We start from the raw sequence: 67,465 nt of genomic DNA, 5'->3' as shown, positions 1-67,465 counted from the left end.
TTGAAAAAAAAAACGTTTTTACTTTCTGCTAAAAAAAAACATCCAATAAGAAAAAAAAATGTTTTTTCTGCTGTCTTTGGTAAAAAAAAAAAAAAAAAGAAAAAACATGAGTGTATATCAATTGGTTTGTGTGAACGCTATGGTGCCTACAAACAATGGGATATGTACAGGATTTTTTTTTCTTTTTTCTTATACTAGTAATGGCAGAGATTAGCAATCTATAGTGGGACTGATAGTAACAGTAACCCAGATACCCCCTGCACTGTCACCCCTCTACCCCAGATACCCCCTGCACTGTAACCTCTCTACCTCAGGTACCCCCTGCACTGCCACCTCTCTACCCCAGATACCCCTGCACTGTCACCTCTACCTCAGGTACCCCCTACACTGCCACCTCTCTACCTCAGGTACCCCCTGCACTGCCACCTCTCTACCTCAGGTACCCCCTGCACTGCCACCTCTCTACCTCAGGTACCCGTGCACTGTCACCTCTTTACCTCAGGTACCCCGTGCACTGTCACCTCTCTACCCCAGGTACCCCGTGCACTGTTACCTCTCTACCCCAGATTACCCGTGCACTGTCACCTCTCTACCCCAGATTACCCGTGCACTGTCACCTCTCTACCCCAGGTACCCCGTGTACTGTCACCTCTCTACCTCAGGTACCACTTGCACTGCCACCTCTCTACCCCAGGTACCCTCTGCACTGCCACCTCTCTACCTCAGGTACCCCCTGCACTGTCACCTCTCTACCCCAGGCATCCCCTGCACTGTCACCTCTCTACCCCAGGTACCCCCTGCACTGTCACCTCTCTACCCCAGTTACCCCGTGCACTGTCACCTCTCTACCCCAGGTACCCCGTGCACTGTCACCTCTCTACCCCAGGTACCCCGTGTACTGTCACCTCTCTACCCCAGGCATCCCCTGCACTGTCACCTCTCTACCCCAGGTACCCCCTGCACTGTCACCTCTCTACCCCAGTTACCCACTGCACTGTCACCTCTCTACCTCAGGTACCCCCTGCACTGTCACCTCTCTACCCCAGGTACCCCCTGCACTGCCACCTCTCTACCCCAGGTACCCCCTGCACTGTCACCTCTCTACCCCAGGTACCCCGTGTACTGTCACCTCTCTACCTCAGGTACCCCCTGCACTGCCACCTCTCTACCTCAGGTACCCCCTGCACTGCCACCTCTCTACCTCAGGTACCCCATGCACTGTCACCTCTCTACCCCAGGCATCCCCTGCACTGTCACCTCTCTACCCCAGTTACCCCGTGCACTGTCACCTCTCTACCCCAGGTACCCCGTGCACTGTCACCTCTCTACCCCAGGTACCCCGTGCACTGTCACCTCTCTACCCCAGGTACCCCGTGTACTGTCACCTCTCTACCCCAGGCATCCCCTGCACGGTCACCTCTCTACCCCAGGTACCCCCTGCACTGTCACCTCTCTACCCCAGTTACCCACTGCACTGTCACCTCTCTACCTCAGGTACCCCCTGCAGTGTCACCTCTCTACCCCAGGTACCCCATGCACTGTCACATCTCTACCCCAGGTACCCCGTGCACTGTCACCTCTCTACCCCAGGTACCCCGTGTACTGTCACCTCTCTACCCCAGGCATCCCCTGCACTGTCACCTCTCTACCCCAGGTACCCCCTGCACCGGCACCTCTCTACCCCAGTTACCCACTGCACTGTCACCTCTCTACCTCAGGTACCCCCTGCACTGTCACCTCTCTACCCCAGGTACCCCCTGCACTGCCACCTCTCTACCCCAGGTACCCACTGCACTGTCACCTCTCTACCTCAGGTACCCCCTGCACTGCCACCTCTCTACCTCAGGTACCCCATGCACTGTCACCTATCTACCCCAGGTACTCCGTGCACTGTCATCTCTCTACCCCAGATACCCCATGCACTGTCACCTCTCTATCCCAGGTACCCCGTGCACTGTCACCTCTCTACCCCAGGTACCGCATGTACTGTCACCTCGCTACCCCAGGTACCCCCTGCACTGTCACCTCTCTACCTCAGGTACCCCATGCACTGTCACCTCTCTACCCCTGGTACCCCCTGCACTGTCACCTCTCTACAGTTGTGTAAAGTTTTGCTTATGTGCTCCCCTCCAGCACTGTAATAAGGACTAACCTTTGTACCATGTCCTGTAGGCAGAAGGTGGTCCCAAACTTAGCAACATCCACAGCCCAGCCCCAGTCACAGTTTTCACTGGCAAGACAGACTGCTCTCTGGATCCTCCATGCACTTCCTGCTTTTCAAATAGCCCGCCCACAAAGTCTTCTTCACAGGCATAGCAGCGCTGGCTGTATAGGTTGCAGGGTAGGCGGACAGAGGGATATGGCTGGGGGTGGAGCATATTCAACCTCCCTCCTCTTTCATATACATGGCAAGTGAGGCGGAGCTGTGCTGTGCTGTCTGCCAGACTCAAATCACAGCCAGCCACCAGCGTGCCTCTGCTAGGCAGGCTCTTCTCTCTGCAAGGAGCCTCTCTGTCTATGCAGGGAACAAAGGGGCGGAGCCCCGCATAACGGCCCCGCCCACACCCGACATCAATGCTTAATTCTGACAGCTTATCACTCTCCTGCCCAGCCAGATTGTAGCAGAACACTGCCACCACTTCACCTACCACTGCGCCCCCTTCCTCCAGTAATTTGTTCCACCCAGGGCATCTCCTCCCGCCCTCCCCTTGTACCGGCCCTGCACCTGCCTTCCCCAATGGCCCCGGGACAAGTCCTGGGAGACTAAATCAGCCGGGACTAGGTCCTATTTGACGGGACTGTCCCGTGAAAAACGGGACAGTTGGCAGGTATGTAATTGCACAGAGCGGTCCTGAATCTTGTCTTCTTGTGTCCCCCACCGGCATTCCTGGCTCCTCCTCTTTGGCTAGTGCCCCCAATAGCATTGTGATTCCAATCGGGGCACTCGTGCAGGCTGTATCTATTGACACAGGCAGCAGGACTTCGCTCCCTTATTACTGGCTCTGATTTAAAGCAGTGGGAGCCAATGGCTCCCGGTGCCCCAGCAAATCAATTGAGATGGGGAAGTGAGGGGGGAGAAGAGCTACAGACTTGCACAGCACTGGATCTAATGAGAGCTGAGGTAAGTTTAAGGGGAGTTGATGGTCCAATACTGAGGATTGCATTAGGGTAAAAAATGTTTAGGGTTTACAACCACTTTCAGTTGATCACCAACACAAAATCTAGTGAGGCCCAATACAATTGGATCTTACAGAATAAAGGCCCTTTCGGAAGGTGCTGACTACAAGGAACTGTAAAACTTACTCTCTTTCTCTCAGTACACAATGGGGATACCAGAAGAGGGATCCAAAACGTAGAATGGCAGAGGATGTGCCTGAGCAACGCCAAGGATCCAAGTAGGGAACACAGATGACCATACGAGTCAGAGAGTCACCTTGAAAAACAGGGACCCTGAGCTGTACCATGAGGGACTGTAAAATTTCCCAGGGCCTTCCTGTGGAGACCCATATGGGGCACCACTCCAGAACCTGAGTTCACATAAGGCCTGGAGGAAAGGGTCCCGAGGTGGGAAGAACCCAGAAAGACTGGGGATGGTGCAAGGCCCTGTGCATAGGGAGGATAATCCGAAGCAATTGAAGGAGGCACCAAAGGTAAGGGATTGGCATCTGGATTCTGGGGGGTAAACTACCCAAGAACCCACTCAGATGCGCAATTGGCACTCTACATGTAGAAGTCGGGGTGCACCTTTTTGCAGAAGGATTTCAGAGGGGTTAACTGACCTTTGCATTTTTCAGTTGATTCCTTTGTAGATAGGGTCACGTTCTGGCCTCCCATGACATTACAGATCATGTTGTCCAATGCAGGGCCAAAGAGACAACGTCCCTTTAAGGCCAGCTGTGTCAGATGCTCTTTTTATATGTCCTCAACATCCCAGCAGTGTAAGAGATATGTGCTTATTTTGCAACTTTATTCATAAACAATTATGGGGCAGGAAATACAGAATTAATTACCACATGCTGCTGCTAAACACAAAATATGGACAGAGAAAATAGGACAGTGATGCTTTGTACTAACTATTACCAGCAGGTGGTGGTATACAACCTTTTCTCTTTAATTTTTATATTTATATGTCTTTATGTGTCTGCTAGTATTACTTGAAGACGTCTCCTGTCGGATGTATTGCTCAGCTGAAAGAACACTGTCCGTCCTTCTAATAAAAAGTATAGTAAAAACCCTTATGTTTTATGTGTAGTTTTAGAACATAAAACCAACATAATCATAATGTCTGCAATGGGAATGTAATACTCGAAAAATGTAGCTATGCAAAAAAAAAAAAAAAAAAAAAAGACATACCTAAACTTAAGCTTTAATGTAAAATTTACCCAAAATCATTATAATTTTCCATTAAAGTGAAGGCACATATACAGTATCTCACAAAAGTGAGTACACCCCTCACATTTTTGTAAATATTTTATTATACCTTTTCATGTGACAACACTGTGTAGAAGAAATGACACTTTGCTACAATGTAAAGTAGTGAGTGTACAGCTTGTATAACAGTGTACATTTGCTGTCCCCTCAAAATAACAACACAGCCAAAAATGTCTAAACCACTGGCAACAAAAGTGAGTCTAACCCTAAGTGAAAATGTCCAAATTGGGCCCAAAGTATCAATATTTTGTGTGGTCACCATTATTTTCCAGCACTGCCTTAACCCTCTTGGGCATGGAGTTCACCAGAGCTTCACAGGTTGCCACTGGAGTCCTCTTCCACTCCTCCATGATGACATCACGGAGCTGGTGGATGTTAGAGACCTTGCGCTCTTCCACATTTCGTTTGAAGAAGCCCCACAGATGCTCAATAGGGTTTAGGTCTGGAGACATGGTTGGCCAGTCCATCACCTTTACCTTCAGCTTCTTTAGCAAGGCAGTGGTCGTCTTGGAGGTGTGTTTGGAGTCGTTATGTTGGAATACTGCCCTGTGGCCCAGTCTCCGAAGTGCCTCAGTATGTCACAGTGCAGAGGAGGGATGCCGGCTTCTAAAAGTAGCTGCAGGGGATCGGGTTTGTATGGGGGGGTTATACAAAGCAAGGTCCATAAAGACATGGATGGGTGAGTTTGAGGTGGAGAAACTTGACTGGCCTGCACAGAGTTGTTCAGAATGGTGGAATTAGCATTTAAAATGCCTAACAGCTTAACCAATGGTATTTGCAGCTGTAAGAAGCTGGCTACTTAGCAATGTGCATCCACAATTGAATTTGTAGTTTTTTTTGTATTATAGTATGTTTCTGTTAGCAATCGCTGGGTTACCTGGATTTGTCATGCAACCATACTGTAACCAATAAAAACATCAGGTTTTTATACTCTGTACTAACCCAGGGAAGAAGTGCAATTTTTTTATGTAATGACCAGATTCTAAGGAGCACAATACAAGCCTTTTTTCGTTTTGTATAATTTTATTGTATGTTCAGACAGGTTGCTTTTTAGCTGCTTTGCAGCCATAAGATCTGGAATAACTTGCATGACGTGATCTTATTGACATTTATTATGTCCTTTTGTGTTTAAATGTAACAGTCATTTGTGCTGGCAGCAACATATTACTTCAAAAGATATGATTGGCATGTTTGTGGAAGAATGAATTTTTCTCTTTAAACTGTCTATTGATTAGCTGGGTGTGAATACTTTTGTGTACACAAGTGTGAAAAGCAACAGGTGAACCATTTTCTAATTGCATTCAAGCATGTCTGTTCTACCCCAGCTAAGCATCTCCAGTGGATGCAGGTCCCCAAAATGTACTGTACCGTGACAGTTTCTTTCCTTTAACTGACAGTCCCAACTACTGACTCAGACTCTGCCAGGTATAGTTTGTATATGGAACAACTATAACTGCTTATGACAAGATTAACATAGGTAGAGAAGAAAGAATAGAAGATGATGTATAAACATGATCAATAATAGCTACCTGTGACCATTGTGCACAATTGTCAATTGCAAAACAGGACTTTTTGCAAATGAAGCAGACTTTTTGCTCTCTATTTCATTAATTAGCCCAACTTTAAGTAGAACTATAGGCAAATTTATTTTCCCATTTTGGATAGAGTAAGGGAGGGATATAAACCATGTAAGATTTATTTACGCCATTTGTGTCCCATTGGGGAGATTTATCTTTACTTCCTGTCTCAAAGCCAAACAGGAAGGGAGAGGACATCCCTGCAAATTAAGGGAATCTCTTCGGGACCCCCGGGTCGCAAGAACTAGTGTCCCCATTGGAAGATTTCCCTTCTATTAATCTTCTGGGGAAAACCCAAAATTTGGGGTTTTCTTATACTTTCAATGCTAATGGTAAACAGGACAAATAGAGAGGGGGAATCTTCCTAATGGGGGCACAGATAGCAATAAAAACTCACAGGGGTTCTAATCTTAAGTTTTGCCTTAAGTTATACTTTAACTGCTTCAATACTGGCCACTTTCACCCCCTTCCTGCCCAGGCCAATGTTCAGCCTTTCAGAGTTGTCACACTTTGAACGACAATTGAGCAGTCATGCAACACTACCCAAATTAAATTTTGTGGTATTTATTCACCACTGGGTTTCTTTTTTTCTTCACGTGATGTGAATTGCTGCGTAGAGAATCGCAGCAAATTGCATTGCATGGAGCTTGTTGCTCAAAAGAAGCTACTGCTTCTTTTTGGGTGACAAGCTTCAAGCAATGTGATTTGCCATGCAATACATCATAGCAAAACCACACTGAGTTTTAGGGGCCATTGAAAATAATGACACCTGAACCTGCGTTTTGTGATTCTGCAGCAATCCAAAAATGCCCAGGTGTGAACACAGCAGAACAGAGAGGAGTTTTCCCTTATAACAGGTTATTATAGTCATTCCTTCCAGCCAGCGCTACAGCGGGGTCATTGGCTGAACGCTCTGCTGTAAGTTAAGGTTAGGGGTGCAAATTACTTGCCTTGCCCCAGGCACTAACAACCCACGCTATGCTAAAAAAAAATGTCTCCCAACTTTTTTAGCTTGCTCCTAGATTCAAAGCAAATTTGTGAAGCCCTACACACCTACTCATTAGGCTGAAAAGAGAGCAACTGGATATTGGACTGTGCAGGCCAGAAATCAGGAGTTTTATTTCAGTAAAAAATACAATTTTATTCAATAGTACAAGTTAAAACATTAACACAACTCAGATAAAACCAAGTAGTACTGGTAAGTTGTACACTTGAGCAAAGCGAGATTATGTGCTGAAGAGACAATCCTCATGCGCCGGCGTGTTTCGCCAAGTTGCTTCATCAAGGCTTATGAGGATTGCATAGCACAAATCTATAAAGAAACAACATCATTTATAAAACATTCATACAAGTTACACATAGCCATCAATATTTATAGTTATTGGTTTGTTCTTCCAGAACCACCTACATGCAAGGTCAAAATACTCCTTGGGCAGGTGCTGGAGCATCAAGAATGGCCACCAGGGTACCGCCTACTCATTAGGCTGCAGCAGGAAGACGCAGGCTGGAATTACTGACAGAAGTAGCATTGATGGTGGCTATAGACACTGTGCACGGAGTGCATGCTGCTCTGGGCATAGTCCTATGGAATAGAAGTCATACCATTTAGCTGGAAAGGGAATAAAAAGATTCTTAGCGTCTACTGTAGGGCTACCATCTGGAGGTGAATTGTAGGTGATGACTACCTGTTCAGGGCAGATGAATACCTGTTTTATGAATTTGTTGTAAATTAACCTTTCATTTGAATGGCTACTTGCTACCGGCCAGCATTCTTAAGACCTTCCCATATGAGGTCCATGTGTCGGACTGTAAAAAGAACAAACCACACAAGTATTTTTTTTCTCATAAACTCACAGACGGAGTGTTGAAGAGAACAATATCAACAGAACTGATACAGTCTAATACAGACTTTCTCAATCATTTCACCCTAGAGGAACCCTGTAAATAAATTTCAGGTCTCAGGGCACCTCTGCTAAGAGCAATTCATCAGGGGTCAGTGAGAAAAATGCCTCTTACGTTGGTGGTCAGAATGCCATCCTTGCAGGCACATAAAAAGATCATTGCGTCATGGCATGGCCTCTACAATAATTCTTGGTTTTTCCTAACATGAAATCATAAATTATATCTATCTATCAAGAGGCAGGTCAGGTTGTTAAATGAATGAACATCAGGGGATGTAACTGTCCCCTGTGTAAATGTTTAGAGATTCTCCGAAGCATACTTTATTTTTCTTATTCAAAAAACTGCTTCCATTTCAATTTGCTGTCTTTAAGAGACACTTCAAATTTTACATTCAATACATGCTGCTGTCACTATCATATCCCATCATCTATGGTAAATGAATGAAGATGGATTCGATTTTGCAGTCTGATGGCTTACATTATACCATGCTAATTGAATACATTGGGCATGTTCTGCTATAATTGTCAGGGCAAGCTGAAAAAGAAAATATCGGACACAATGTAATAGAAAACCCTGATTTTGGTCCCTTTGCCATTCATTTAACATAACGAGTCTGCTACTGCATGCATTTGTGAACATATAAATGCACGCTTTGAGTTTATGTATTTATATGCACACACAGCATAGTTGTTCCTTTTAAACTCAGGCCGATACATATTTTCAAGCATCTCTATTTGTTTCACAGTAAGAAAAATCATCAATATGCATGCATGTTAAAACCACACACTGATCATTTTATAAAAACAAAAGGGGCTTTTTGCTGCATTTCCTGAGGCTTCTACTTTAGAAAATAGATTGTTTTCAGTGCGGCGTTTTGACTGTAGAGTGTTGGGGAAAACAATCCGGTTGCAGAGTTTTCACTGTATGTTCCTGGTTCTGCATTAACCCATTCTGGTCACTTTTTTTGGGGTCCTGTGTGTAAAAATGTGTCTAAAAAACAAATTCTATTTTACAGCTGGGGCCAAAAGTTTTGAGAATGACACAAATATTATTTTCACAAAGTCTGCTGCTTCAGTGTTTTTAGATCTTTTTGTCAGATGTTACAAATGATGGTATATTTAAGGGGGGGGGGTCTGTAGATTTCTTTCTTCCAGTTCCTCCTTAGCACGTTTACATAGTTCAGAAGCTCAGGCTAAAATTTAAACACACAAGTGAATGAGTTTGAGTAGTGACTTAATCCCTTCTATGGGACGGTTTAATTCAGAGTTTGCAGTTATTGATTGCTTTGGGATGTTCTTCTGAGTCTCACAGGCTGAGGGTTTGATTGCTCCCCTTCGCTTTCTAGAGACTTCTGGAACATAGGAGCAAGACAAATGAGCATTTATAATCAAAGAGTGAGGAGTGCAAGGGACTATACAAATTAAACAACAATTTTACCCAACTTGTGTTAGATCACACACTATACACCTTTAATTAAAAGTGAACACGTCCAAACTGATAATACATCAATTTTGTCCGAACAGGTTACTGTGCTCCGAAAACGTGCCTATGCAACAACAAAAAACACTGTGCTGAGTGCTCCACTTAAAATCAATTCAGTGTTCCTATTTGTGACTCTTCAAACTATGTAGCCCTTATAGGTACAGACTCACCAGGAAAAATTTGACCCTTTATGTCAATAATCACTTTATAAATGTGAGAAACCACCATTCTGTTCAACACTGGGATCCCAGGACTTTTTCAGTGCCAGACGCCCAGCACCCAGTGATCGTATAATTAAGGAGATGTGGCTATTCTGAAATTTTGGGACAAAATGTATGTTTTATCACAGTTTGGACTGGTTCAATTTTAATGAAAGGATGTATAGGGTATGATCTAACACAAGTTGGGTAAAATTGTTATTTTTAATGGTGTTTACACTTTATAGTCCCTAGTGCTACTAACTCCTTTATTATACTGTATATTCACTTTGGTGTCCACTTAGAGCTAGGCATATGCATAATAGTCTGAGTCCTGGAGCAGAGGAGAGAGAGCGAGCCCTGTGTCTTATCCTGCAAGAGGAGTCTCCAGCCTGATAGGTTCTGCCCCTCTGGGCAGAAAGTTGGTGTTTGCTGCATGTTAATCAAGGTCCCAGCTGCAGAATAGCTGGGGGCCTGCTTCCAAGATCTCTTTTTTGGAGCTAATCAAGGGAATTTTACCATAGGACCTGATCTGGAAGGCTCACTGAACACTCAGTGCCCAGCAGAAGTTTGAAAGGGTCTGGCTGTCATGTGGCATTGTGAGCATTAACCTCTCCCTCACTGATGAGTGGTGGGTGGATACTGGAAGGAGGCATACAGTGAGCCTGTGACAATCTTGAGTACTGACAAGAGCTCAGGGTCCTAGTGACTTTGTGCTGTTTCCTTTAGGTGGAAGTTATGACTGGAATAGCTTTTAAAAAAGGACTCAGTTCTGTCATGTGTCCTTGTTCCTGCATAGAGACTGTTCAGGAAGGCTTAGCAAAGTAGAGTGTCCTCCTGCAAATAGTCAGTGGATCTGGAGTATCCCATATTTCCCTACATCCCATCCAAGTACTTCAGCAATAAAAATCCTAAAAAGACATCCCCTAGACTGATTACTGAGCATGGGTAAGTGAACTGTTGCTGTGTGCCTGGCTGCCTCTGCCCTAATCTTGGGAAAGAACGGATTAAAATCCTTCAGGGGTAGCGCTACATACATAAAACATCATGTAGTTTCCTTCCTACCTACCTTTAGTGCCTAGACAAATGGAAAGCAAGTAGTGTAATAAATAATATTTATTCCACTAGACAATATCAATTTTACAACCAATTTGTTAGCATAAAACTTATTTTAAAACCTTCACAAAGACACAAAATTATATAGAAAATCATCAAAAACAACAGTGTCCATAGCAAAAGCCTGAACAGAGGTGCAATAAGGTGGCTCCAGTCATCAATTGACCTGTTGGGACTTTAGTTCTTCAAAATCTTGGGATACATTTCCTACTTCAGGTGAAAGTTTAGTACAAATTTTTACAGATACAATGTGTATACGTTTTATAAAGGTTCATTTTGTAGCAAGAGTTGATAAGACATTTGCATACCAGAAAAAGGTAAATTAAGGTAACATGCCCAATTTCATCTTATATAAATACTTGATCGCAAGACGTGTAATATTTCAACTGCTTTCATAGAAAGCCTTTAGTAACATATCTGCTGCCAAGCTAGGTGACAGGACACCAGTGAGGACCTGCCCCTCCAGGAGAGGTAGGTTATCTTTAACAGCAGGATGGTTCCTAAAATGTAAGAGAACATTCTCCTGAATTAGATTCCACATCCACACCTTCTGCTGAGCCTTGCGCTTGGCTAGCAGCTCTGCACTTTCCAGCATGGTGCTCTGAAAGTCTGTCATTTTCTTCCACAGTTCTGGGATGCCTTCTCCGGTCTTAGCAGAGATGCGAACAACCTGGAGTAGAAATTGAGATTAAATGGTAATATCTTCTCCAACACAGCTAAATCAAGTAGAACAACTGTATATACATACGTATTTAATAAGCAATAATGACCGCTCTGTAATACAAGGTGCAGTAAGCCCATAATCAGTAGGCATGATGGCTGCATAAAGTGGAACTAAACCCAAGTAATGATTTTATATGTTATAGGGAAAGTTTAGAAATGGTAATTATGCGCAAGCAGTACCCAAAATTTTGTCTGGAAATCCTCCTGAAAAATAGTGCACTTTACTGGTAGATGAGGATGCCTAAGCACTCCTGTGTCTACAACCCTACTGCTGATTCTAGGACAATATCCCCCTGGACATTATCCCCCCCGGACAACATCCCCCCCAGACAACATCCCCCCCAGACAACATCCCCCCCGACAACATCCCCCCAGACAACATCCCCCCAGACAACATCCCCCCGGACAACATCCCCCCAGACAACATCCCCCCGGACAACATCCCCCCGGACAACATCCCCCCGGACAACATCCCCCTGGACAACATCCCCCCGGATAAGATCCCCCGTGGACAACATCCCCCCGGACAATATCCTCCCTGAACAATATCCCCCCTCTAACCCTATGTCCAGGGGATGTTTTCCGGAGTATATTGTCCCGGGGTATATTATCCGGGTATCGGGGGGGATGTTGTCCGGGGGGGATATTGTCCGGGGGGGATACTGTCCAATGGGTGGATATTGTCCGGGGGGGATATTGTCCTGATACCCCTACTGCTGTATATCTGCAATGTGAGATAAAAGATAAAAGTGCTTCCTCTGACTGCTAGTCTCAGGAGACTTTTTGGGAGACAGTTTGGAGAGGTTACTGCTGGGCTGCTCCCCCTTTTGTTCCTCTTGGAAGCTCTGACATAAAGGAAGTAAATCTACGAAGATAGCCACCATCACACAGGGACAGTGCAGAAGACAGCATGGTCAGGGTAAGTCATTAATAGGGAAAAGGTCAGCTGCTTGGAGACACAGGCAATGCAGGCAATTAGATTTCTGTCCTCTGCCTGCTTTTATGGGCAAAGCTTCCAGAGTTTAATTTCCCTTTAGAATGAAAAGTCTGATTGCATTGGGTTAGTGCACATCACTCCTACACTGCCATGTAAAGATTCTCTGGAACCAAGCTTTGTATTTACAGTAACACAAGCCTTTTAACACAAAGAACAAAGGAGAGCAGTAACAACCAATGCAGTCAGTCTCCATCACTCACCATTTTGTTTACATAGGCTATCAAGCATTGTACATCAAAGACAAATCATGTTAACATGGAGGGCTTGGTAAATCTGAATAGTACTTCAGTGATCTATATTATTGCTGTAAACATGTGCACTACACAATGTACACCTTAACAAAAACATTTAAGCAAAATTGTAATAAAATTTGTATATGATAACCATCAAATTATTGTTGGCTTTTTACTGTTGCATGGACGATAGACTGTACAGAGATTTATAGTTGTGTGGAAATGTTTATGAACCACCTTGGAATCATCTGGATTGTGACGTAAATGGCTCCTATTGATATATTTATCCACAACAGTATAAGGGGTCATGTCAATGGGCGCTGTGTACTGCACTTCAAATGCAGGTCAGCAAAATCTCCCTGACTTTAATTGAGCAGTACACATGGCAGTTCAGAGGCTGCATTTTGCCCTGCTTCCTTTCTCCTTCTCTGGACACAGTCAGAGGAATTCAGCTTAGCCTTAAGGTCCGATTTCTGCCCATAGTTTCATTAAGAGCCACCTACACCAAGCATTTGTGCCAGTGTGCACTGCACAATTACAAATCAGTAGGATTTTGCTGACCTACATTCGAGGTGCATTCCAAAAACAAGTCAAAAACAAGAAAACAATGCCTGCAGATGAGAGCCCTAAAAAAAAAAAAAAAAAAAAACACACATTGTAATTAATATATACACTCACCGGCCGCTTTATTAGGTACACCTGTTCAATTGCTTGGTAACACAAATTGCTAATCAGCCAATCACAAGGAAGCAACTTTAGGCATGAGTTCTAGGCCTCACTAGACATGGTGAAGACGACTTGCTGAAGTTCAAACTGAGCATCAAATGGGGGAAGAAAGGGGATTTAAGTGACTTTGAACGTGGCATGGTTGTTGGTGCCAGACAGGCAAGTCTGAGTATTTCAAAAACTGTTGATCTATTGGGGACCTTCATGCACAACCATCTACAGTTCACTGTACTCCAGTGGCCTCCACAGTCACCAGATCTCAATCCAATAGAGCAACTTTTGGATGTGGTGGAACAGGAGATTCCCATCATGGATGTGCAGCCGACAAATCTGCAGCAACAACATGATACTATCATGTCAATATGGACCAAAATCTCTGAGGAATGTTTCCAACACATTGTTGAATCTATACCACGAAGAAGTAAGACAGTTCTGAAGGCAAAAGGGGGTTCTAACAAGGTGTACCTAATAAGGGGGCCAGTGAGTGTACAGAATACTTTAATAATCCCAAAGAGAAACTGGGAAATTGTTGCGACACAGACACACTTAAAGATAACACAAGATCACAACAATAAACTAAACAAAATACAAAAACACAACAAAATGACCAATAAATACATTAGTATAAATTAGATGAAAGTAAAATACCTCCTAACCACTGCATATCCCTAGATCTAAATACACTGCTCAAAACAATTAAAGGAACACTTTGAAAACACATTAGATCTCAATGGAGAAAAATACCATGCTGGATATCTATACAGATATGGACTCGACAAATTGTTAGGAACGAAAAGATGCCACATCGTTTGATGGAAATGAAAATTATCAACCCACAGAGGGCTAAATTCAAACACACCCTGAAAATCAAAAAAAATGATGGAGCAGGCTAGTCTATTTTGCTGAAATTCCATTGCAGCAACTCAAAATGGTACTCAGTAGTTTGTATGGCCCCCCACGTGCTTGTATGCATGTCTGACAGCGTCGGGGCATGCTCATAATGAGATGATGGATGGCATCCTGGGGCATTTCCTCCCAGATCTGGACCAGGGCATCACTGAGCTCCTGAACAGACTGAGGTGCAGCCTGGTGGCAACGGATGGGCCAAAACAATTTACCAGAGGTGTTCTATTGGCTTTAGGCCAGTTGAGCGTGGGGGCCATTCAATGGTATCAATTCCTTCATTCTCCAGAGAGTGGCTGCATACTCTCGCCCTCTCACCGCATAAGGCCAGGCATTGTCATGCCCCAGGAGGAACCCAGCACCCACTGCATCAGCGTAGGGTTTGACAATGGGTCCAAGGATTTCATCCTGATTCCTAATGGCAATCAGGGTGCCATTGCTTGTAGAGGTCTGTGTGTCCCTCCATGGATATGTCTTCCCAGACCATCACTGACCCACTACCAAACTGGTCGTGCTAAACGATGTTACAGGCAGCATAACGTTCTCCATGGCTTCTACAGACCCTTCTACGTCTGTCACATGTGCTTAGGGTGAACATGCTCTCATCTGTGAAAAGCACAGGGCACCAGTAGCGGACCTGCCAATTCTGGAGTTCAATGGCAAATGCCAATAGAGCTCCATGGTGCTGGGCATTGAGCACAGGGCCCACTGGAGGACATTGGACCCTCAGGCCACCCTCATGAAGTCGGTTTCTGATTGTTAGGTCAGAGACATTCACACCAGTGGCCTGCTGGAGGTCATTTTGTAGGGCTCTGGCAGTGCTCATCCTGTTCCTCCTTGCACAAAGGAGCCAGTACCGGTCCTGCTGAAGTTTAAGGACCTTCTACCGGCCTGTCCAGCTCTCCTAGAGTAACTTCCGGTCTCCTGGAATCTCCTCCATGCTCTTGAGACTCTACTGGGTGACACGGCAAATCCTCTGCCAATGGCACGTATTGATGTGCCATCCTGGAGGAGTTGGCCTGCCTGTGCAACCTCTATAGGGTCAAGGTATCGCGTAATGCTATCAGTAGTGACACTATCCCTAGCTAAATGCAAAACTAGTGAAAAATAGTCAGAAAAAAATGATTAGGGAAAAAACATTTCAGTGGCCTCCACCTGTAAAACATCCCTGCTTTGGGGGTTGTCTCATCGTTCCCCATCTAGTGCACCAGTTTTTAAATTCATTAACTGATTAACAAACTCCTCCACTACTTAACTGACCAGATCAATATCCCAGGGGTTTAATTGATTTGATGCTACTCTCCGATTATAAAACATCAAAAGTTAATGAACAACAACAACTGCTAAAACCTCAGTTGTGACAAATGTGTGTTATACTATAAATAGCGCACCAGTCTAAACATACAATATCCTCCAACCGCAGTTTCATTTGAGTCTGCAAGCCGTTAGTCTACACTCCTGGGAGCTGGTCCTGCCTAGTCCTGCCTTTGGGGAGGGGCAAGGACAGTGACGGCACCCAGCGGCTAGGCAGAACCGGCTCCAAGGGAGTGTAGACTGATGGCTTGCAGACATGAATTAAACTGCGGTTGGAGGATATTGTATGTTTAGGCTGGTGTGCTGTAAGCACCAGCAAATGTGAGTACCCATACTATTATTTTTAATAAAGATAGGCTTTTAAGGGTATAAACACTATTGAATTCTTTCTTCGTATGCGGCATTGCAACAGTGCTGTGGAGGAGTGGAGTGAGAAGACAAGCAGTACGTATTGGGGCAAACTGGATGCTTATTCCCAGGCCAGGGAGAGGCAAAAAGGCGTTATTAGACCGAGCTTAGGTGCGAGGTCACATCATTTGAGGTAAGAACCCAACTATAAGGGGGGGAGCACTCATCATGGTGGCACATGGATGTGTTTATTTAACTGCACGAAAGGAGAAGGAAGAGTGAGCACCCTGTACAACACGGATGTCAGTGGCGGGAAGGATCATTGCAATAAAATTACATAAAATTTGCATAGTTGTGGACTTTAGGTTTTTAAAGAAGCATCTCATTATATCACAATTATATTAAAAATACACGTTATTTATAGCATAGCACACATTTGTCACAACTGAGGTTTTAGCAGTTGTTATTCATTAATTTTTGATTGTTTTATATGAGATTATTTAGCGCAGCACTAAGGTTTGTTTTATAAAAGGCATTATTTTAGTTATGGGGTTTTTTTTTGTTTTTTTTTAGTAGTTTGGGGACTTCTCACTTACTTTGGCGGACAGCCCATAAATCAAGCTCACTGATGCATGTTGTAATGCCTTTTAATGTCATGATGTGTTCTATAAGCCACCCAGCCAAGACAGGGTAACAGCCATGATGTTTAGAATATGCTTCTTAGAGAATGAGTTCAACCTTTAACCCCCCAGCATTCATAAAATGCTAAAATATTTATATATTTGTTTAATAAAAATGACAATTCAAAATTGTTGTGTGTGTGTTAAATACAAAAGTCTGATCAGATCACATTTTAGGAGCCATTCGTAGAGAAAATGTATAAGGGTTCACAAATATCTTCTCACAGCTGTATATAAAACAACAGATTCTAAATAAAAGAAGAGTTTTCTTCTACTCCGGACTTAGAGACTGTCTACCTGAATTCAACCAGCCTTTTGGGATACACCTTTGCCTTAACATTGCTCATATGTTATAGCAATAGCACATTCACGTCCAATAAATAAGTGTCAAACACATTAAAATGTATCATCCGCTACCTTACCTGAGGCTTCCAAATTTTAGAACGTTTTCTGAGCAACTTCAAAGCACTAACATACTCCGCTTGAATCTTTCTTGCTGGTATTAGAAAATCCCCGTCAGCTTTTGTTATGACGACTAGGTCTGCCATTTCAACGATGCCCCTTTTAATGCCCTGTCGAGACAGAGAACATTGTGTACTTACTGCTTCCTACACAAAATGCTAGGAGTTACTGGAAGGGTGTTTCTATTACTCTCTCAGCCAAGAGAAAGCTGGTTTGTAAGAAACAATCGTGAAATTGGTCCACTATGCAAATGTCTACAAGTATAAAATTGCACCTATGCAATGACAGGTATTTTTTTAAATATATTTATGAATTCTTGTAATGCAGCAAGATGAAGATTATATTGTAAAGGGAAAACACATCATCAGAATAACCTAAAAGTCATTAAATGGTTAACTTAAACTGTACTTTTCCCATCCTAAAGATGTAATAAAGTCATCCTGTTATATAAAGAGAATTGGCAGAAAGCGGACCTATACTCAGGCAAATCTATGTTTCAGACAATGCAAAAAAAGTCGCCCTGAGAGTAGGAATTCTGCAGTTGCTCTTTTGCCAGAGAGTTCATCGTCACTCATTCCAGAGCACTGTAGAAAAAGATGACAGTTATCATATTAGTGGAGGAACAAGGTATTGCTGGACAGCTCTACCTGTTCTTACACCCCACCCTCTGATCAGGCCATTAATTTATTACAGTGATCAGAACCTGCAGTAGATGGGATCTCTTCGATAGGCTCCTGCAAGGATAGAAAACTGAAATGAGCTTAGTTACAATATCTGGTATATTCTTTGTAGAAAAAAAAGATCATTCCTTGAGACCATGTATAGATTACCGTGACAAACAAGATCACAGTGAAAAACCTCTATCCTCTTCCCTTGGTTCCTGAACAGAAAAATGTAATGGAGGTGAGTAGTGTGTACAGGTGAGGAGTGTGGAGGGTATGAGAGGGGGCAGTATGTAGGAGAGAGGAGTGTGGAGGGAACAGTATGTAAAGGAGAGGAGTTCAGAGTGTATGGAGGTGGGCAGTATGTACAGGATAGGAGTGCGGAGTGTATGGAGGTGGGCAGTATGTACAGGAGAGGAGTGTGGAGGGTATGACAGTGGGCAGTATGTACAGGAGAGGAGTGTAGAGGGTATGACAGCGGGCACTATGTACAGGAGAGGAGTGTGGAGGATATGACAGTGGGCAGTATGTACAGGAGAGGAGTGTGGAGGATATGACAGTGGGCAGTATGTACAGGAGAGGAGTGTGGGGGTATGACAGCAGGCACTATGTACAGGAGAGGAGTGTGGAAGGTATGACAGTGTGGGTAATTTCTGTGGGTGGAGGGGAGTCATTTGAGGAATGATGAGTTTCAGTGGCGCTGTCTGTGAAGTTACCATGGAGAGATGTTGGGGAGGTGAGGGATGAAAGTGACTATGAAATACAGTCTGTCAATGGGGGGGGGGGGGGGGGGGGTAGGAAGAAGCTAGAAGTGATGCCTGTCAGCAGAGGCCGTGGTATGTATGTATGCTGGGGGGTGGGCATTGGTTGATGAATGATAAATCGGTCATCTTTGGGTTGGGAAATGGTTGGTGATTGATTTAAGTTGGAGGGGGGGGGGGGGCATGGGAAATGTTTGGGAAGTAATGTTCTGGGTAATGGTGAGTGTAAAATAGACAATAGGTGTCAGCGTTTAGGTCTCTTTCACATTTGCGGCAATGCTTACCACCCTCTGAAAAGTAATATGTGGTGGACTTTCAGAGGGGGGTATAGCAATAGCTGAGAGACATTCAGGAGGTGCTACCGCTACCTCCTGATGTGCGTTTTTACTTTCTTTTTAAATTGCTCAATACCAATTTGACATTGCGAGACCGTACCATAACTGTGAGCCAAGCGTTTGAGTTCAATGGGTTTGCAGAGCAAACCCATTGAACTCAATGGGTGAGTTTGACAGGCAGTCCTGCCAATCAAACTCTACTGCCTCTGGTAAAATTGCCACAGCTGCGACTGGATGGTTAGGATTTGGGTGCAAAAGCAGGGTGCGGTAAAAGGCAAAGGTCAGCCACCTCACTAGCTGTTTACGTGAAAGAGCTCCTAGAGGTGGAGTATAAAATGGCTGGGCAGATATCTGTCAGCTTGTGGGAGAGATGGTCTTACTGGTCCCTCAGCTCCAGCATTGCAGTGCCATATACAGAGGCACTACTTGAAGCTGGCTGCAGTAGCACACAGCAGGGCTTCTGCCTGCAGACTCTGGCCAGCTCTTCACACATTCATCCTCTCTCCTAAACATTGTGCAGGTTCACTTCACCAGTCCCACCCCACCCTCACTCACACACAAACCCCCTCCCACAGTAGCAATCCTTCTGCAGCAGCCACGGGACATTACAGTTCATTCATGGTATAGAAGGGGGGGGCTGGGAGCAGGGCAGAGGCAGACGATGAGGAGCAAGCAAGCAGACATTTCATACAGTACTTGCAATGCAGAACACTGCCGAAACAGGACCTGAAACATATTGAATGTCAAGACAAGGGATTCTGCAGCTGTTCATGCTGCTGGAAAAATCGGGACACAGGCTGGGACAAAATCAACACAGGCAGATGATAAGGGTGTGCCTAGGGACTTACCGTGCGCACGCCTATGGCTGGTCGTGATCCTTCCTGGAGACTGCAGAGATCCTGTCCACGTCCAGCTGTAGATCAGCATCTTCTGAGCCCTCCCAGCCCTGTCACTGCTCCTGGACCAATCACAGGACGGCAATCGGGAGTGGGAGGGTTCGGGGCGCATCTCCCTGCGCCCGGAGGACATTCTAAAGGGCTGCCAATCAGCTCACAAGAAACTGGCACACGATGACAAAACCTCCACCCCTCTCCATAGCAGCAGTGTGTCCGGCGCCCCGCTGCCATTAAAAGTACACTTTTTTTATGCTGATTCTATGGTGACTAGCCTTGGGGGGGTGGCGCCCCTGCGCCCCCTATTGACCAGCCGCCACTGGTGGGAGCAGTTCTATCACAGCGTCAAGGCCTCAAGGATGTGGTCCATCCAGTTGCATTCTTTTCAAGGAAACTTAACCCAGCAGAAAGGAATTATGATGTGGGATCGAGAGCTCCTTGCGATTAAAGCCGCTTTGGAGGAACGGAGGTATTTGCTGGAAGGAGCCACCCACCCGATACTGATCTACACAGACCATAAGAACTTAGAATATCTGCGATCAGCAAAATGCCTCAAGCCACACCAAGCCCGCTGGGCACTTTTTTTTTTCAAGATTTATATTCCACATCACTTACAGACCAGGGTCAAAGAACACCAAGCCCTACGCCTTGTCCCGCATGTTTTAGGACCCTAGAGACTTAGCAGTTCCAGACACTATTTTACCAGCCGGGAACTTTCTATTGTTACAATATGACCTTCTGTCACAACTACAGCAGGCTTTTGCAGGAACACACAGCCCTCCAGGGGTCACGTTACAGGCAAGGAATGGACTGTTATGGAAAGGGGAACAGGTTTTTGTACCAGAAAGAATTCAGGTAGTTGTCTTAGGAATTTGTCATGACCATCCTTTGCAGGCCATTTCGGAATTCAAAAGACTTCTGAGTTAGTGCAATGCACATTCTGGTGGCCGGGATTAGAGAAAGATTGCAAGGCCTATGTAAACGTATGTACAACTTGCATCCGGAGTAACAGTACTCGTAATAAGGCCTGGGGGTTACTCAGACCCTTGCCCATACCTGACAGACCCTGGAAGATGATTTCCATATAGTTGAACTTCCACCGTCTAAAGGCTGTACCGCTATCTTTGTGGTAGTGGAATCGTCTATCAAAGATGGCTCATTTCCTACCCCTGAAGAGTACTCCATCTGCTGCCGAGACTGCTCAGGTCTTTGTCAAAGAAATTGTCAGGCTCCATGGAGTCCCTGCAAACATTGTATCAGACCGGGGTGTCCAGTTTACATCCAGATTCTTAAAAGCATTGTGCGGGACTTTAAAAATTTAACTTCCTTATCTTCAGCTTACCACCCACAGACCAATGGACAAACAGAGCGGACTAACCAAACTCTGGAGCAGTACATCAGATGCTTTACCTCCTTTGTCCAAGATGACTGGGTATCGCTGTTGCCGCTAGCAGAGTTTGCCTATAACAATGCCAGTCATTCCGCCACCAAGCAGTCCCCATTTTTCACCAATTATGGATTTCACCCTACTTTCTTGCCTGATCTTGTTCCAGAACCCTCTGTTCCAGCCGTCCAGAGGATTTTTTCTCCCTTAGGGAGATGAGGGGGTTTGGACTGGAGAGGAGCAACTAGAAGACACTCACATGGTGTGCAACATAGGAACGCTATAGGGGAAGGTGAATGGAAGTGGAGAGTGAGGACTGAGCAGCAGAGGATCAGCAGAGCTGGGGGACCCAGAGCAGGAGAAACTAGCTGATGAGAAGCATAGGAGTAATAAAGCAGGAGGTGAGCAAGGACCAGAGAGAGAGGTGGATCAGCAAACCAGAGGATCAGCAAAGCTGGGGGTAAAACTGAACATGGCACTAATAAGCTGGGGTTCTGCTGAATGAGGGTACCAATGAACTGGGGAACTGCTGAGTGGGGGTACTAATGAGCTGGGGTTCAACTGGGTCCCTTCAAAACAAATAGAAAATCAACACACACCAGGCATTTGCCAAGATTTATTTAAGCTTTAAAAAAATAAAATAAAATCAAAGCATCACAGAAGCAATAAACACACATAAAAAAGCATGTTGAAGCGGAAGATGCTGTAAGGTGTGGTAAAGTAAAAGCAAGTGTAAAAGAGCCCTTAGAATGCATGAGAGACACGTTTGCAAAATCTGCCTGCGCTGGTCTTCATGAATTTCAGATAATTTCTATGAAAACAGTGTTTAACCTGTTGCCACCCATGTAACTCATAAGTGAAGCAGCAAAGACATTGTGCTTTGTTGCCCACACATTGTATATACGCATACATGGACAGCAGAGGCTTCTGCAGCACAGTGACCGAGCTGTCAGACAGGACTGGTGCCTGATCACATGACCACTGTGACAATCTTCCCATCCCCTGGGAGTAATAGCCTAGTTAATGGGACACCTGGGCTGGGCAGGAAGGGGTAAGCATTACTTAAGATTCACATATCTGCACTTTAAAAACTGTACCTATAAGTAAATTGAGTCTCCTTCACTAGGTTCTTACCTATAGAATTTTAGTGTGGTGGATTTAAAAAAAATTCTAGTGCAGTATCTAGCAAGTGCATCTTGCTACACAATATAATGCACTGAGCGGCAAACAAAATACCTCCTCCTTAAAAGAAAAACATAAAAAGCACATCCCAATCACACCGTGGAGCATGAAATAAGAACCTAAAGAACTAGAGGAATTAAAAAAACAAAATATAAGTGCTGGGTAACAAAAATTTGAATGTCAAGATGTGTCTGCCAACTTCACTTTTATTGTGAGCCGATGGTATGGCTTTTGCTTCTGGCGCTCCGACAGGAAAAATTGCGTCTCTGCTGCACACAAGCAGTAAAGTTGTCTGCCTCTTCTCTCCCCGGTCTATTCATAGAATGCTTTGTATTTTGTGAATGGATTTACAGAATACAAATTGATTGGAAAAGAGGGGGGCTGGACAAACGGCAGGACGGCTTCCGTGTAGGGAAGCCGCAAGTTCCGCGTTGGAGCAAAAGCTATACTCTTGGTGCTCATTGAAAGTGTAAATAACAGGCAGTGATCCTGGAGGTGGCAGTTATATACAGACATTTAAAGCCTAGTACACACTAGTAGTTTTTTTGGTTTAACCCAGCAGGACAAACGAAAACAAAAATGACAGCTCCGGAGGAGCTGCTGTACTAACCATGCAATTTTAGTACAGCGATCTCCCCTGCTGTGCTATTGTGTTCTGACAGGGAGACGGCCATCCTGCCAGAACACTCCAGTCAGCGCACTCAGCCATTGGCTCAGAGCACTGATCGGGAGTCAATCGGCAGACCTTTTTTTGACAGAAGCCGGCCTGGCTGCAGTACACAGAGGCACAATGTTGGCGGTTTCTTTTGAACCTGCCAATGTGACCTGACATTCGGCCCACGTGTACTAGGCTTAACTGTTGGTAACCCAGCAGATTTTTTTATTTAACAGTTTTTCTTGGAGTTTTTCTTTAACACTGTATATGAAAAACTCACGGTGTAAATGGAACCTATAGGAAGCAACAGGAAATGGGGACATACGTCCCATGAATGTATGGCCTCTTTGTGCATGATATACAGACAAATACCACCAACACCTGTTTCCAATCTGAGTCACACATTTAACTCCTAGGTGACTAACAGGAACAGAAGAGAACCTAAAGTGGGGTGCACACTATAAGAAAATCGGGCGAACGATCGTCTGATTTTCCTCATTCATTCACAGCAAATCGGAACCGATGAACGAAAATGGATACTAAAATTCTCGTACGACAAAGACTTTTTTTTTTGTTGTTTATTGTTTCTGATTATGTGCAGTCTTTCTTTTGTGATTTTTCTTGTATGAAAATCGTACGAAAAACTGTACACATTAAGCGAAAGTTATTCGTTCTGTTCCCGTACGAGAAACATTTTGGAGTTTGTCCCTTTTGGTATTTTCTTCCGAAAAGTCGGAATCAGCTGTCGAAAGTTGTATACACACTAAACGGAAATCGTACGAAAATTCTTTGGACAAAAATGTTCGCCCGATTTTCTTATAGTGTTCGAGCCTTAAGACTTTAGATAATCCACATGAAGGTCTAAAGCAAAAAGTATGATTTGCATACTCGTTTGTATAGTGTGTGTAACCTAAAGTGATTTAAAAGATCAGTTATGAACTAATGCCACATAAAACTTCCTGTGCACTACAGGAAGCAGACAGAGGTGAACGCTAATGTAAATTACAAGCCATTGAATCTAACTCACATGGAACATAAATGATTGCTCCCATATGGTCAGCTTTCTTGAGCAAAAGCAGCTGATTTACATTCATTGGCTAACTGGGTGGATAAATATTTAAAGAAGAGACAAAGCAGACGACGGGGAATTTATAGGATCTGATAGAGATTCATAGAGTAGAGGTCACTGCTGCAGAATATTTTGTAATGTAATATAAAGCACACCATACACATACAGAGTTTAACTGCCTATTCTAGTGTACTTTTATAACGGCCAATACACCTAAAGCATAGTTTACCTTACAATGAAAGCTATTATAGAAATTGATGTAAACTAATGCCCCGTACACACGTGCAGATTATCTGAAGACTTTTGTCTGCAGATTTACCAAAACCATATAAAATGAGGTCAAACCTAAACACTTTCAATTTGTATGCAATCCGGCAGGCCCTTGCACTACATAGAAAAGGTAAATCTGCAGACAAAAGTCTTCAGATAATCTGCACGTGTGTACGGGGCATAAAGCTGGATACACACTATCCAACTTTTGTGGTTAGATTTCCTTCAGATTTAACTTTTCTATGTAGTGCAAGGGCCTGCCAGATTGCATACAAATTGAAAGTGTTTAGGTTTGACCTCATATTATATGGTTTTGGCAAGTCTAAAGGAAAAAGTCTTCAGAAAATCTTATAGTGTGTATGGCCCATAAGATATTAAAAAACCCAAACAGTAACTGTACAATACAATTTTGTCCATTTAAAGCTGGGGGTTGATTCCCTGCAAGATGTGTGACTGAACAGTGAACTGTGCCTCTTTAGGGTTACAATTTACCTAGCTTCAGGCAAACAGCGAAATATACAGATGAAAACATAAGGAAGCGGTTTGACTTGTCAAAGTATTTGCATTTTTGGCTATCCAGTCATACAATGTACACAGCTCTGACACATGGCACAGCCCTGTCTGGTTGGCCTGATTTTGATCTGCTCCAGTTCAATAATCCTTACAGGTCTTATTTTACCTCCAGCCTGTGACTGAACAGTGAAGGAGAAGAAGCAGGCAGATGATCTTATCTGTCACTCTGCTCCCTCCTCCTATCAGCATGTTCCTTGTTAACATATAAGCAAAGGAGCACAGTCAATTAGCTCCAGCTTCTAGCTCTCCTCCGAGTCTGAGCTGCGCTGCACAGACCATACAAGAGGCTTGGGGGAAGTTTTGTTTTTAGGAGTTGGTTTCAGGTTGAGTATATATTTTACAGGTGTAATAAATGTACACTCAATAAGCATGATGAAAATCTGTGTACTAAAATGCCAACATAAAGTAAACTTATCTATACTTCAGCCAACTTTAGCTATGGATAGAATAAAATGGGGGAGGGGCTATAAACCTTATCAGTCTGTGCCCATGCAGGAATCATTGCCTCCTACTTCATATTCTGCTCATTAGTTGAGCTCAGGCGTCCTCTGAACTTGAGCTCTGTTTTAGCCCAGTGAACATTTCCGCCTGCAGACCGCCTCTTTATGTGAGCATTGGGGCAGGATTGACCCTGCCTGCAGCTCACAGTAGAAAAAAAATTAAAAATAAATAAAAGAAGGAGCACAAGTTCGGAGCTTGGCTAGAGATGGGTTTAGAGGACACTTGAGTGCATCTCTACTGCTCATCCCACAGTTAATGGGGAGAACCTCCCAAATGGAGACACAGAGAGCAGTTTGGAATAAAAATAAGTCTTTGTTGCTGTACCAATTGGAAGATTTATCCTCACCCCCTGTCTTGGGGACCACCTAGAAACAGGGGGCAACACTCCTAAATCATGGAAACGGATGAAAGGGGGGTAGAGAAAAAAAAAAAAGCTTGACAGAATTTTTAGCCATAACTTGTGTATCCAAAACCAAATTTTTAGGGTAATATTGTGCTTAATTATAGCAGAAGTATGGATTCATACTTTTCTGCTATGGCAAAAATTTGCTACATGTGCATTCTTAATGGCACCCCAAGGCACATTTGTAGCAGCACAACACAATACATGTTAATGAGGTTGTAGTGCACTGCAATACATGAAATAGTGTTACAATCTTTTTGTTTTATGTGCGTTATGTAATGGCTGCCCATTCCTTACACACATTACCATGCAGAATAGTGTGCTGCAAAAGTTACAAATTCCCTTTCAGATAATCCAACCTGAGGTTTGAAGTTTATAGCCCCTTTAGCAGTTCATATACATATTAACTTCAATAAGCTATCCACAATGTAAACTGAAATAAAAAATGTACCTGCAATTCATCACCTCCTGCTGGTGGCAGCAATAGTACAAACATGTCAACCATGTCAGCCACTGCAAATTCAGACTGTCCTACACCTGCACAATGACAAAGGGAATGCAGGGTTACACTGCTTACAATGATCCATCTTGCAGGCCTACAGCTACTGTAGAAGACAACCTTATAATAACACAAACTACAGAAATAATTATACAGCAACATATTGGGAAGGCAGCAATAAAATCACATTTCTAATACAGGGAGCACCATTTAGATCTGGTGGGCTTTACTGGTTTCTGTATTCCCATGACAGACATTCCCTCCCACTTCTTGTCCAGTTGAGAAGTGTCAGGGATAACACTAAGAGAAGAGGAATTTCAATCCGATGCTGCATCTGACCCTCGCTGCCTCTGCTCTGAGAACTGAGTGATTAAACACTGCTGATCGCTCAGTTCTACCCTCCACTCTGAGCAGAGAGCATTGACTGTCAGTCATTGGCTCTCTGCTCTGCCCTTCCAGCACTCACTGGCACACTGGGCTGTGTAGGGGGCAGGAGCAGCTGGCTCAGTCTCCCAGTCTAACATCACCCAACAGCAGACTTTAGCCTGCTGTGAGCTGAAAAGGGGTCACAGGAATTCTGAACGAACTGCACTCCTGTGATCCATAGGAGAATTAGGGCCAAAAAAGCGCTATAAACAAAGAAGAGCAACAATTCTGAAAAAAAAAACAATATTTTTCACTTTCTTCTATACAACATTCCCCCAAAAAATGTAAAAATCAATTTTTTTTAACATTTTAGGCCAATTTGTGTTCTGCTACATATTTTTGGTAAAAAAAAAAAAAAATTACAATAAGCGTATTTTGATTGTTTTTAGCAAAAGTTATTGCGTCTACTAACTACGGGAAAGATTTATGTCGTTTTAGTTTTTTTTACTAGTAATGGCGGCGATCTGCAATTTTTTGTGGGACTACGACATTGCACGCTCGTCCCCTAGCTTCCGGCGCTCGCTCTCCCCCTAGCTTCCCGCGCGACCGACGTAGGTCTACGTCAGTTTGCGCAGGAGAGCCTCCCTGCCGCAGTAAAAAGGCGTCAGGTGGTTGGGAAGTGGTTAAAGCCCATTTACTGCTGGTTAGGAATATGTTTAGTTATTGAATGTTCATAGTGTAGCCAGGAAAAAATTAGTCAAAAGCTTTCTACACTTCAAGGCTAAGTTCACCTTTTGTAAACAAAAAAAAAAAAAAAAATACTAAATGCCCATGATTTTGCAGGTAAATTATTACCATTATTCTTTTTTTGCATTCATACATTTTTTTTTTTTTTTACAATGGAGTCTGCAAAGCATTGCACCTGCAATCAGTAGGTCACGGGGGCAATGTCAGGCTCCTACAGACACAAATACCTTCTGTCAGGCCGACAGGCTTTGCACACCTTCTTTATGCACGTGGAATGTATTTAGCTGAATAAAACTGAAAGTTCAGATGGGCTTTAACCAGGACTATGAGGCCACTAAGGTGTTATATATCTTCTGTTAGCCAGGCATTAGCGAACTAATCGTTAAGAAGAACAATAAAATAAATAATTCTTACCTACAGTCTCCACCAGTACAATATTATAACCACCACTTTCACAGAGTAAAATAGCTTCATTAGTGGTCCTTGTGACCCCTCCCAGTGTCCCTCTGGTGGGAGAAGGTCGAATGTAAGCATTCATATCTCTAGAAAGCTCTTGCATTCGTGTTTTATCACCAAGAAGAGAACCTAAAATTGTCAATAAAAAATTATCAGAACTAGGCTATAGTTCTAAATTTAAATCTTCATGGCCATTTGGCAAAGATCTGTTGTCACAAAGAGGATTATCATACATAATACTTTAGACACATGGGTTCACAAATTCTGTAAAATTATTGTGTATCGATCATAAGATTAATTTAGCAACAGATATGTATGCATTGCAAAATCTTCAGAAATATGACAAATCAATTGATTGACAATTAAAGAAGAACACCACCAAGAAACAGGTACATGTTATTTAGGCATGTGCAAAGCAGTTAAACGGGAGCACAGTTTTTTTAAAATGGCGCTCCATAATACCATGTTTACCAACCGACCACTATGGTGGAAGCCATGTGGTGAAATGGTTTTACTGCCAGTCCAGAATATGCAAATACTTTAGTCTGCATGATCTGGGCACAAGTGGCACAAGTTCACCCTAATTCCCCTTACATTTTCACAAAATGTATTTGGCTGGCAAACATTGATAAAGACCATATTAACTACTTCAGCCCCGCAAGGTTTTACCCCCTTCCTGACCAGGCTCTATTTTGCGATTCGGCACCGCGTTACTTTAACGGACAATTGCACGTGCAACGCTTTTTGGTAAAAAAAAAAAAAATTGCAATAAGCGTATTTTGATTGGTTTGCGCAATTGTTTTTTTTTTTTTTTACTAGTAATGGCAGCGATCTGTAATTTTTTTTGCGGGACTGCGACATTGCGGCAGACAGATCGGACCCCTAACTGACATTTTTGACACTTTTGGGGGTACCAGTGACATTACTACAGTAATCAGTGCTAAAAATATGCACTGTTACTGTAAAAGTGTAGCCCCCTAGTCTCTCCAGAGTGAGCGCCGTACATGAACGGGGTTTCGCCCAGGAGCGGCTGCCTGCCACAGTACATCTGCGGTAGGCAGTCGTCTAGTGGTTAAGCTGTATTAAACCCAAAACTAATATATTTCAGCTTACCAATCATTAGATGTGATGGCTGCATTCATTTTCTTTTATTTAGACTTTCCCCTCTGTTTTCACCTGGTGATCCTGCCAGTAACAAACCTCCTGTATTATGGAATATTATGTATTATCTATAAAATTTCCAGAACAATGCCTACAGTCTGGATAGCGGAGCAAATGAGACCTCTTGGTACAGCAGCATTGTCTGTCTAAGGGGAGGGGGGGTGTTAGATGTACTAGCAGATTTAGATTGCTAACAAAGTGAAGCCAAACTCAAGCTAACATTTTAAACAGTTACAGCAACAGTTTTGAACTGTTGGTTGAACTGAAGGTTTTACATAACAAAGTAAAAGCAGATTATTGTAAGTACCCGTCAGTGTTAAATGGTCTGTTTCAACCCTCTACAGCTACATCTGCAGGACAGATTGCTCGATTCAAATACAAAAGCCTAAGGCCTCTTTCACACGGCCGCTCCGTATGTCCGTATATCACCCCATCCGTTTGCGGGTGATATACAGACATAATGCATGTCAATGGGATTGCGGATGTCAGCGGATGACCATCCGCTTACATCCGATTTTCGTTCTTTCAGTTCTGTTCTGTTTTTTGGAACGGAACAGAACCCTATTTTTCTTCCGTTTAAAAAATGGAAACGTATGCAAAATCAGATGTCAGCTGTGTCATCCGCTGACATCCGCAATCCCCATAGACATACATTATGTCCGTATATCATCCGCAAACGGATGGGATGATATGCAGACATACGGAGCGGATGACACAAGTGTCATCCGTGTCCGTGAAAAAAAACAGTGCCGAAGCGGAGAAAAAAACGGAGCGGCCGTGTGAAAGAGGCCTTACTGGCATGAACAGAATAAAGGAAAGAAAGCCTAAAAAGAAAACGAATGCAACTACCACATCTAAGAATTGGTAAGCTGCAGTATATAAAATGTTTGCTTTTGGGTTTAATACCATTAGAGGGACTCAAAAAAGGCTTTAGAGCAACTTACCACCACTGGTGCTAGACGATGGGTCAACAGCCAAAACTGCAACTTTGTGTCCCTGATCAGTAAGCATTTTCCCAATATATTCAATAAATGTTGATTTTCCTGCTCCTGGGGGACCAGATAGGCCTATGTCATAAATTGTGGAAACAAAACTCTTTTAGTTACTGAAAATAGTACAATGTGATATGTAACCGTTATGTAACAAGTTAAAAATCTGTAATAGCATCCTGAAATCCATTAGTTACCTTACCAAAAAATGCAAGTAAAAAGACGTGTGAAAATCAGATCAGGAAAAGACAGGAAGACCTTTGTACAAAACCAGAATATTAAAACTTAAAATTACTTTAGTCTCTCAGAGTCTGCAGAGAAAGAATTTATGGAAAATCATGTTGATAAATGCAGAAGACTCTTCCTCTATGCGTCGGTCTCACTGGAACCCATGTATTCTCCTGCTACTCCTATCGGCCCAAACCTTCTCATTTCTTTCCTTCTATTCCATCCATTCATGAAATCCAAGCCCTGTTGAGTTACTAAAGGCAAACACAAGGCAAATACATGGCAAATATTTAGCAAATAAGTAATTCTTCTTTTTCATGTGCACTGATGGGCAGTGATGAGGCTGCATTGATGTGCACTGGTGAGGCGGCACTGATGAGGGGGTACTGACGAGGCTGCACTTATAATCAGTGCCTTGAATATCAGTGTAAATGTGCCCTGTCAGACACCGGCTCTCCTTTCCTCACGCCGTGACAGCGCATGGCGAAAGGAATGCTGATAACCAGGCAAAAGTCTGTTTACATGTGATCAGCTATGACTGGACACAGATGATCACATGGTAAATGGCCGCTGTGATTGGCCCTTTACCTCAATCTGTGATCAGCTGTGTCCAAAGGAAATAGCGCGTGGGAGGCGTGTTCTGGGAGGATGTCTATGGATGCCCTCCCAGAACAACAGAGCCACGCTGTTGTTCGGCTATGGCACGGTATTGAAGATAAGTAAGATCATCTTTTATATTTTGCAAAAAAATTGGTCCTATTTCATGATTGTGTTCATTAAAATGTATACTTTCCTGAAAAGTTGGTATTTGATAAACCGCTTTGCAAATATTGGGTGCCAACTAATTGCAACACCCATCATTTTATTCAGCAGGGATTTTTTTTTCAGAGAATGTATATTGTTTGGGGGTTCCAAGTCATTTTCTAGCAAAAAATGCAGAATTTACATGTATGTGAGAAATGTCAGAACTGGCCTGGTTTTAAATTGTTTAATGCTTTTTTTCTCATCTGTTGATCCTGAAAGTAGGTCTGCTTTTTTTAACTTCCTATAACATACCAAGCATTGGGTTTAACACAACTTTAAAGCCATTCTACCTGTAATTATTATTATATAGTATTTATATAGCGCTGACAGTTTACGCAGCGCTTAATTCCCTCATACTCCCTGCACACATCCCTGCTTGTGTTAAAAATTGGTAATGCTCTTTTAAATATGGTCACATAAAATCCTCAGTCTTTCCCTGGGTCTCTGTGGTGGGATTTAGTGCACTATTTTTTAGGTAGATGATTGTCGTGTTGAGATCCAAACATTGAAACTTTTAAAAAATTTACTTTTTAAAATATTATTATTTTGCTAAGATAAACTACTTAATATAAGGTTCATCTTAGGCCCCTTTCACACGATCAGGTCCGCCTCTACATTTTTCAAGTGGACCAGATCGGGCGACCCATACTCCTCTATGGGGAGGCGGATGTCAGTGGACATGTGTCCGCTGACACCCGCCTGGCATCCGATCCAACAAGATCCGCTGAAAACAGACGGATGGCGATACATTTGCATACATCCGTCCAGTGCGTCGGATTGTATGAAAATGGACAGCCTGATCTCCCAATAGAGGAGAGTGATACTCGGACAGGTCCGGTTCGCACAGTAAGCGGAGATGGACCTGTCCGCCTGCTCAGTGGGGATTAGCGGAGCAATCCCCGCTAAACAAGTGGAGTCTGTCAAAGCAGATGTGCTCCATGTGAAAAGGGCCTTACAGTTTCATATTTAAATACTAAAAGAGACACTATCTGGACTTTAAAGGGTCTATGTATAAAAATGTGACAAGCATTTACCCATCCTTGACTAATTCTGACCAAATTTTGCTTAATGAGGCGATTTCTTATGATCGCCACCTCCATCTAGTAGCTATAATACGGTATTTTTTCTGACTAAGGTATTTAAAAAAAAAAATGGATTTTTGTAAAATCTTACCGTAAAATCCTTTTCTCTTAGCTCATCGACAGACGTAGTCCTCGGTGATACACCACCTTCGGGTTATGTTACCTCCGCAGGAGCAGGACTAGACAGGAAATTAAAAAGCTCTGGCCACACCCTAGGGGCAGTCCCAGAGGGTATATCCTCTCTCTCTCTGCCTCAGCAAATCAGTTATGTGAAAAAGCAGTGCTTAGAGAATTTAACCCAACCCAACTCCAAAACAGAGGGGCGGGGACTACGTCTGTCGATGAGCTAAGAGAAAAGGATTTTACGGTAAGATTTTACAAAAATCCATTTTTCTCTAGCGCTCATCGACAGACGTAGTCCTCGGTGATACACCACCTTCGGGACGTCCCAGAGCAGTATCACAACTGAGGGGTGGGAAAATGGAAATCAAATCCCAATCTAGAAGGCCCAACCGGTGCCAACTAGAAGTTTACAATGCTCATCCTTAATGATGAGACTCAACCAAAAAAAAAAGAGAAAACAATTTTTTTTTTTTTTCAAACAGAAAAAAACCCTCGAGGTAGACCACCGGTCTCCTCAAATTGCGGCCTGCAAAACCTTGCGGCCAAATGAGGCATCCGCCGATGCCGTCACATCAATTTTATAGAATCTTGTAAAGGTATGTACCGACGACCAGGTGGCCGCCTTACATACCTGGACCACTGACGCCTGATGGCGAAAGGCCCAGGAAGTACTGAGCGCTCGAGTGGAGTGCGCCCTAACAGGGAACGGAGGACTCTGACCCTTAATAGAATAAGCCTGTACCACCGTTTGTCTAATCCATTTGGCAATGGTCGCGGCAGATGCAGGCAAACCCTTTCTGGGGCCATCCGTGATCAAAAAAAGTGAATCCGTCTTACGGAATGATTCCGTAGCTTTCAGGTATACCCTGATTGCCCGAACCACATCTAAGGAATGCAACGCATGTTCCCGATGATGCTTGGGCTGAGGACACAAGGAAGGTAGTACAATATCTTCATTCAGATGAAAATCTGAAACCACCTTGGGAAGAAAAGATGGCTTAGGATGAAGTACTACCTTATCCCTATGAATCACTAGGTATGGTGACTGGCATGATAATGCAGCCAGTTCTGACACCCTGCGAGCAGAAGTAATAGCCACCAAGAAGGCCACCTTCTGGGATAGAGTAAGCAAGGGAATCTCCCTGATGTTTTCAAAAGGAGGTTTCTGTAGAACCGACAAAACCAAATTAAGATCCCAGGGCGGTAAGGGCGCGCGGACTGGAGGAGCCAGGTGCCGCACCCCCTGGATGAAATTCCGCACCAAGGATTTGGTAGCTAAAGGCTTCTGAAAGAAGATTGCTAATGCTGAAACTTGACCCTTGATGGTGCTCAAGGCTAGCTTCTGCTCAACCCCTTGTTGCAAAAAAGCCAATATTCGAGTCACCGAATAGGTACGTGGAGGAAATCCTAAAGATTCGCACCACGCAATATAAGTCTTCCATGTGTGATAATAGACTTTGCTGGAAGTCGCTTTCCTTGCTTTAATAAGGGTAGGAATGACTGAAGTAGACAAACCTCTGTCCTTCAGTACTTGGGTCTCAATGGCCAGGCCATTAAAACCAGCGACTGTAAAGCACGAAGGTAAATTGGTCCTTGAGACCACAGACACTCCCTGAGACGAAGTTCCCACGGAACGTCTGCGACTAACATGTCCAAGTCGGCCAGGCCGGCTTGAGGAGGCCAGCCTAGAATTTCTAGGACCACTGGCGCTGATTGGATCTGAACCAGGCGTCCCTAGAACTATCTGGCCCCGACCATCCGAGAAAGTCTGGTCGTTTTCTGTTCCCACACATTTATCAGATACCTGATAGTTATCAGGAAAGGAGATCTTTTCTGGTTGAACCTCAGGGACCGAAGTCACCCGACTAGAGGCTACTTGGCCTATCTGGTCAACCAGATCCGATTCCTGTGAGGTATCGGGACTAATCTTAGGAAAAGGTAAAGGAAAAGATCTTTCCAGGGAACGGTAACTACCGCTTCCTGTGGTACTTAAATGTTGGAAGGGAAGAATCGCACCGGTAGTAGTGGTTGATGCTCGATCTAATGTCCTGAATACCAGTGAAAACGTCCCCCCACCCTGAAACCGGGTGGGGGCGCACCTTCAGGCTGTGTACTCCTTTGCTTCGGGTTTGGCTGGGTTGGTCCCCTTCTTGAATCCTCCTGGAGGAGTCTTGCCTTTCCCGCTAGTACCAGCCGGGCGCCCTTTATGGGCGGTAAAGAAAGGTCCTCGCTTGTTGCGAGGTCCCTTAGCTTTTGCAGCCTGTGGCAAAAAAGTGCTCTTGCCCCCAGTGGCATCCTTAATGATTTCATCTAGGTTGGCTCCAAATAGACGATTCCCCTGAAAGGGGAGATTGGTCAAGGTCTTTTTGGAACCTAGGTCAGCTGACCAGCATTTTAACCACAGCACACGTCTGAGGATCACTGCTAACTTAGATGCATGCCCTAATAGGGGAGTAGTGTCCAAGGCTGCGTCACAGATAAACCGTAGCCCTTGTATGATCTGTTCCATCAAATCAGATGTCTCCTGGGGAATATCTTTTCCCCTAAGATCTTGGCGTACCATCTTCGCCCATTCCGTAAGTGTCTGGGAAACTAGACCAATAACGATTACTGGTCTAAATGCTGACCCTATCAGAGAAAAGATAGAAGCAGAGTCCCGCACTATCTTTCGATCCACCGGATCCTTAAAGGACGAAGTGTCCTCCACTGGAATAACCGTGGCTTTATTCAGCCTGGAAATAGGCGGATCCACGACTGGTGGTACCGTCCATTTCTTAATGATGGATTCCTCAAACGGATAGCGTCTAGCAATACGCTTGGAAATAGTAAAGGTACGTTTAGAATGCTCCCATTCTCCTTTAATCTGATTACCAAAACATTTAGGTACAGGAAAAGCCTTCGCCGTCTTGATGGGCTTATTAGTCCCAAAAGGCCTCTCTGTTTCAGTTGCCTCTGCCGGTAAAGCCTCAAGTTTTAAGGTTTCTTGCACTGCCACAACTAGTGCGTCCACCAATGCTTCTTCCTGAATTATAGCAAGAGAAGAACCGTCCTCCTCACTGTCTGAGGGGGCTTTACCTGGGATAACAGCCCTTGCAGAGGAACCTGCAACTGCCGTGACCATCTCTGAATCTGAGTCAGAGGTGTCAGATGGTATAGGGGTAGGCGGGGGTCGCTTCCTTGACCCCCGTCCCTGACAGGCCTCCTCCACCCGAGCCACCATAGACTCCAAAATTGCTGTAAATGACTCTATACTCTGTGCACCGGCGGGTCCCGAGGCCCCCTCGAGGGAAACAGGTGGGGGAATATGTGTGGCAGGGTCCATAATAACTCCAGTTACTTCCTGGATAATATAATTCAAAAGTAAAGAAAAAAAAAAAACTTTTTTTTTTTTTTTTTCTTTTTTTTCTGACCCCCAGCGCCACAAAAAAACCCCTTAGTGTTACCTGCTTAGGGATCCCTATCGATCGAGAGAGAGAGAGATAGACCCCCAGGCTCACCACTTGATGCTCAGAGTTAAACTGCAACAGCTTACAGCGCTGTCTTGACAAACAGGAAGTCTTTTGGCTGGCTGCCCAGGAAGAAAGGAGGCGGCTCCGCCCCTCTGCACGCCTTCCGGCGCCTCCCCCAAGCTCCACGAGGTGTAGGATCACCTCAAACATGGCCGCCCCCATGCTGGAGACACGAGGCTACACCAAAATGGCGGCTCGTGCGATCCTGCAAGAAAAAATGGCGGCGGCCTGCTGAATGGCGGTGTGCTGCACACAACACTGTCTCTGCCTGGGGATATGGCGTGGTAGGCGGTATCGGCCCCTGGCGGACCGCATGGCCGTTCGGGAGGCCTGCTAATAGCTGGAGATCTGATTTGGAAGGCAGTCTACATGTCCGTGGCTTCTGACTGGTAGGTAGCTTATACTTAGCCCATAAGATTCCCAGAATGCCACAGATTACATCTTTTAAACATGTATACGATAGTTAGCTCCCAAACCAAGCCTCCTGGCTTTTTGTACACAAAAAATCACACTCAAAGTAGGAGGATCTGTGACATGTTATAGGATAGAAAGGACTCTTTCTTACCATACCGAGAGGGGCCCGCGTTCACCACAAAACCCGTCAGGGGGAAAGGGGGAACATACTACTCACCATACCGGAACCAGGCGGGCACCAACTCCTGACAGTACCCCTCTCCACCGGGGCGGGAGGGCTGTCGACCGATACGAACGCCGTGACTCATGGTCTTTGGCGTTTCAGCGAGACGTTTAACTCGCGGGTTCAGTCCTTTTAATGGGACTTTGTCGCGGCCGACCCAGCGCGGAGCTATGGCCTGCACGCGCTCGTAGGCTGAACTGGGGTGACCACCGGATCTCAACATCCAGCCCGTCGCCCAGTTCAGCTTTCTTGCTTGAAGATCTCACAGGAACACTGGAGAAAAAGCTGTCTAAAAAAAATCCTTTAAGAAAAAATTCTTGCCAGGACCTAAGATCCCAGCAAGGTGTCTAGGTCCTTACTCCTAACTAGACAGAAAATAACTGATTTGCTGAGGCAGAGAGAGAGAGGATATACCCTCTGGGACTGCCCCTAGGGTGTGGCCAGAGCTTTTTAATTTCCTGTCTAGTCCTGCTCCTGCGGAGGTAACATAACCCGAAGGTGGTGTATCACCGAGGACTACGTCTGTCGATGAGCGCTAGAGAAAAGAATACCTCATTATGACCATTAGATGGAGCCGATGATCATAGGAAATCACTTTATTAAACAAAATATGGTCAGAATAAGTGAGAGAGAAGTTAATGCATGTCACATTCATCCAAAACATTTTTAATTTACTGTATAGACCACATAGAGTGCATATAACTATTTAACTACTCCATTATTCACCCCCGCTTGAAGAAAATCTAGGTATGGCGAAGACAACCTTCTTGATATAGCTGAGCTTATAACATTAAGTAGAGGGGGGACCTTCAAGATTTTCATATAGACCTTGCATGTGGTCATATTAAGACTTGGACTAAGTAGAAATACTTTACATGAGCATTCATTTTCTTTAAAGATTTTCCAATCATGCTGTTAGGTAAAAAGAATTATGGTTTTGGATGTCACACACAGCTCTAATTTAGCAGGTCCAGACATACTGGCATAGCTCTTGGCTGGTGATGGTAATGCTCATATTTCTGAGAACCATGTTCTCTGAGGTCCTTATGGTAATAATATAAAGTAGAGAAAACACATATTCAAAACTCCGGACCTGCTACAGGAGATGGTCAGAGACTGCACACCTGCTACAGGAGATGGTCAGAGACTGCAGACCTGCTACAGGAGATGGTCAGAGACTGCACACCTGCTACAGGAGATGGTCAGAGACTGCACACCTGCTACAGGAGATGGTCAGAGGCTGCAGACCTGCTACAGGAGATGGTCAGAGACTGCACACCTGCTACAGGAGATGGTCAGAGACTGCAGACCTGCTACAGGAGATGGTCAGAGACTGCAGACCTGCTACAGGAGATGGTCAGAGACTGCAGACCTGCTACAGGAGATGGTCAGAGACTGCAGACCTGCTACAGGAGATGGTCAGAGACTGCAGACCTGCTACAGGAGATGGTCAGAGACTGCAGACCTGCTACAGGAGATGGTCAGAGACTGCAGACCTGCTACAGGAGATGGTCAGAGACTGCAGACCTGCTACAGGAGATGGTCAGAGGCTGCAGACATGCTACAGGAGATGGTCAGAGATTGCAGACATTCTGCATGAGATGGACAGACAATGCAGACATGCTACAGGAAATGCTTAGGAGATTACAGACATGCAACATAAGATGGTCAGAGACTGCAGGTATGCTGAAAAAAAAAAAAAGTGTAGAGACTGCAAACATGCTACCAGAAATCAGAGACTGCAGACATGCTACGGGGGAACGGCCAGAGACTGCAGACATGCTACGGGGGAACGGCCAGAGACTGCAGACATGCTACGGGTTGAATGGCCAGAGACTGCAGACATGCTACGGGTTCTTTTGGCCAGCCCGGCATGGTAAGAGGCGCCACCTACTGGGCGCCTTGCATGGAACGTGCTTTTTCCTGCTGACACCTCCTCCTGAGCTGTCCACCACGTATCCAATGTCAGCCCCGCCTGCGTTCCTCGCCGACGGAGCACTTCCCGTGCCAGTGGAACGCAGGCACCTGTGATCCAGGGAGCCCACGGCGGACGCCAGCTGAGAGCCATCCATGCAATCTAATTCACCTGAAGAGGTAGTATTTAACCCCCGTCGGCAGCCATTTGCTCAGTCTGCCATTCGGGAGCCTGGTGTCTCATACATCCTTTACCTTTGTTTTGGCTGTTATCAGGTAAGCCTTCTTTCGCACAACTTTCATATATCTCTTATCTGCTTTGGACATAATGAAGTGCTGGGCTCTTCCCCTGTTGAGATAATCTATTTGATATTCTGGATTCATCATTATCTCTCTACTACTTGTTAGCTGTACATCATTGAGGATTACCCTCCTCCTCTTAACAAGGGAACGCTATTTGCTATTTGAGTCAAACCTCATCAAAAGGCACATATAGGTTTTGTATTACGTTGTTTCAAAGGGACATTTATAGCCACAGCCGTTTCAGTCTTGAAGGTATCGCAGTCCTAACCTGCTTCTTCACTAATGCTTATAATGTTCATTATATGAGCGGAATTAAAATAATATAACAACTTACATTGTAGTTTTTGAAGCTCATAGTTTTGAATTTACATTTTTGGGTACTTTTTTCAGAGAAAAACATGCCTCTACTCCTCTTCCTTTCGTTTTTTTTTCACCTTAGTTTTGCATGGTTTCATCTTGGCAAGCTGTTCAGCCATTTGGACTCCAGCTGTTCCAAACCTAGGGAACGCATAACCAACCAACCATCTGAGGAACACTTACCTCCATTGGGTTTATTTTGAGGCCCCACAGCACCAGTCAGGCTCCAACTTATCCTGCCTTGTTTTTACTTGAGCAAGCATTCAGTATCCATGTGCAGTCAACCATGTGAGTTTAATATTTCCTGATTTATGATATAATGCACAACGATATTTTGTTATATCTTATAAATTTGTGAGAACTATATGTAAAATCTAATTATTATACTTAATACCAACAGAAAACCACCCAAAGTCACCCCTGATGAAGAAGCAGTAACTTCGAAACGCGTTGGGTATCAACTTTGGATTGGGTGGTTGTTTCTGACACTATGTTTACGTTTTGTGCTTGCTTATGTTTTTAATGTCTATTGTGTATATCTTTTATGTTAAATAAAATTTAAATATTTTTTAAATTTTTTGCCAATAATTTTTTTGTATACTTGTGCCTAAAAAATCCCAACCCAAGGGGAAAACTACATACTTTTTATCGACATACTACGGGTTGAACGGCCAGAGACTGCAGACATGCTACGGGGGAATGGCCAGAGACTGCAGACATGCTACGGGGGAATGGCCAGAGACTGCAGACATGCTACTGGGGAACGGCCAGAGACTGCAGACATGCTACGGGGGGAACGGCCAGAGACTGCAGACATGCTACGGGGGAACGGCCAGAGACTGCAGACATGCTACGGGGGGAACGGCCAGAGACTGCAGACATGCTACGGGGGGAACGGCCAGAGACTGCAGACATGCTACGGGGGAACGGCCAGAGACTGCAGACATGCTACGGGGGAACGGCCAGAGACTGCAGACATGCTACGGGGGAACGGCCAGAGACTGCAGACATGCTACGGGGGGAACGGCCAGAGACTGCAGACATGCTACGGGGGGAACGGCCAGAGACTGCAGACATGCTATACAGTAAACTGTAGTAGACTGCAGGTATATAAAAGGAGATGGACACAGGAAACAGACATGCTTTAGTAAATGGTTAGAGACTGCAATCATTACAGGAGAAAGAGCTTGCGGGCACACTACAGTAGACAGTCAGAGACAACAGATATTTTTTCAGAGGCTGCAGACATAGGTAATAGTCAGAGACTGCAGACGTGCAACAGGAGATGGTCAGAGACTGCATGCATGTTTCAGTAGATGTTCAGAGACTGCACATACAGTATTCTACAGATGTGGATGGAGACAAGCTGCAGGAGAGAGTCAGAGACTATGGACAAGTTGAATAAGAATGCTATTACTGAATTAAATCAAGTGTTAATAGTTTCTTTTAAAACAGTGCTCCCACTATTGAATGCAGGATTCAAGGGTTGCACAAAATGTACTAAAGGGTTGCACATGGGACTCAAGCAGCAGGTTGAACATCAGGGTTCTAAACAATTTGCCCTTCAGATTGTGTGTACCCCTTATGCTAGTAAAGTTAAAAATCAAGCTGTCCTTCAAATGAAAACAAAAAGCTGACATTAACACATTGGACACTGTAAGAAGGGAATACAACACTGACCTATTCTAAATGCTAGAGGTTTTCCATTGTTTAAGTGCTCCTTTTCTCTGTGATGACTTAGTACCCTCTGCAGCAGTACTTGAGCAATTTGCCTTTTTCTCATATGTGTAGATTCTATCAATGTTATGGCTTCTGCTAAGCAAGCTCGGTGCCCTTCCACCAAACCCTCATAAATCCGATTTAGCAGTCGCTCTTCTTTTTTTGCTAGAGTCTGTGTTTCTTGCTGGGTCAGGGCTGCGATGCACAAGTTCCTTCTGTTACTAGGCCTGGAGTTCATCTTTCTTGTAAAGTAACCAATTCTGTGATTGTGTATGGATGTTTGTAGCAGCACAGTATTTCTATGAAAAGTGTTAGAAACTGTCCATGCTACATTCCGTAGCTGGAAAATAGGAAATGTTTGCATGTTTCCAAAAGAGATGGTCACCACATCAGATCACGAAGAATAAGAAAAGTGAAATGGGCTTGATGATAGCTAAACTGGAGGATTGCTGATGTCTTCTTCAACCTTCAATAGGCAAACATGTTGTAAAGGGCTTTTCTAAAAGAAAAAAAAAAGAAAAAAATTACAAGTTACTTTTACATTGAATAAAAACAAACCACACTTTAAACTATCTAGGACAGTGGTCTCCAAACTGTGGCACTTTGCTTGCTTTTATCTGGACCTTGGGGAATTATTTTCCATACTGTAAGTAGCAGTGGGAATAGTTCCTGCCACTGACCCCAACAATGGGGTACTATTCCCCTCACTGAAACCAATGATGGGGCACTATTCCTCCCACTGACACCAATGATGGGGCACTATACCTCCCACTGACACCAATGATGGGGCACTATACCTCCCACTAACACCAATGACGGGGCACTATACCTCCCACTGACACCAATGACGGGGCACTATACCTCCCACTGACACCAATGACGGGGCACTATACCTCCCACTGACACCAATGACGGGGCACTATACCTCCCACTAACACCAATGACGGGGCACTATACCTCCCACTGACACCAATGACGGGGCACTATACCTCCCACTGGCACCAATGACGGGGCACTATACCTCCCACTGGCACCAATGACGGGGCACTATACCTCCCACTGATGCCAATGACGGGGCATTATTCCTCCCACTGACGCCAATGACGGGGCACTATTCCTCCCACTGACGCCAATGACGGGGCACTATTCCTCCCACTGACACCAATGACGGGGCACTATTCCTCCCACTGACACCAATGACGGGGCACTATTCCTCCCACTGACACCAATGACGGGACACTATTCCTCCCACTGACACCAATGACGGGGCACGATTCCTCCCACTGACACCAATGAAGGGGCACGATTCCTCCAACTGACGCCAATGATGGGGCACGATTCCTCCAACTGACGCCAATGATGGGGCATGATTCCTCCCACTGACACCAATGATGGGGCATGATTCCTCCCACTGACACCAAAGATGGGGCATTGTTTACTTGCACTTCTATAAGGATATTTTCTACTCCTGCTGAACACAGTCCAGCCCCCCTAAAGTAAAGTGGCCCTTCATTTAGAAAGTTTGGAGACCTCCTCTGATCTAGGATACACATGGACCCATATTTAAAGAAGAATTTGAGTCTTGGCATTTTTTTTTTTTTAGTTACATTGATCCAGGTTGGACCAATGTATAAATGTATATAAAATACCTTGCCGATGCCCTGGAAATCACTGTAGAAGACACCACTACTCTGATAATCTCCATTTGCTGAGTGGCTGCCCTGCTGCATTCTGACTACCGATGGGCTCTGGCGTGTTCGAATTCCCACATGCCCGATCCCCCCAGGGAGCAAACACTGGACTGGGCTAATCACAGGCAACGAGACATTTTCCGATCCGCAGCTGCACAGATCGGGAAATGTCTCACTGCCTGTGATTAGCGGAGGGCAGTGTTGGCTTCCTAGCGGAATCGGGCACGCGGCAATTCAAATACGCCCGAGCCCATCTCTAATTCTGACCACAGGAGGTCAGCTGCTCGGCACAGGCACCATTCAGAGAATCCTTTGCATCTTCTGAATGAATGCAAAGCGGTCTGTGATTGAACCAGGTGGAGAGACGGGTTGGCGACGCTGCCGCCCTTATGGAGCCTATGTTATACAAAATAAATAAAGTTTTGGTTTTAGATACACTTTACCTAGCTTTATAAGAGTTACTCCTGATTCTGCATCGTTTCTAATTTTATGGTAACCTGTAGTTTCTGAATGTCCTGGATGTCTTCTATTACCTGCTCAGACTCACTGGTCTCTCTTTATTTGTGGGTGCTCTGTGTTATCTTTCTATTCCCTCTCCTCTTTATACAGAAATGTCACAGCACCGTCTCAGCTTTTCCCTCCCCCTCCACCGAAGTGTAAATCTTTCAGCTGCCTCTTCCATACCTCTCTGAACACTCCTTCCTGCTCTTGCGTTCCAAGCCTCGATCTCACTGACAGCGTTCACATGCAGCTTCGATCTCATTAGCAGTTCCACATTCCAAGCCTCGTTTTGATTCTCTCAGCTTTCAGGTTGCTGTCTACACGTTGTCTGCACGTCTTTGGTCACATGACTGCAGAGCGGTGTTCTATCAGAAAACCCTACCCCCATCAGCTTGTCCTACCTACTACGTCATTTCCGCAGTAGATGCTGGGAGTGCTACAAGTGATCTTCTCCTACAGTCTACAGATTAAACTTTATTAAGATATACACTGCCATTTCTCACATTACTTTTTGATGCTTACACGTCTTAACCACTTAAGCCCCGGAAGATTTTACCCCCATTCCGACCAGGGGGTATTTTGCGATTCGGCACTGCGTGAATTTAACGCACAATTGCGCGGTCGTGCGACGCTGTACCTAAACGAATTTGACGTCCTTTTTTTCCCACAAACAGAGCTTTCTTTTGGTGGTATTTGATCACCTGTGCGATTTTTTGATCACGCGCTATAAACAAAAAAAGAGCGTCAATTTTGCAAAAATAGCAATATTTTTCACATTTTTTTATATGAAATTCCCCCCAAAAAAAATGTAAAAATCAAAATTTTTAAAAATTTTCGGCCAATTTGTTTTATGCTACCTATGTTTGGTAAAAAAAAATCGCAAAAAGCGTATTTTGATTGGTTTGCGCAAAAGTTATCGCGTTTACTAACAAAGGGAAAGATTTTTGTCATTTTTGTTGTTTTTTTTTTTAACGCGTAATGGCGGCGATCTGCGATTTTTTTTGCGGTACTGCGACATTGCGGCGGACAGATCGGACCCTTGACTGACATTTTTGACACTTTTGGGGGTTACCAGTGACATTTCTACAGTAATCAGTGCTATGCATATGCACTGTTACTGTAAAAATACACTGGTAGTGAAGGGGTTAACTTTATTTGGAAGGGAGGGGCTGTGTGTGTCCCTAGGGGCGTGGTTTCTACTGTGATTGGCTGTGGCTCTAGCTGTAAGGACACTGATCAACGGATCTACATACCAGATCCGTTTTATCAGTGTCTTTGCAGCGAGGAGAATGACAGGCAGTTTGTTTACACAAGCTGCCTGACATTCTCCCTCTCCCCCGCCGATCGCCGAGTGACCGGCGGACATCGGGTCCGCTGGTCACACGCGCGGGGGGGTCCGTGACCACGCGGGAGCGCGCCCCCGGGGGTGCGCGCTCGCTCCCTAGACCCTCACAAGCAAGCAACGTAGCCCTACGTTAGTTTGCCTGTGAGGGGCTGACCGCCGACGTAGATAGTCGTGCGGCGGTCGGCAAGTGGTTAACTACTTCTGGACCGGAAGGATTTGTCCCTTAATGAACAGGCCATTTTTTGTGCAGTCGTGCAACGCTGTATCCAAATAAAATTGATGTACTTTTTTTCCCCCCACAAATAGAGCTTTCTTTTGGTGGTATTTGATTATTTTTTGCGCGATAAACAATAAAAGCAATCCTGAAAGAAAAAAAAAACAACAATATTTTTCACATTTTGCTATATAACATAAAAACAAAAAAATGTAAAAATCACAATTTTTCATCCTTTTAGGCCAATTTGTATTCTGCTACATATTTTTGTTAAAAAAAAAAAAAATCGCAATAAGCGTATTTTGATTGGTTTGCACAAAAGTTATCACGTCTAGGGGAAAGATTTATGTAATTTTTCTTTATTTTTTACTAAAAATAGCGGTGGACAGATCAAACCCCTTACTGACACTTTTGGGGGGGACCAGTGACATTACTACAGTAATCAGTGCTAAAAATATGCACTGTTACTGTAATAATAACATTGGCAGGGAAGGGGGTTAACCTAGGGGTGATCAAAGGTTTAAGTGTGAGCCTAGGGGAGTGTTTACTAACTGTGGGGCGGATGGGCTTGTGAAATGATCATAGAGACCTGTGATCCTATATAGAAGGATCACAGGAGCTCTGTGATCATTCCAGAGAGAAGAACAGTCAGCTGTGTTTACAACAGCTAACCCTCCTTCTTTCTCAGCCGGGAGCGATCGCGGGTGCCCAGCGGCAATTGCGGCAGCGCGCACTCGCTCCCCAGCACCATGCGCGACCGACGTAGGGCTACATTGGTTCGCGCAGGGGAGGCTGCCTACCGCAGTAAATCTGCGGTGGGCAGTCCTAAAAGTGTTAAAGTAAGGTGACCAGATTTTTAAAATGAAATCCGGGGACATTTTTTTTATTTTTATTTTTAATGAATGGCAAATGGTAAACTATTTTATAAGCATAATTTCTAAAAAATATATGCAGTTTGTGGTAAGTGGTTAAGGAATGATTGTATGATATATACGTTATTTCTCACATTTCGTCCATGAGATAAATAAAAGATACTTCTTAGAATTTTTTGGAATATGATGTTAAAGTGGAGTTCCACCCTATTTTTATACTTACCTCCATCTTCTCGCTCCGGGTCACCTGAAAAAGAAATGGATAATCGCATATTTTTTTTTTTTTTACTTACCTCGTAGCGAAGAAAATATACTTACCTTACTTCCTTCTTCCTCCTTCCTCGGCCGCGGCCCGTCGTCACTTCCTGGCTCTGCAATGATTCCTGGGAGCTGGACGTCATAGCTCCCAGGAATCATTGCGCCTGCACCGGCCCCGACGTCAGTTCCGGGTCGCGCGCGTCATCCCCTTCTAAACAGCTTCTGGGCATGCCCAGAAGCTGTGAAGGGGTGACGCGCGCGACCCGGAAGTGACGTCGGGGCCGGCGCAGAGCATCGTGGGACCACAGAAGGCGGAAGAAGACGCCGAAGAGGACGCGCTGGCTTCAAGCTGCCCACATCTGAGATGGCAGCGCTGGACAAGACGTTTGCAAGGTAAGTATTTCGTCTTGCAGGTAAGTGCAACCCGGGACAGATCAGAGGCTAGCCATTGTGGAATGCACTAGCCCTGACTGTCCCGGGGGTATTAAAAAAAAAAAAAAAAATCCAGGGTGGAACTCCGCTTTAAGAAGATAAGATAAAGAAAAAACTTTTCAATGCATATTTTGTATTTTATTCTTACCAAAGAAGTGCACTATGTAACTATGTACAGAGTGCAGAGTTAAAGCCCCGTACACACGTACCGATGGTCGGCATACAAATGTTCCTCTTTTCTCCCCGGGATGTCAGTGTCTGTTGAAAAGTGCAAAGACAGCACAAGGACAGCACAAGAATTTTGTCTGCAGACTTCAGCTGACTGCAGAAGTGATGTCATGTAATGGTTAACTTTCCCTGTGTTTTTAATTTTCTGAGCATGCCCAGTCTTGCAAATCTGCGGTCTGTCGGCCGAATTCTGTACTGACAGGCGAACAATCGTCCGTTCTGGTGTCTGCAGACAAAAATTTTCATGTTTGCAAGAAAGACTTTTGTCCGCGGATTGTGCGCAGACATCTGTCGGAGGCACCATACTAACACGCGTACAATCGGCAGATCTTTCGTCCGCCGACGTTTGTATGCCGACGATCGGTACGTGTGTACGGGCCTTTAGAGCTGCACCCAGAGATGGTTCGAATCTTAGCTGGCCCCTGCTAAACCAGCCAAGAATCTTAATCATCCATGGCTTGCTTAACTGACACTGACATCAATAGTGACATTAACCACTTGCCTACTGAGCACTTAAACCCATGCCTATACCATCACCTGTACCATCACCTGTTCTATTCCTGTACCGTCTCCTGTGCCATTACCTGTGCCATGCCTATACCATGATCTGTGCCATGCCTGTACCATGACCTGTGCCATCTCCTGTACCATGCCTGAACCATCTCCTGCACCACGCCCGCAGCCCCTGTTTTGTGTCTCGTGGTGGTCCAGTTGGGTCCAGTAGCTGCTGCATTTCCCACCCTAGGCTTATACTCGAGTCAATAAGTTTCCCGACTTTTTGTGGTAAAATTAGGGGCCTCTGCTTATATTCGGGTCGGCATATACGGTAGTAATTTTTCTTCATAAATTTTGGCTAACATTTATACTGCTACGTATCTTTGGTAAAAATAACCCAAATAAGTGTATATTATTTGGTCTGTGTTAAAGTTTTAGAGTCTACAAGCTATAGTGCTAATCATTGAAAATTGATCACACCGGATGTACTGACATCTCATTTCTTGAGACACTAACAAGCCAGGAAAGTACAAATTCCCCCAAAATGATGTCTTTTTGGAAAGTAGACATTCCAAGGTATTTAGTAAGGGGCATGGTGAGTTTTTTTGAAGTTGTCATTTTTTTTCCCACAATTCTTTGCAAAATGAAGATTTATGTTTTAACAAAGTTGTCAAACAACAGGTTATTTCTCTCAAATGGCATATGCAAATTTGCAACTACACCCCAAAACACATTCTGCTGCTCCTCCTGAGTATGTCGATACCTCATGTGTGGGACTTTTTCACAGCTTGACCACATAAAGAGGTCCAACATGCATGGAGCACCGTCAAGTGTTCTAGGAGCATAAATTACACATCTAACGTGTTGACTACCTACTACACTTTTGAAGACCCTGGAGTACCAGGACAATGGAAACGCCCACAAAATTAGCCTATTTTGTAAAGCAAACACCCCAACGTATAATCTACGAGGCATAATGAGTTTTTTGAACATGTCATTTTTTTTCAAACGTTTTCGGAAAATGTGAAAAAAAATGAAAATGCTTTTTTTTTTTTTTTACACAAAGTTGTCCATTTATAAGATATTTCCAACACATAGCATGTACATAGCAAAAATGACACCCCAAAATACATTCTGCTACTCCTCCTGAGTATGACGATACCACATGTAGCTCTACTCCCTTGGGAGCTGCTGGTTACAGATTCCCCTGGGTTACCCATAGCAACAACATCACAGTTTAGCATTTTCAAAGTGCTTGGCTCAGTCAAGAAACAGTCTAGGGGTTTTGTTTTTTTTGTAGTTTTATTTGAGAATTTGGATAGGAGAACTGGGATATTCCAACTTGAATAAACTATGCACAATTTGCTGGGACGTCTAGAGATAACTGAGTGCGGCAAGGCCGCTGCTTCACCTTGTCACTAGCAGTGAAGAAATAATTTAATGGACTTGTATTGCTCTGTGAATCGCTCTTCAGGGCCCAACTAGGCACCCCCTTTATCCCTATTTTTCAGGGTTCTACACGGCACACCATTTACTGTACTTCTCTCTGTGTGAGCTAGCGCCTCGATCCCCTGACTTCACTGGAGTGGTCCCCTTCCTGGGCAAACCCTTTGGCAAGTCCCACAGTACTCACGGACACTGTTTTTCCCGAGAGACTCTGCCAGCAACTCCCCCTACTCCACAGCTACTCCTCCTGAGTATGACAATACCACATGAGTGAGACTTTTACACAGCCTGGCCACATACAGAGGCCCAACATTGAAGTAGCACCTTCAGGCGTTCTAGGAGCATAAATTACACATCTCATTTCTCAACCACCGATTACATTTTTAAAGGCCCTGGAGCATCAGGCTAATGGAAACGCCCACAAAATGACCCCATTTTGGAAAGCAAACAGCCAAATGTATAATCTATGAGGCATAATGAGTTTTTGAACATGCCATTTTTTTCCAAACTTTTTCGGAAAATGTGGAAAAAAATGAAAAAATGGATTTTTGTAAGATCTTACCGTAAAATCCTTTTCTCTTAAGCTCATTGACAGACGTAGTCTTCTTGATTCTCAAGAGCTGGGTTATGTTGTCTCCGCAGGAGTAGGACTAGGCAGAAAGACAAAACGTTCTGGCTCCACCTTAGGGGCAGTCCCTGAGGGTATATCCTCCCTCTCTCTGCTACAGGGAATCAGTTCTGTTTTAAAGCAGTACAGAGAATTTAACCCAACCCAACTCAATGATAGAGGGGCGGGTACTACGTCTGTCAATGAGCTTAAGAGAAAAGGATTTTACGGTAAGATCTTACAAAAATCCATTTTTCTCTATCGCTCATTGACAGACGTAGTCTTCTTGATTCTCAAGAGCTGGGACATCCAGAAGCAGTGCCACAAATGAGGGGTGGGATTGACAAAATCAAATCCAATCTAGAAGGCCCAACTGGTGCCAAACTAGAAGTTTTAAAGGCTCATTATAAACAAAGAATGAGACTAAAGAAAAATTTTCCAACGGAAAAAACCCTCGAGGTAGACCACTGGTCTCCTCAAATTGCGGCCTGCAAAACCTTGCGGCCAAACGAGGCATCAGACGATGCCATTACATCAACTTTATAATGTTTAGTAAAGGTATGCACCGACGACCAGGTAGCCGCCTTGCACACCTGGACCACTGACGCCTGATGGCGAAAGGCCCATGACGCACTAAGTGCCCGAGTGGAGTGCGCCTTAACAGGGAACGGGGGCTCCCGACCCTTAATAGAATAAGCCTGCACTACCGTCTGTCTGATCCATCTGGAAATGGTCGCGGCAGATGCAGGCAACCCCTTTTTGGGTCCATCTGGGATCACAAAAAGTGAATCCGGCTTGCGAAACGAGTCTGTCGTTTTCAAGTATACCCTGATCGCCCGGACCACATCCAAGGAGTGTAAAGCAAACTCCCGAGGATGACTGGGCTTAGGACACAGGGAAGGTAATACAATTTCTTCATTCAGATGAAATTCTGAAACCACTTTTGGTAGGAAGGATGGATTCGGACGAAGAACCACCTTATCTCTATGAACCACCAGATATGGTGAACGACAAGATAATGCGGCCAGTTCTGACACCCTGCGTGCAGAAGTAATAGCCACCAAGAAGGCCACCTTCTGGGACAACGTGGGTAGAGGAATCTCCCTAATATCTTCAAAGGGAGGTTTCTGAAGAACCGACAACACTAAATTAAGATCCCAGGGGGGTAACGGCGCGTGCACTGGCGGAGCCAGATGTCGCACCCCCTGGATGAAATTCCGCACCAAGGAATGAGTAGCCAAAGGCTTCTGAAAGAAGATGGCTAATGCTGAGACTTGACCCTTGATAGTACTCAAGGCCAGTTTCTGCTCAACCCCTTGTTGCAGAAAAGCCAATATTCGACTAATCGAATAAGACCGAGGACGGAACCCCAAAGGTTCACACCATGCAATGTAGGACTTCCATGTGCGATGATAAATCTTTCTGGAAGTCGCTTTCCTTGCTTCAACTAGAGTAGGAATAACTGAAGCTGACAAACCTTTGTCCTTCAGCACCTGGGTCTCAATAGCCAGGCCGTTAAAGCCAGCGATCGTAAAGCAGGATGGAAGATCGGTCCCTGAGACAGTAGATCCTCCCTGAGAGGAAGTCTCCATGGGACGTCCGCCACCAGTCTGACCATGTCGGCGTACCAAGCTCGACGAGGCCAGTCCGGAGCTACCAGGATTACTGGGATTCCTTCCTCCTCTACCCTGCGAAGAAGTCTTGGCAGTAACGCGAGAGGAGGGAAGGCATATATTAGCTGGTATTGCCCCCACGGGGCGATCAGTGCGTCTGCAGTTTCTGCTAGAGGATCGCGGGAGCGAGCCACGAATCTCTGAACTTTCCTGTTGAATCGTGATGCCAACAGATCCACATCCGGGGTGCCCCACCGTAGACACAACTGGTGGAAAACGTCTGGATGGAGGGACCATTCCCCCTGATCCAGGGTCTGACGGCTGAGATAATCTGCCTGCCAATTCTCCACCCCCGGAATGAACACCGCAGAGATTGCTGGAACAAATCGTTCCGCCCAGCGAAGAATGCAAGCCACTTCTTTGGCCGCTCGGACACTCTTGGTGCCCCCCTGATGATTGACATAAGCCACGGCCGTGGCATTGTCCGACTGGATCCGAACCGGGCTGCCCTGAAGCTGCTCGGTCCAGTGAATCAGACAAAGTCTGATCGCTCTCAGTTCCAATACATTTATCGGTAATCTGGATTCTTCCGGGGACCAAAGTCCCTGGACAGATAACTGACCAAGAATTCCTCCCCATCCGGATAGACTGGCATCCGTGGTCCCTATCGTCCAATATATTGGCAGAAATGACTTTCCCTGGCTGAGCATTGGAGACCGAAGCCACCAAACCAGAGACTCTCTGGTCTGTTTGCTCAATCGTATCTGATTGTCCAGGGATTCCGGATCCCGATTCCATCTGAGAAGAATCTCTTGCTGAAGAATTCGGGTATGGGACTGGGCAAATGGGACTGCTTCGAATGAAGCCACCATCAACCCCAGAACCCTCATGCAAGTCCGAAGGGAAGACCAGCTGTTGGACAGTAACAACTGGACTGCTGATTGAATCTTTCGAAGTTTCCCTACCGGAAGAAACACTCTTGTCCTGACTGTGTCTAGAATTAGACCCAGATATTCGAGCCTCTGGGTGGGAACCAGAAAAGACTTTTGCTGGTTCACCAGCCACCCGAATTCCTGTAAAGAAATCATAGTAATTTCTATGTTTTGTAGCAAGGTCTGAGGAGACTCTGCATGAAGCAGAAGATCGTCTAGGTAACCTAGAATCGATATACCTCTTTGGCGCAGAAGTGCCAACATTGGGGCCAACACTTTTGTGAAGACCCGCGGAGCCGTGGCGAGACCGAAAGGTAACGCCACAAACTGATAGTGGTTCTCCTCTACGGAAAAGCGTAGAAAACGCTGATGTCCTGCGAAAATGGGAATGTGAAGATAGGCGTCCTTGATGTCTATGGACGCTAGGACATCCCCTGGATGCAGGAAGGCTGCTACCGTGCGAATGGACTCCATTCTGAATCTTCTTATGTTGACGAAAGAATTGAGCGCTCTTAAGTCCAGAATTGGACGCACTTTGCCCTCTTTCCTGGGTATTGTAAACAGGTTTGAATAAAACCCTTGAAACCGTTCTGTCCAAGGAACGTGGACTACCACTCCTTGTTGTAGTAGATCTGTGACTGCTCTCCGCAGATCTTCTAGACGATCCGGAGATAGTCGGATATTGGAAGGGAAGAATCGCGCCGGTGGGAGAGATCGAAACTCGATCTTGTACCCTGACTTTATGACTTCGCAAACCCATTTGTCCGGGATTCTGGAAAGCCATGGATCCGGGAACCGGCGAAGACGTCCCCCCACCCCAGTTATGGGTGGGGGCGCACCTTCAGGCTTTGGATGGTTTATCTTCGGGTCTGGAGGGGGCGGGCTTTTGCTTGCCCGACCACCGACCCCTGACGCCTCCTGCAGGAGCTTTGGAGGACTTAGTTTTTTCACCCGCTGGACGAAAAAACCTCTTGTGAGCAGAAAAAGAAGGCCCTCGTCTTTGACGAGTTCCTTTACCTTTAAAATTTTGCGGTAAAAAGGTGCTTTTTCCACCGGTGAGATCCTTAATGATCTCATCTAAGTTGGCTCCAAATAGACGCTCTCCTGAAAAGGGGATATTAGCCAATGCTTTTTTGGAACCTTGGTCGGCTATCCAACCTTTTAGCCACAGTGTACGCCTGAGAACCACTGCTGAGACTGATGCTCGCGCCATTAATGGAGTGGCGTCTAACGCCGCATCACATACAAACTGTAACCCCTGTATCATTTGTTCCAACAAATCTGATACCGCCTGAGGGACTTCTTCTAAGTCCCGGCGTAACCACTTGGTCCATTCAGTTACAGCCTGCGAAACCAGACCAATAGCAATTATTGGCCTGAAAGCTGATCCAATCAAGGAAAACATGGTGCGAGACATAGCTTCTATCTTGCGATCCACTGGATCTTTAAAAGACGGAGCGTCTTCTAAAGGAATAACCGTGGCTTTATTCAATCTAGCAATAGGTGAATCCACCACAGGTGGTTCTGTCCATTTCTTAATAAGGGTTTCCTCAAACGGATAACGCCTGTCAATGCGTTTGGAAATATTAAAAGTGCGTTTTGGCAGACGCCATTCTTCATCGATTGGATTGCCAAAACATTTGGGCAATGGAAAAACCTTTGCCACTTTGATGCGCTTTTTAGTCCCAAAAGGGATCTCAGTTTCAGCTATTTCTGATGGAATACCCTGTAACCTTAAAGTCTCTTGAACAGATACAATGAGTGCGTTTACCAACGCTTCCTCTCGGGCTATGGCGGATGCCGAAACATCCTCCTCACTGTCTGAAGAGACAGGACCCGAGACACCAATACCAGATGAAGTACCTGCAACTGCAGAAATAGGCTCAGAGTCTGAATCCGAGGTTTCAGATAATAAGGGGTTAGGCGGGGGTCGCTTTCTTGCGCCCTGTCCCTGACAAGCCACCTCCACCCGGGACACAAAAGTTTCCATAATAGCTGACAAAGATTCAATTGTCAATGGGGTGCTGGAGGATCCCGCAGACCCCTCGAGGGGATCCGGAGGAGATACATGAGTGGCAGGGTCCATGTTAATACAGGACACTTTGCCAGCAATAAACAAAAAAACTCTTTTTTTTTTTTTTTTTTGTGTGTCTCCCCCTAGCGCAATAGCGCCCCTCAGAGTACCTGCTTCTCGATCCCAGAGAGAGAAAGAGGGACCCCCAAGGCTCACCAACCGATGCAGTGCAGTTTCCAACAAACTGCAGCCAGCGTCTGTCTTACACAGACTGGAAGGAGCTGTTTGCTTTTTCCCGGGCAGAAGGCGTGGCTCCGCCCCCTGTGTACGCCTTCCGGCGTTCCCAGCCCTCCACCAGGAAGCTGGGCTCACAAAACATGGCCGCCCCCATAGAAGAGACATAAGACTCCAAAAACATGGCGGCCGGCGTGACCTGAGGACATATATGTATTCGGTCTACGGTAAAATGGCGGCGGACCGCCGATATCGTCTTCCCAGCACATCCACCTGCACTCTGCTGAGAGGTGACATATGGATCTACAGAGATACACTGCACATAAGGTAGGATTATACCTCCTATGTCTGCTGTAATGTTACAGTCTGCTGGGTAGAGTGTTAGCTCTTGAACCAAGTCCACTTCCCACAAACACATGCTGTATTACAAGGGGGACTTGTAAGTGTCAGATATATACTGACCATATATGGAGGGGCCCATAATATATACTGCCTCATAAATGAGGAAAAAAAGGGAACGTTTTACTCACCATACCGAACCGACAGGCACCCTCTCTTCATAATACCCTCTCCACCGGGGTGGGGGTTTGTGGACGCCTCGACTCTCTGGTCCTGGCGTCCAAGCGAGCTTTAACTCGCAAAGTCAGTCCCTTTACTGGGACTCCGTCGCGGCCGACTCAGCGCACTGGTCTGCACGCGCCTTTTAGGCAGAAACCGGGGTGACCACTGGATCTCACATCCAGCCCGTCGCCCGGCCCCGCATACTTACTTGAATATGTCGCGGCCGACCAAGCGCAATGCCTGGTCTGCACGCGCTCGTAGGCCGGCTGGGGTGACCACAAGTGTCGCCCAGTCCGGCATTTTTGCTTGAAGATCTCACAGGAAAAAAACACTGGAGAAAACTACCTAAAAAATGTCTTTTTCTTAAAGAAAAAAAGTCTTGCCAGGACCAAAAGATCCCAGCAAGGAGCTTAGGTCCTTACTCCTGACTAGACAGAAAAAACTGATTCCCTGTAGCAGAGAGAGGGAGGATATACCCTCAGGGACTGCCCCCTAGGGTGGAGCCAGAACGTTTTGTCATTCTGCCTAGTCCTACTCCTGCGGAGACAACATAACCCAGCTCTTGAGAATCAAGAAGACTACGTCTGTCAATGAGCGATAGAGAAAAGTCTTGCCAGGACCAAAAGATCCCAGCAAGGAACTTAGGTCCTTACTCCTGACTAGACAGAAAAAAACTGATTCCCTGTAGCAGAGAGAGGGAGGATATACCCTCAGGGACTGCCCCTAAGGTGGAGCCAGAACGTTTTGTCTTTCTGCCTAGTCCTACTCCTGCGGAGACAACATAACCCAGCTCTTGAGAATCAAGAAGACTACGTCTGTCAATGAGCGATAGAGAAATGCATTTTTTTTTTACACAAAGTTGTCAATTTATAAGATAGTGCCAACACATAGCATGTACATAAAAAAAATGACACCCCAAAATACATTCTGCTACTCCTCTTGAGTATGACAATACCACATGTGTGAGACTTTTACACATCCTGGTCACATACAGAGGCCCAACATGCAAGGAACACCGTCATTCTGCTGAGCAAAGGGTAAACAAAAGATTACCTGTGGTTTTTAGTAGTGCAGTTGTCCACAGGAGGAGAGGCGCTGGTCCGGGCAGCAGGCAAGGACTTGGTCAGCAACAGCAAATACAATTGTCCATGCAACAGGCAGGAATACTATCCCTAGTCAGTACAGGTAAGAGGCAGGGATACGGTCAACATCCAGTCCAGGGTCAGTGCAGGTAGAGATATTGTCAGCAGTGCCAAAATATTGGTCCTGGTAGTAGGCAGGAACATGGCCCATAGTACAGGTAGCAGGCAGAGATGTAGTCAGTTCATGCGGCAGGCAGAGGCATGATGGCATGATAGCAGTAAGTCCTCCAGGCAGCAGGCAGAAGTAGGGCTTCAGTCAGGGCAGAATGGGGATAGGGGTAGAGGCTTCTTTCGCCCAAATCTCTTTTAAGCCTCCGGTCTCCAGACCCTAATCTGGGAATGAGAAAACATAAAAAAAAAATTCTTCATCCAGAAAAACAATTCTGGAGCCCCTCACATATGTGAGACCCCTGTGTTATGAATCCCACTACCCCAGTAGCAGGGTACAAGATCAGTCCAAGAGGCAGGCAAAAACATGGTCAAAAACAGTCCAGGGTCAGTTCCAGAGCAGGCAGAGGTATGTACAGAAGCAGTAGGCAGAAGCATGGTTGAATAAGGGTCAGTTCCGGAGCAGGCAAAGGTATGTACAAAAGCAGCAAGCAAAGACATGGTCAAATAAGAAGCCAGGGTCAGTTCTAGAGCATGCAGAAGAATGTACAAAAGCGGCAGGCAAAGGTTAGGTCGAATAACAGGCCAGGGTCAGTTCAGGAGCATGAAGTGGCATAAGGGGTGGAATAGAGGATTACGTTTACCATACCTCACTAATAATGTAAAGCAGTATGGAAACGGAGGAAACAGTCACCTATACAGAGACCTGGTTGGGAAGGACACTGTGGACAATAAAAAGAGGTGTCTCTTCTAACTCCTCCTCTGGTACACACCCTACATTTTTTCTGACATCTACAGCCTGTTGGTCTGGTAGGGATTTTTTGGGGGAAAATGGCGTTCAGAGAGTCTGCTTACCATATCCGATGAGATGTTTTCTGGTGGGCCGTTCGGGAATATAAGGACGGTAAAAATTTCCTCCAGGTAGCCAAGGAAGGGTTGGGGGTTTTCGGTGGATTTGCGGTAGATTATATAGGAGTTGTATATGGCCAAATGAAAAAAATAAATTGAAACATTGTTATAGCAATGGTTAGTGTTGAGCGAACACGGACTGTATTATTCGTGTTCGTACCGAATAATTGGATTTTTTGTACCCGAACACGGACACGGACACTTTACTGTATGTTCGGGTAAAAATCCGTGTTCGGTCGTTTTATTTCCGGGTTTTGCATGCTTTGGCGCTCTTTTCATGGCGGGCTTTCAACAGCCAATCAACAATCGTTTAACTGGTGTGCCTTAAGCCATCCCAGCCATGCCTGCAAATGTCTCAGTAGCTGTGATTGGCCGTCTGAAGCATGTGACCAAGTCTTTATAAGTTCGAGGCAGCCGCAGCGGCGTCATTATGCTGCTTAGATTCAGGGACAGAGCACACATCAACGTGCTGGCTGCTGATTAGGGAAAGATAGGCAGGAAAAAACCATTTGTGTCCGGATAGAATTGAGGGACAGGTCGGAGTGTTTAGGCAGGGCGAGTTGTAGGCATTTTAGGGATAGAGTCTGCTGAATTATAGGGTCAGTGTCTTCTACAAACTACAATCGATATTGCTGTGTGGGGGGTGGGGTCTGCACTCAATCCTGATCTACGATCTCTTCTCAATCCTGTTAGGGACAGAGTCTGCTGAATTTTAGGGAAACTGTGTTCTACAAACTACAATCGATATTGCTGTGTGGTGTGGGATTGGAGATAGGCAGGTGTCAGTGATCCACATCCATTTTTCTGTGTGTGAGCTGCAGTGAACACAATCTTTTTGGGCTGCAGTGAACACAATCTTTTTGGGCTGCAGTGAACACAATCTTTTTGGGCTGCAGTGAACACAATCTTTTTGGGCTGCAGTGAACACAATCTTTTTGGGCTGCAGTGAACACAATCTTTTTGGGGTGCAGTGAACAAAATCTTTTTGGGGTGCAGTGAACACAATCCTTTTTGGTGTGCAGTGAACACAATCTTTGTGGGGTGCAGTGAACAAAATCCTTTGTGGGGTGCAGTGAACACAATCTTTTTGGGGTGCAGTGAACAAAATCCTTTTTGGGGTGCAGTGAACAACATCCTTTTTGGGGTGCAGTGAACACAATCTTTTTGGGGTGCAGTGAACAAAATCCTTTGTGGGGTGCAGTGAACACAATCTTTTTGGGGTGCAGTGAACACAATCTTTTTGGGGTGGAGTGAACAACATCCTTTTTGGGGTGCAGTGAACAAAATCCTTTTTGGGTTGCAGTGAACAAAATCATTTTTGGGGTGCAGTGAACACAATCTTTTTGGGGTGCAGTGAACACAATCTTTGTGGGGTGCAGTGAACACAATCTTTTTGGGGTGGAGTGAACAACATCCTTTTTGGGGTGCAGTGAACAACATCCTTTTTGGGGTGCAGTGAACACAATCTTTTTGGGGTGCAGTGAACACAATCTTTGTGGGGTACAGTGAACAGAATCTTTGTGGGGTGCAGTGAACACAATCTTTGGGGGGTACAGTGAACACAATCTTTGTGAGGTGCAGTGAACACAATCTTTGTGGGGTGCAGTGAACACAATCATTGTGGGGTGCAGTGAACTCAATCTTTGTGGGGTACAGTGAACACAATCTCATACTTCTGAAGGTTTGAGGGTGCTGCCTGTTCCATACTCCCCCTACTCCTCATCTAGCCTTTTAGGGGTACAAACAATAGTAATTGGGGCCTAGTGTGGTTGTGTACGTGTGATATACATACACTTTTTTGGGATCATATTTTCTATTCCGCTATTTAATCAAAAACCTTTGGGGATCAGTTAAATTGGGGGATAGTCTGTGTTGGTACGTGTGAGAGAGATCCACCTTTCCAAGTTGTTGGGGTTCATCTCATACTTCTGAAGGTTTGAGGGTGCTGCCTGTTCCATACTCCCCCTACTCCTAGCCTTTTAGGGGTACAAACAATAGTAATTGGGGCCTAGTGTGGTTGTGTACGTGTGATATACATACACTTTTTTGGGATCATATTTTCTATTCCGCTATTTAATCAAAAACCTTTGGGGATCAGTTAAATTGGGGGATAGTCTGTGTTGGTACGTGTGAGAGAGATCCACCTTTCCAAGTTGTTGGGGTTCATCTCATACTTCTGAAGGTTTGAGGGTGCTGCCTGTTCCATACTCCCCCTACTCCTAGCCTTTTAGGGGTACAAACAATAGTAATTGGGGCCTAGTGTGGTTGTGTACGTGTGATATACATACACTTTTTTGGGATCATATTTTCTATTCCGCTATTTAATCAAAAACCTTTGGGGATCAGTTAAATTGGGGGATAGTCTGTGTTGGTACGTGTGAGAGAGATCCACCTTTCCAAGTTGTTGGGGTTCATCTCATACTTCTGAAGGTTTGAGGGTGCTGCCTGTTCCATACTCCCCCTACTCCTAGCCTTTTAGGGGTACAAACAATAGTAATTGGGGCCTAGTGTGGTTGTGTACGTGTGATATACATACACTTTTTTGGGATCATATTTTCTATTCCGCTATTTAATCAAAAACCTTTGGGGATCAGTTAAATTGGGGGATAGTCTGTGTTGGTACGTGTGAGAGAGATCCACCTTTCCAAGTTGTTGGGGTTCATCTCATACTTCTGAAGGTTTGAGGGTGCTGCCTGTTCCATACTCCCCCTACTCCTAGCCTTTTAGGGGTACAAACAATAGTAATTGGGGCCTAGTGTGGTTGTGTACGTGTGATATACATACACTTTTTTGGGATCATATTTTCTATTCCGCTATTTAATCAAAAACCTTTGGGGATCAGTTAAATTGGGGGATAGTCTGTGTTGGTACGTGTGAGAGAGATCCACCTTTCCAAGTTGTTGGGGTTCATCTCATACTTCTGAAGGTTTGAGGGTGCTGCCTGTTCCATACTCCCCCTACTCCTAGCCTTTTAGGGGTACAAACAATAGTAATTGGGGCCTAGTGTGGTTGTGTACGTGTGATATACATACACTTTTTTGGGATCATATTTTCTATTCCGCTATTTAATCAAAAACCTTTGGGGATCAGTTAAATTGGGGGATAGTCTGTGTTGGTACGTGTGAGAGAGATCCACCTTTCCAAGTTGTTGGGGTTCATCTCATACTTCTGAAGGTTTGAGGGTGCTGCCTGTTCCATACTCCCCCTACTCCTAGCCTTTTAGGGGTACAAACAATAGTAATTGGGGCCTAGTGTGGTTGTGTACGTGTGATATACATACACTTTTTTGGGATCATATTTTCTATTCCGCTATTTAATCAAAAACCTTTGGGGATCAGTTAAATTGGGGGATAGTCTGTGTTGGTACGTGTGAGAGAGATCCACCTTTCCAAGTTGTTGGGGTTCATCTCATACTTCTGAAGGTTTGAGGGTGCTGCCTGTTCCATACTCCCCCTACTCCTAGCCTTTTAGGGGTACAAACAATAGTAATTGGGGCCTAGTGTGGTTGTGTACGTGTGATATACATACACTTTTTTGGGATCATATTTTCTATTCCGCTATTTAATCAAAAACCTTTGGGGATCAGTTAAATTGGGGGATAGTCTGTGTTGGTACGTGTGAGAGAGATCCACCTTTCCAAGTTGTTGGGGTTCATCTCATACTTCTGAAGGTTTGAGGGTGCTGCCTGTTCCATACTCCCCCTACTCCTAGCCTTTTAGGGGTACAAACAATAGTAATTGGGGCCTAGTGTGGTTGTGTACGTGTGATATACATACACTTTTTTGGGATCATATTTTCTATTCCGCTATTTAATCAAAAACCTTTGGGGATCAGTTAAATTGGGGGATAGTCTGTGTTGGTACGTGTGAGAGAGATCCACCTTTCCAAGTTGTTGGGGTTCATCTCATACTTCTGAAGGTTTGAGGGTGCTGCCTGTTCCATACTCCCCCTACTCCTAGCCTTTTAGGGGTACAAACAATAGTAATTGGGGCCTAGTGTGGTTGTGTACGTGTGATATACATACACTTTTTTGGGATCATATTTTCTATTCCGCTATTTAATCAAAAACCTTTGGGGATCAGTTAAATTGGGGGATAGTCTGTGTTGGTATGTGTGAGAGAGATCCACCTTTCCAAGTTGTTGGGGTTCATCTCATACTTCTGAAGGTTTGAGGGTGCTGCCTGTTCCATACTCCCCCTACTCCTAGCCTTTTAGGGGTACAAACAATAGTAATTGGGGCCTAGTGTGGTTGTGTACGTGTGATATACATACACTTTTTTTGGATCATATTTTCTATTCCGCTATTCAATAAAAACCTTTGAGGATCAATTGAATTGCGGGATAGTCTGTGTCGGTACGTGTGAGAGAGATCCACCTTTCCAAGTTGTTGGGGTTCATCTCATACTTCTGAAGGTTTGAGGGTGCTGCCTGTTCCATACTCCCCCTACTCCTCATCTAGCCTTTTAGGGGTACAAACAATAGTAATTGGGGCCTAGTGTGGTTGTGTACGTGTGATATACATACACTTTTTTTGGATCATATTTTCTATTCCGCTATTCAATAAAAACCTTTCTAGGGCAAGATCTTAAATTACAGAAATATGAGGAGACCGTCAAATAAGGGCCGTGGCCTGGGTCGTGGTGCTGCTGGTAGAGCTCCTGTTGCAAGGAGAGGACATGGTCGATCTGTGCCAGCTACACGCACAAGTGAAACACCTTCCTCAAGTGTGAGTAGGCGACAGAACCTGCATCAGTATTTGGTAGGGCATCAAACGCCCCTAGAAGTGATGAGGCCAGAACAAGTTGAGGCGATAGTAGATTGGTTTGCTGCTGACAGTGCCTCCAGTTCCTTCACATTGTCTCCCACCCAGTCTACTGCAGAAAGGTCAGAGTTGGCACCTGCAGCCAATGTCCAACCGTCTTTCACCTCACCCCCTTGCAAATCAGGCCAGCAGTCTGAGCCCCAAGCCATACAGCAGTCTCTTATTCTTTTTGAGGACTCTGTCAGCAGGGTTTCCCAGGGCCATCCACCTAGCCCTGCCCCAGAAGTGGAAGAGATTGAGTGCAGCGATGCCCAACCACTTATTTCTCAAGATGAGTACATGCAAGGATCATCGCAGCACGTCTCCGATGATGACGAAACGCAGGTGCCAACTGCTGCGGCGTTCAGCATTGTGGAGACCGACAAGGAGGGCAGGGGTGAAGACTGGGTGGAAGATGATGTGGAGGACGATGAGGTCCTCGACCCCACATGGAATGAACGTCATGCAGGTGACCTGAGTAGTTTGGAGGAAGAGGCGGTGGTCGCACAGAGCCACCAGCACAGCAGAAGAGGGAGCAGGGTGCAGAAGCGGAGCGGCCGTGCCCTAGACACTACGCCCGCTACTGCCCAACGCAGCAAGGGAACGAGCGCACCAAAGTCAGCTCAAAGGAGTTCTCTAGCGTGGAAGTTCTTTAGAAAATGTGCTGATGACAGGACACGAGTGGTTTGCACCCTGTGCAATCAGAGCTTGAAGCGAGGCATGAACCTTCTCAACCTGAGCACAACCTGCATGATCAGGCATCTAAGTGCAAAGCACGAGCTGCAGTGGAGTACACACCTTCAAAACCAAGAAACGTCTCTGGCTCATCCTGCTTCCTCTTCTGCTGCAGTCTCGGCCGCTCCAGCCACATCTGTAGTGATACCGGCACCTGCCACCCCGCAAACAGACGATCTGTCAGCAACACCACCACCTGGGTCACCAACAACCATCTCCACAATGTCCCGTGGAAGCGTTCAGCTTTCCATCTCCCAAACACTTGAGAGGAAGAGGAAGTACCCCCCTACCCACCCGCGATCCCTGGCCCTGAATGCCAGCATTTCAAAATTATTGGCCTTTGAAATGCTGTCATTCCGTCTGGTGGAGACGCACAGTTTTAAAAACCTTATGTCGGTGGCTGTCCCACAGTACGTCGTGCCCAGCCGCCACTACTTTTCCAGGCAAGCCATCCCTTCCCTGCACAACCAAGTGGGGGAAAATATCAGGTGTGCACTGCGCAACGCCATCTGTGCCAAGGTCCACCTAACTACGGATACGTGGACCAGTAAGCACGGTCAGGGGCGTTATATCTCCCTAACGGCACACTGGGTAAATGCAGTGGCGGATGGGCCTGAGGCGGATAGCAATTTGGCGCATGTCCTTCCACCACCGAGGATTGCAGGGCGCTTCAGTTTGCCTCCTGTTCGTAACTCCTCCTACTCCGCTTCCTCATCCTCTACCGCCTCCTCATCCGGACAGCGTAACACCTTCACCACCAACTTCAGCACGGCCAGGGGTAAACGACAGCAGGCAGTTTTACAACTTGCCTGTTTGGGGGACAAACCACACACCGCGCAGGAGTTGTGGAGGAGCATGGAACAGCAGACAAATGAGTGGTTGCTGCCAGCGAGCCTCAAGCCCGGCCTGGTGGTGTGTGATAACGGGCGAAATCTCATAGCAGCTCTGGGCCTAGCCGGTTTGACGCACATCCCTTGCCTGGCGCATGTGCTGAATTTGGTGGTGCAGAGGTTCCTTAAAAACTACCCCGATATGTCAGAGCTGCTGCAGAAAGTGCGGGCCGTTTGTGCGCACTTTCGGCGTTCTCACCCTGCTGCTGCTCGCCTGGCAGCGCTGCAGCGTAACTTCGGCCTTCCCGCTCACCGCCTCATATGTGACGTGCCCACAAGGTGGAACTCCACCTTGCACATGCTGGAAAGACTGTGCGAGCAGCAGCAGGCCATAGTGGAGTTTCAGCTGCAGCACGCACGCGTGAGTCGCTCAGCGGAACAGCACCACTTCACCACCAATAACTGGGCCTCCATGCGAGACCTGTGTGCCTTGTTGCGCTGTTTTGAGTACTCCACCAACATGGCCAGTGGCAATGACGCCGTTCTCAGCTTAACTATCCCACTTCTATGCCTCCTTGAAAAAACAATTCGGGCGATGATGGAAGAGGATGTGGCACAGGATGAGGAGGAGGAGGAGGATGAAGAGGTAACATTTCCAAGGCTTTCAGGGCAGTCATTCGCAAGGGGCTCCGAGGGTGGGTTCCTGCACACGCAAACGCCAGGGACGCAATTGTCCAGCAGGGGCACAGTTCTGGAGGATGAGGAGGATGAGGAGGAGGAGGAGCTGGAGGAGGAGATGGAACCATGTTCACAGCAGGGTGGCACCCAGGCCAGCTCATGGCCATCACTGGTGCGTGGCTGGGGGGATACAGAGGACACGGACGATACACCTCCCACAGAGGACAGCCTTTCGTCGCCTCTGGGCAGCCTGGCACACATGAGCGATTACATGCTGCAGTGTCTCCACAACGACCGCCGAGTTGCCCACATTCTAACTTGTGCTGATTACTGGGTGGCCACGCTGCTGGATCCCCGTTACAAGGACAACGTACCGTCCTTAATTCACTCACTGGAGCGCGATCGCAAGATGCGCGAGTACAAGCGCACGCTGGTAGACGCCATGCTGCTGGCATTCCCATCTGACAGCGGGGCCACAGTGGAAGCACAAGGCAGAGGAGGAGGAGGAGGAGGTCGCCAACGCAACCAGGGCACCGCCAGCACCTCAGAAGGCAGGGTTAGCATGGCCGAAATGTGGAAAAGCTTTGTCAGCACGCCACAACAAACAGCAGCACCAGCAGCTCAGATGGAACGTCTTAGCAGGAGGCAGCATTTTACCAACATGGTGGAGCAGTATGTGTGCACACGCCTACATGTAGTGAATGACGGGTCTGCCCCCTTCAACTTCTGGGTCTCCAAATTGGGCACATGGCCTGAGCTTGCCCTTTACGCCTTGGAGGTGCTGGCGTGCCCTGCAGCCAGTGTATTATCTGAACGGGTATTTAGCACGGCTGGGGGCGTTATAACAGACAAGCGCAGCCGCCTGTCCAGAGACAATGTGGACAAGCTCACGTTCATTAAAATGAACCAGGCATGGATCCCACGGGACTTTTCCGTACCTTATGCAGAATAGCAATGGATACCGACCTTACCCACCCATTGTTCCATTTTTGCTCTTTCTCACTCTTTTGGGGTGTACCCTCATTTAAAATTTTTGAAAAGAAGCAGTGTTGGCTACCTCGTCCTCCTCCTCAGGGCCAGATTAATGTAGGGGCTATTGGAGCTGCAGCTCCAGGCCCCTACCTTTTATATAGGCCCCGGGTTGGCCATATTCACTGTTACCGCTCTTCTGTCACTTGTAAACACAGAAGTCTGGCTTCTATGCTCGCTTCCCCAGGCAGCACCCTCAGAACCTCCCCACACAGCGTGAAGGCCGGACAAGGAGGGACAGTTGGCGATGCATGGATGTGTTTATGGGCTTCAGAGACAGCATCCCATGTTGAATTAGGCATGCATGGCTGCACCCTTCCTCCTCTGGGTGCATGGCAAGGCACGGCCCTTAAGGCCCTTCAAAATCCTCAGCACCAAGCCCATGATGCTGTTAATCCGGCCCTGGTCCTCCTCCACCGCCGCTTCCACCTACACCGCCCATAGGTGTGCGCAGCCTATTGCATTAAGGTGTGCACCCCAAAGTTGAAATACACATGCATGTGTTTGCCAGCAGGGAGAGTAATGTATCGGGGCCATGTACCTGTAGGCAAGGAGAAATAGAGCAGAGCAGGTCCCAGGGAGATCTTTCCCATCTCCTCACTGGCAATGCTATGTGCCCTAGGTGATTAGGGTGTGCCCAGGCACACCCAGCACACCCTGTGCGCACGCCTATGTCACCGCCACATCCACCACCACCTCAACCTCCCTCCTACTCCATATGGGCCTCGTCCTTCAGAGATGAAGAAGAACATTGTTTTATTTTTCTGTTTTTTTTTTGTTGTTTTAAGTTATTTCCCTATCCACATTTGTTTGCAGAGCACTTGCCATGCTCTTAATTACGTTTTGCTGCCATTTGCAGCACTCTAGCCCTTTCCTTTGGTGTTTTAGAGCCATTTTAGTGCCTTAAAGTTCGGGTCCCCATTGACTTCAATGGGGTTCGGTGTCCGGGAAAAGTTCGGTAAAAGTCCGGGACACGGACCCGGACTTTTTTTTAAAGTTCGGCCGAACCCGTCGAACACGGACATCTAGGTGTTCGCTCAACCCTAGCAATGGTATGTTCGTCTTGTGGAAAGATAGGGTTCGAGCATCTGGTCATTGAAGTCCACTCCACCCATGAACAAATTGTATTCATGGACACATGTTGGCTTTTGGATTGGGCCATTCCTTATAGGGATTTCCACATGGGTGTTATTGTGGATTTCAGACAGCATGTAGACTTCCCTTCTGTCCCTCCACTTCACAGCCAGAATTTACTCAATGCGCAGACTCGCCAACTGCACTCTTAGCTTCATATTAATGAGCCTTTAAGGAAAGCCCTTCCTGTTCTTTCTGACTGTGCCACATGCTGGGGTCTTCTTCCTATAAAGGTTGCAGAACAGGGGCAAACTTGTGTAGAAGTTATCTACATATAGGTGATAGCCTTTTTCCAGGAGTGGGTATATGAGGTGCCAAACGACTTTCCCGCTTGATCCTAAATAGTCTGGGCATTTAGGGGGATGCAGCTGGGTGTCCTTCCCTTTGTACACCATGAAGGCATAAGTGTACCCTGTGGCTCGGTCGCATGCTTTATAAACCTTTACCCCATAGCGGGCCCTTTTGCTGGGGATAAATTGTTTGAAGCCCAGCCTGCCAGTAAATTTGACAAGCAACTCATCCACGCATATCTGGTGGTCCGGAATAAATAACTGGGGGAATATTTCTGAAAAATAATTTAGAAGTGGCCGAATTTTATAAAGCTTGTCGTATGTTGGGTCATTTCAGGGAGGGCACTGGGTATTGTCATTATAATGTAGGAACCTCCTTATTGTTAAATATCTGGTCCTGGTGGGCATTACTGTGGAGTAGATCGGCATGTGGTAGATTGGATTGGTTTACCAATAGGAACGTATTTAATTTTTTTTTTGTTGAGTCCCATATTGAATGTGAGGCCCAAAAAAATCCTAAACTCCTCCACTGTTAGGTCTCTCCACTCATATGGACAGGAATAATAGGACGTTGGATTATTCAAAATAATTTGCTATGCATACAGGTTGCACTGGGCCACTATTGATGAAAGCAGGTCCTCTGTAAAAATGAAATTGAAAAAATCTATTGGAGCAAAATTCTCAGTGTTCACTTGAACTCCTGGCTGGGCAGTAAAAGGGGGGATGATAGCTTCTCCTGAGTTAGGAGGAAGCCACAAGAAGGGCATAAGGAAGGCTGGCATGGCTCCTAACTAGAGTTGAGCGGACACCTGGATGTTCGGGTTCGACAGGTTCGGCCGAACTTCGCAAAAAAGTTCGAGTTCGGGACCCGACCTTACCCGAACTTGACCCCGAACCCCATTGAGGTCAATGGGGACCTGAACTTTTGAGCACTAAAATGGCTCTAAAAAAGTCATGGAAAGGGCTAGAGGGCTGAAAATGGCAGCAAAATGTTGTTAAGTGCATGGCAAGTATTCTGCAAACAAATGTGGATAGGGAAATAACTTAATTAACCTGGATGTTCGGGTTCGACGGGTTCGGCCGAACTTCGCAAAAAAGTTCGAGTTCGGGACCCGAACTTAACCCCGAACCCGAACCCCATTGAAGTCAATGGGGACCCGAACCTTTGAGCACTAAAATGGCTCTAAAAAAGTCATGGAAAGGGCTAAAGGGCTGCAAATGGCAGCAACATTTTGTTAAGAGCATGGCAAGTGCTCTGCAAACAAATGTGGATAGGGAAATAACTTAAAATAACATAAAATACATAAAAATAAAAATCTTGATCTAGGAGGACGAGGTCCATATGCAGTAGGAGGTTGAGGTGGCGGTGGAAGCGGCGGTGGAGGACGACGAGGTAGCCAACACTGGTTTTTGTTTTTAATTGTATTTTTTTTTTTAAATTAGGGTACACCCCAAAAGAGTGAGAAAGATCAAAAATATAACAATGGCTGGGTAAGGCCGGTATACATGTCTATTCTGCACAAGGTACGGACAAGTCCTGTGGGATCCATGCCTGGTTCATTTTAATGAACGTGAGCTTGTCCACATTGGCTCTGGACAGGCGGCTGCGCTTGTCTGTGATAACACCCCCTGATGTGCTAAATACACGTTCAGATAATACACTGGCTGCAGGGCAGGCCAGCACCTCCAAGGC

The 67,465-nt window shown here is 45.5% G+C and overlaps 1 protein-coding gene across 1 annotated transcript; it reads right to left on the bottom strand.

The window, feature by feature from the left end:
• Positions 1 to 10,808: 10,808 nt before the first annotated feature.
• Positions 10,809 to 41,160, bottom strand: MMAA (metabolism of cobalamin associated A). Its single transcript, XM_082243900.1, has 6 exons — positions 40,635 to 41,160; positions 29,953 to 30,075; positions 27,806 to 27,976; positions 26,231 to 26,316; positions 17,052 to 17,201; positions 10,809 to 11,375 (listed from the first exon to the last, which is right to left on the bottom strand). Exons 1-6 carry the CDS (start codon positions 41,035 to 41,037, stop codon positions 11,088 to 11,090), a joined length of 1,221 nt encoding a protein of 406 aa, XP_082100026.1. The 5' UTR covers positions 41,038 to 41,160; the 3' UTR covers positions 10,809 to 11,087.
• Between the last annotated feature and the right edge of the window lie 26,305 nt (positions 41,161 to 67,465).

Source organism: Pelophylax lessonae (genome assembly GCF_965119305.1).
Source record: "Pelophylax lessonae genome assembly, chromosome: 1".
Taxonomy (NCBI): Eukaryota; Metazoa; Chordata; class Amphibia; order Anura; family Ranidae; genus Pelophylax; species Pelophylax lessonae.
This window is presented reverse-complemented; position numbering and strand designations above follow the sequence as displayed.

Bases quoted from the DNA above. Each gene is read 5' to 3' on its own strand.
- MMAA (XM_082243900.1), bottom strand. From the start codon at position 41,037: ATGCAAACATTTCCTATTTTCCAGCTACGGAATGTAGCATGGACAGTT. The intron at 27,977-29,952 runs GTAAGTTGCTCT...TGACAATTTTAG, and splicing joins ATCGTCTAGCACCAGTGGTG to GTTCTCTTCTTGGTGATAAA. The intron at 17,202-26,230 runs GTACATTTTTTA...CTGTCTCGACAG, and splicing joins CAGGAGGTGATGAATTGCAG to GGCATTAAAAGGGGCATCGT.